The sequence below is a fragment of the Elgaria multicarinata genome, chromosome 11, assembly GCF_023053635.1.
Source record: "Elgaria multicarinata webbii isolate HBS135686 ecotype San Diego chromosome 11, rElgMul1.1.pri, whole genome shotgun sequence".
Lineage (NCBI taxonomy): Eukaryota > Metazoa > Chordata > Lepidosauria > Squamata > Anguidae > Elgaria > Elgaria multicarinata.
Genome location: NC_086181.1, coordinates 42,435,568 through 42,505,666, shown reverse-complemented (window position 1 = coordinate 42,505,666; position 70,099 = coordinate 42,435,568). Strand labels below are relative to the sequence as shown.

General features: G+C 41.4%; 4 protein-coding genes and 2 gene segments (V, D, J or C); 4 read left to right on the top strand and 2 right to left on the bottom strand.

The window, feature by feature from the left end:
- The first annotated feature begins 1,976 nt into the window (after positions 1 to 1,976).
- LOC134405964 (vomeronasal type-2 receptor 26-like) lies at positions 1,977 to 8,026 on the top strand. Its single transcript, XM_063137197.1, has 5 exons — positions 1,977 to 2,267; positions 3,440 to 3,739; positions 4,998 to 5,093; positions 5,873 to 5,999; positions 7,116 to 8,026. Exons 1-5 carry the CDS (start codon positions 1,977 to 1,979, stop codon positions 8,024 to 8,026), a joined length of 1,725 nt encoding a protein of 574 aa, XP_062993267.1.
- A 5,575-nt stretch (positions 8,027 to 13,601) lies between these two features.
- On the top strand, positions 13,602 to 21,088 carry LOC134405962 (vomeronasal type-2 receptor 26-like). Its single transcript, XM_063137196.1, has 6 exons — positions 13,602 to 13,804; positions 15,351 to 15,642; positions 16,711 to 17,574; positions 18,198 to 18,425; positions 19,658 to 19,784; positions 20,187 to 21,088. Exons 1-6 carry the CDS (start codon positions 13,602 to 13,604, stop codon positions 21,086 to 21,088), a joined length of 2,616 nt encoding a protein of 871 aa, XP_062993266.1.
- Positions 21,089 to 24,714: 3,626 nt separating this feature from the next.
- Positions 24,715 to 32,830, top strand: LOC134405961 (vomeronasal type-2 receptor 26-like). Its single transcript, XM_063137195.1, has 6 exons — positions 24,715 to 24,917; positions 26,997 to 27,288; positions 28,082 to 28,945; positions 29,970 to 30,197; positions 31,448 to 31,574; positions 31,929 to 32,830. Exons 1-6 carry the CDS (start codon positions 24,715 to 24,717, stop codon positions 32,828 to 32,830), a joined length of 2,616 nt encoding a protein of 871 aa, XP_062993265.1.
- An 8,446-nt stretch (positions 32,831 to 41,276) lies between these two features.
- Positions 41,277 to 48,703, top strand: LOC134406771 (vomeronasal type-2 receptor 26-like). Its single transcript, XM_063138333.1, has 4 exons — positions 41,277 to 42,062; positions 44,051 to 44,278; positions 47,190 to 47,316; positions 47,802 to 48,703. Exons 1-4 carry the CDS (start codon positions 41,277 to 41,279, stop codon positions 48,701 to 48,703), a joined length of 2,043 nt encoding a protein of 680 aa, XP_062994403.1.
- A 6,767-nt stretch (positions 48,704 to 55,470) lies between these two features.
- On the bottom strand, positions 55,471 to 56,507 carry LOC134405960 (Ig heavy chain V region 3-like). The segment is given in 2 exon segments: positions 55,471 to 55,898; positions 56,462 to 56,507. Coding segments are annotated over 2 exon segments (474 nt in total).
- A 12,151-nt stretch (positions 56,508 to 68,658) lies between these two features.
- Positions 68,659 to 69,454, bottom strand: LOC134405959 (immunoglobulin heavy variable 4-38-2-like). The segment is given in 2 exon segments: positions 68,659 to 69,056; positions 69,411 to 69,454. Coding segments are annotated over 2 exon segments (435 nt in total).
- Positions 69,455 to 70,099: the final 645 nt, after the last annotated feature.

The following is a 70,099-nucleotide window of genomic DNA, read 5'->3' as shown; positions in this document are numbered from 1 at the left end:
CACATTTCAGTTCCCTATTAGGGGGTAGAGAAATAGGCCAGCTAATTTGGCTATTTTTTGAAGAGAACTTACTATCCCAAATCATTTTAGGTGGCTCTAACCTTTTTCAATCTTATTATTTCTTCATAATCTGAAAAGTTCTCTCTCTCTCTTTCTGTCTGCAAAAGAGAGCGAGAGAGAGAAAGAGAGAGAAATTGATTCTTGAGGTAGCCAGGTGCCAGGGTTTGGGAGAGATCACTATCTGGTCATCTGGGCTACAGGGAAAAGTGGACAGGGTTCCCACCGCTCTGTGGGCCACACCAGGAGCTGCTATGCCCTATGGGTTGTATTTGCAACTAGTTGTACTCCTCAGAGATTCAAATTTCCAGCAGAGATACTTAACCCTCCCTGCAATTATTTGAATCACCGTAATTGATTCTCCTTGTCAACAATACCAGCAGCTTTCCAGAATATGTTTGAAAAACAATCCATTAGTGACCCAGAAACTCTTTTAAATCCGTCAGGTTTGCCATTCAGAGCTGGGATTGGAGCTTCCATACATTTTAATGGGATTGTCACTTGAGGCATGTTTTTCTACATGTAGTCTTGTTAACACTAGAGCTAATACCCTTTTGTTGATCATCAATTACAGCAGCCCTGTAGTATGTCTTATTTAAAGTGGCCTGATGCCAGTGATGGCTACAGACATAATCGGCATAGTAACATCTGCATTTAGAGAGAAACTCTGCCTTCTGATAGCCATCTTAATGGTTATGCTGTTTCTCTTGGTTCACATGATGTTCCAGATAACTTCCACCAAGTGCCTCCCAACCAAAGCCCTCCATGTTCATCACAAGTGGTCTCAGCCTGGTGGCTTCTTCATTGGTGGGCTTGCTTCTCAGCTCATGCTCCTTTTCCCAAAAGTACCTTTTAAGAAAAACCCTTCTCAGGATCTGGGCTTTGAACTTCCAATGTAAGCAATTATTTCCCCCTTTTTCTGCCATCTTATAAACCTACATGTTTGTAATTGTATTCTCAATAGATATGTGAGAATCAGCAAAACTCAACGTCTTTGAAGTTCTCTGAATTCCAAAGCTCATTCCAAGTGTGACTCATATCTGCATTAGACTGTGAACTTTTTCCCCTTTTTTGCATGAAAATATAGGCATTTTCCCCAAATGTACACATTTTAATCTCCCAGAGTGTGTGCTTTTATGCACTTTTTTCAAATGTATGATTTCTTCTAATACTTTTTGTTTATTTGCTCTGTGGAACTCATTGCATGCATGGAAATGCAAGGACAGCAACTACAGATTGTATTTGGCTCCTCTTTTGGTTCACAGAAGTATGAATTGGGTAGAGTCTGATAAAAATTGAATCATACTAAATTTCTCATACATCCCTAATTCTCAATCTCTTTCTGAATCACTGAAGCTTTGTGAGTGTTGTGCACATTGCCATGTTTACAGCTTTCTTTTCTAATAAGAGAGCTCTTACCACTTTGAAGATAGCACTTAGTGTTTTCTTTCATCACATTGAATAGTAGCTCGGTAAAAGTAGCCCAATGTTTTTTTACAAATATCAAGGGCAAAAGCCATCTCTACAGAAAATTGCAAAACATGCAGACATTGCAGAAATTGGCGAGGAAGATACCAGAACTGTAAACGAGTTGTCTCTGATAACTGAAAAAAGAAGCAAATGTTTATAATTTCAAAAATTAAACTTAAAAGATGTGTAAAAAATAGTGGTAAAAGTAGGTGTTGAGATGTTGAGGTGTTAAATACATTGAGCAGTATTTAAGAAATAGAGAGAATTTGTACAAATCACCCATGCTAGTGAAAAGGGGAATATGATGGTTTATGGGTTTGTGTTACGTTGCAGTGTACTTATTATTATGTATTTATAAGTTCATATTATGATTTGCAAAGACTCAAGCATCCATAATGACAAACATTATAGAATTTATTTGTGACAGGGAATTTAACTCTATTCACAGCATGGTGACAAAGTTCTACCAGCACATCCTGACCTTGGCATTTGCTGTAAGTGAAGTTAACAAAAACCCCAAGATTTTGCCAAATGTCACACTTGGGTTTCACATCTTTGACAGCTACAATGATGAAAGGATGACCTATCGTACCACTCTAGACCTGATTTCCAATTCACAAAGATTTGTTCCCAACTATGAATGTGGTACCCAGAAAAATCTAATAGCTATTATTGGAGGAATGGGTTCTGATATTTCCTTCTGTATGGCAGATGTCTTGCATCTGTACAAGATTCCACAGGTAAGATCTGTGAATGGATATTCTATATTCTATGAGTGAGTTTGTGGTTCTGAATGTGGGGTTGCTGTGGTTGACCGGAAACTGAGGGTTCCTCTACACCAATCAGGATATTCCACTATGAAAGTGGTATATAAAAGGCAGGAGCCACACTACTGCTTTATAGTGGTCTTGAAGTGCACCTGCAACTGTTGGGGCCCATTAACACATACTATTTACCACTTTCATACCACTTTCATAGTGTTATATCCTGATTGGTGTAGATGTGTCATGGGCCCAAACAGTTGTCAGTGCACTTCAATACTGCTATAAAGCAGTAGTGTGGCTCCTGCCTTTTATATACCATTTTCATACCACTTTCATAGTGTTATATCCTGGTTGGTGTAGATGAGCCCAAAGTCAACTGGAGACTGACTTCAGACCACCTGAGGGATCAGGGAGTACAAGGTAGAGTCAGTTGAGTCTAGCACATACATATGTTCACTTCCAAACCTTATCCAGAAATGTCCTATATATTAACAGTAATAATCTTGATGTCAATGAATGCATCCATAAACATAGTCCATACATATTCAGATACTCCTCTTAACCCATTACTAAAATATTTGCATTTTTCCTTTTAGCTTACATATGGCTCATTTGCCCCAGAAGAACATGATATAACACACACACCACCTTTTTACCGCATGGTCCCAAATGAAGCCCACCTATATATGGGGATTATCCATTTGCTTCACTATTTCAGATGGACATGGGTTGGGCTTTTTGTTATGGATAATGAAAGTGGAGAACATTTTGTGAAGTCCATGGAGCTTTTATTTTTCCAGGAAGGAATCTGTTCAGCCTTCACAGGAAGAATCCCCAACCAGAGTTTTTTGCTTACCTTTGATGAGTTGAGTGTTCTGACATCAAATATTTATCTACATTTCATGGACAGGAATGCCAGAGCATGTGTCATCTATGGTGAAACTCTGACCATTATGTGGCTGAGTACATTGCTGGCTCTAGCTAATCCTGAATCTAAGCAATATGTTGGAAAGGTGTGGATAATGACAGCCCAGATTGATCTCTCAGTCACAGGCCTCATAACCCATACAAATTTTAAAATGTTCCATGGCACCATTTCCTTCACAATCCACTCCAATATACTTCCAGACTTCCTGACTTATCTTCAGAATATAAAACCTCATTGGTCACAAGGAGATGGTTTCCTACAGGAGTTCTGGGAACAAGCCTTTGACTGCTCATTTCCAAATCCCAGTATGTCAAAACTGGAGGAGAAAATATGTACAGGAGATGAGAAACTGGAAACCCTTCCTTCTGCTGTTTTTGAAATGGCCATTACTGGCCACAGCTACAGTATCTACAATGCTGTCTATGCTGCAGCATATGCTTTACATGCCATGGACAAACCTAGAGCACAACATAGAACAAAGATGCGAAGCCAAAGGCTTGGAAGTTTCCAATCTTGGAAGGTAATATTTTCATAATGGATTGGCTTGTGTTGACATGAATACGAAGTTAAACTACAGCCAACAGCATCATCCATGAATGATATAAAAAAGCATAAAGAACATAAGAAGAGCTATGTTGGATCAGACTGAGGATCCATTTAGTCCAGCATTCTGTTCACACAGTGGTCAACCAGTTTTGGACCAGGAACTCACAAACAGGACATGAGTGTAACAGCGTCCTACCACCCATGTTCCTCAGCATGGTGGAGGAGCCAGTGTGGTGGGGAGAGCCAGTGTGGTGTAGTGGCTAAGGTGTTGGACTGGGAGTAGGGAGATCTGGGTTCTAGTCCCCACTCAGCCCTGGAAACCCACTGGGTGACTTTGGGCCAGTCACAGACTCTCAGCCCAACCTACCTCACAGGGTTGTTGTTGTGAGGATAACATGGAGGGGAGGAGGATTATGTATGCCGCTTGGGTTCCTTGGAGGAAAAGAAGTGGGATATAAATGTAATAAAGAAATAATAAATAAATAAACTGGTGTAAATAGGTTTACTGCCTCTGCTACAGGAGGTAACAAAGAGCAACCAGGACTGTTAGCCATGATGCATATGATGTATGTATTCTTCATTGAGAAAGTATTGGGAGTTACAATTCTTTCCTATACTTGAAGGATGAAAACAAAGGTTACATGGTTGGATTTGTAGGCTTGGTATTTAACAGATGTAATTCCTTAAAATGGTGTCAGCAAGTCAGGGAAGGAAAGGAACCTCTCGTGCAAGCACTGAGTCATTACTGACTCTTGGAGGGACGCCAGCTTTCGCTGTCGTTTTCTTGGCAGGCCTTATAGCGGGGTGGTTTGCCGTTGCCTTACCAGGCCGTGATTACCTTTCCCCCAGCTAACTGGGTACTCATTTTACCGACCTCGGGAGGATGGAAGGCTGAGTCGACCCGAGCCGGCTGCCTGAAACCAGCTTCCGCTGGGATCGAACTCAGGCCGTGGGGAGAGTTTCAGCTGCAGAAACTGCTGCTTTACTGCTCTGCGCCACACGAGGCTCGTCAGCAAGTCAACTTGTCTGCAAATTCGATGTAAAGGTTCCAATATGTTGTGCTGTTTTGTTGTTCCTCTTTCTCTCTCTCTTTGAACTAGCTCCACCCATTTCTTCAAGGCATTTCATTCAACAACTCTGCTGGAGACAACGTGTCTTTTAATCATGACAGGGAAATGGTCGCCGGTTTTGACATAGTGAATATAGTCGTATTTCCAAATATCTCATTCCAGAGAGTGAAGGTTGGGCAAGTATATCCCAAAACTTTGGAAGGAAAAGGATTAATCGTTAATGATTATATAATTGAATGGCCCAGAGGCTTTAACCAGGTATTCTGAGATTATTGAGGCAGAGCGTTAGTATCAAGGGCAGAGGTTCCCTTTTCTGCATAAATTGTCTTTATAAGGGGATATGAAAGTTTGTGATAAAATCCTGGCTATTTATCACATTCACAAGAATAGAGATGAAACCAGAATAGCTGTTCCTGAACACACTTGAAATCCATTGTAAAATTTCAGGGCAAGTAAAATCTCATAAATATTTGAGAGAGTCAAACCAAACTCATTTATTTATTATATTTATTTCTTAAAGCATTTATATCCTGCCCTATATCACAAGGATCTCAGGGCGGCATTCAGATAAAATCATACATATAAAATAGAATAAATATACAATGCTAAAAGAAATCAAACCATTAATATGTTAAAACCTATATGAATTTTTAAAACAGTAAAAGCCAATTAAAACAAGGCAGTGTGCAGGATGATTTACTTAGCCATCAAAGGTTCTGTTAAAAAACCATGTCTTAACCTGATGCTGAAATGCTAGTGCCAGTCAGGCCTCCAGGGGGAGGGCATTCCACAGCCGGGGTGCTACCACAAAGAAAGCCCCCTCCCATGTCCCACCACAGCATATATCTCACATTGGTGGGGCACAGAGAAGGGCTTCTCCAATGTATCTCAGGTCTTGGGCAAGCAGATATGTCATCCATTCTGTCCTTCCCCCTGAACACTTGTTCCTTTGTAGAGTAGTTCACCACTCACTCACACTACAACAAGAAGAACAATAACATCTAATTTCTTCCACCCTAAATTCCATTTATGGATAGGTGATGCCCCTTTCTGTGTGTAGTGATGCCTGCCAACCTGGTTATCAGAAGAAAAGGAAAGAAGGGGAGAAATTTTGCTGCTATGACTGTGCTCTGTGCCCAGCTGGGAAGATTTCATACAAAAGGGGTAGGTAATGTAGTGCATTAAATATTCCAGAATACATGAATAATAAGGCTAATAGTTCGCAAAGAGGTAAGTTAAAACCTTCAACTCAGGTGCCCAATGAGTGGTGTGTGATGTAGTACTCCTCCACTGAGCTGCATTTTGGTGCTATAGAGATGTTTTAATAATAAATAAATAAATAAATAAATAAAATAAATGCTGGCTCAGTGGTGTAGCGGTCCCTGTGACATTTGCCTGACTTGCATTGTGACAAATTGAGCAAGCAAGGTGGTCTGCGGAGTCCGGTCCAGGAGGGAGACATTTTTCTCCCTCTCTCAATATACTAGAACCCAATGGGGTCATCCCATGAAGCAGATTGGTGGGAGATCCAAGACAAATAAAGGGAAGTACTTCTTCACACAGCACATAGTTATATTATGGAACTCACTACCACAAGTTGTAGTGATGGCCACCAATCTGGATGGCTTCAAAAGGGGGTTGGATAAATTCCTGGAGGCAAAGGTTATCAATGGCTACTAGCCCTGATGGTTGTGTGCTATCTCCAGTATTCGAGGCAGTAAGCCTGTATGCACCAGTTGCTGAGGAACATGGGTGGGAGGGTGCTTTTGCATCATGTCCTGCTTGTTCATCCCTGGCCGATGGCTGGTTGGCTACTGTGTGAACAGTGTGCTGGACTAGATGGACCCTTGGTCTGATCCAGCAGGGCACTTGTTATTTTCTTATGTTCTTAATGATGAGCTGGTGTTAATCTGCTGAGCTCAAGCCCCCAACTGGGCTCCATTGCCTTCCCTAGGTGTGTGTGAGCATGTGACAGATGGACAGGCAGATATGCAGAGAATATTTGTTATGGCTAGTTAACAATAAAGATAGAAAAATTAAACATGTTTTAAATGCAATAAACACAGAAGCCAACTTAAACCCCATGAGAATTTCAAATAATAAGAATAAGCAGCAGATAATTTAGGGAATAGTAGACTGCATTTTTGTCTGGTTGCATTAAATCCTGGAACCAACAGGATTTAATGCAGAATGGACAGGGACTTGAAAAACCAGGCATAAATTAATACTGCCCCCAATTCATATAGGAGTTGGAACTGAAATGAAAGTTTCCCCCTACAGACATGAATGGTTGTTTCAACTGCCCAGAAGAACAATATCCAAGCATGGATCAAGATCGATGTATCCCTAAAGCTATATCCTTTCTGTCATATGAAGAACCTTTAGGGATCAGCTTAACTGCAGTTTCTATTTACTTATCACTAATCACTGTCTTGGTGTTAGGGATGTTTATTAAACATAAAAATACCCCCATAGTCAAAGCCAACAATCAGAACCTCACCTACACTCTCCTCATCTCTCTGTTTCTCTGCTTCTTATGTTCTTTGCTATTTGTTGGACAACCTGGAAAAGTGACCTGCTTTCTTCAACATTCTTTGTTTGGTGTCATCTTCTCTGTGGCTATTTCTTCTGTGTTGGCCAAATCTATCACTGTTGTTCTTGCTTTCAAGGCCACTAAACCAGGGTCCAACTTAAGGACATGGGTGGGGAAAAGACTGTCCATCTCCTTTATGCTTTCTGGTACCTTCATTCAAGCTGGCATTTGTGCAGTGTGTCTGGGAATATCTCCTCCATTTCCAGTTTTGGACATGCAGTCAGAGGCTGGAGAGATCATAGTAGAATGTAGTTCAGGGTCTGCCACCATGTTTTGTCTCATCCTGGGCTACTTGGGACTTCTGGCCATCATCAGCTTCACTGTGGCTTTCATAGCTAGAAAGTTGCCAGACAGTTTTAACGAAGCCAAGTTCATCACCTTCAGCATGCTGATGTTTTGCAGTGTTTGGTTGTCTTTTGTTCCGGCTTACTTGAGCACCAAAGGGAAATACATGGTGGCTGTGGAGATCTTCTCTATCTTAGCCTCTAGTGCTGGTTTATTAGGTTGTATCTTTATCCCAAAATGCTATATCATTGTGTTGAGGCCTGAATTGAACAGCAAGGGACACCTAATAAGGAAAAATAATTTCAAAATGTAAGGGGTCCTATTATATGTATCTCTCTCTCTCTGGGGCAATAGACATATTGGATCTACTGGAGGAACCAGGTTCAGCTACCAAAGATCCATTGTACTAACATTTGTCAAGCAAATGTATGAGGGATTGATATGCATGGCAAACATACAATAAAAGCTGTGGTTGTATAATGGGTTATACTTTTTCATTGTTTTTCCCCATTGGTTCCATTGATCAGACCCTGTGTCAGTCAGTGACATTCTATGGCATCTGTCAACATCCCCCTGCTTCATTAGGGTTCAACAGTGCTGACACAGAATCATAGAATCATAGAATAGTAAAGTTTGAAGGGGCCTACAAGGCCATTGAGTCCAACCCCCTGCTCAATGCAGGAATCCACCCTAAAGCATCCCTGCCAGATGGTTGTCCAGCTGCCTCTTGAAGGCCTCAAGTGTGGGAGAGCCCACGACATACCTTGACACCAGGTGGATGGAACTATAAACCTCCATTTCAGTTTCACTGAATGAGATGCTTTACGGCATTGTGGGAAAATAAAATGGCAGTTTCCATTCATTCTCAGAGTGATGCTGCCTGGTTAGCCTAAGGGGGGCATCAATGTAAGAGGGGAGCCACCAGAGTGTAATTTGCCAAGTGCTTCCAGGAACTTGGGGCTGGCCCTGCCAATAATATATTTAATTTTCATAATTTACACTGTAATCCTTTTTGGTAGCTACATTCATAAATGGTTTAGTAAACCCTGCATGTGCTGTCCTCTTCCACTTTCCACTGACAAGTGAGGATCAACAATAATTGGATAAAAGGGAAAGCACTTCATAAGAACATAAGAACACAAGAAGAGCCCTGATGCTGGATCAGACCAAGGGTCCATCTAGTCCAGCACTCTGGTCACACAGTGGCCAACCAGCTGTCAACCAGGGACCGTCAAATCTGGACATGGTGCAACAGCACCCTCCCAACCCATGTTCCACAGCAATTGGTGCACACAGGCTTACTGCTTTGAATACTGGTGGTAGCACACAACCATTAGGGCTAGTAGCCATTGATAGCCTTCACCTAAACAAATTTATCCAACCACCTTTTAAAGCCATTGAAATTGGTGGACATCACCACATCTTCTGGTACTGAATTCCGTAATTTAACTGTGTGCTGTGTGAAGAAGTCTTTCCTTTTATTTGTCCTGAACCTTCCTCCAATCAGCTACATAGGATAACCCTGGGTTCTAGTATTTTGAGAAAGGGAGAAAAATGTCTCCCTATCAACATTCTCCACACCACACATAATTTTGTACACCTCTATCATGACTCCCCTTAGCCTCCTTTTTCCCAAGCTAGACAATCCCAGTTGTTGTAACCTTCCCTCATAGGGGAGATGCTCCAGCCCCTTAATCATTTTAGCTGGCCTTTCCAGAACTTTTGCCAGCTCTGTAATATCTTTAGTTGTGGTGACAAGAGCTGTACACAGTTCTGGTCACCACACTTCTTCAGCGGTGGCACCAATTCCACTGCATTCCATCCCCAGGGAGAATGTCTAGCTTTACTTGTGGATAGGGTGAGCTAACCCAGATTGTTGGTTGGTTGCAGTCATACAACAGTCACATTTCCCAAATTCTACACCTATTAAATTGTTGAGCCCTGGATAGGTGAAACCATTTGTTCCCAAAGGAGACCCATGAGGCTCACAGTCCTGAACTGCATGGCTCTGGAATCCTCCCTCACCTTAAAAATGCCTCCAAGTGTTCATAAAACTTGCTACCTATTGCGGTTTTGTTGAATGGGTTTTTCCAAAAGGGGAACATTACCTTAGAAGCAATGCATTGTGGGGCACGTGATGTCAGCAGGTGAAGCCAGAGCTGGCACTGGTCAGGACCATTCAAACATGCTCCATCCATCCCCATTGATTATTCACACACATTCCTACATCCCACCCACTATTCACAGACATGGAAATGCTGTCAGTGAGCATGCTGTCATTACTTTGCTAGTGAGCATCTGAGTAAGTAGTTTTGGTATTGCAAAATAACATTGTGTGCCTGCTACATGCATATCTCGGACACAGAAATACACAGCAGAGTCGCCAGACGTCACAGTGTTCAGCTGAAGGGAGAACTCATTCTCGGAGGACTCTGAAGAAACAGTAGTACGGCTCTGCAGAGAAGGTGCATACCACTTCTGCCCATCATAGGGGTATATCCTTGCAATCCATTCTAGAAATTTTCCAGGAGGCTGGCGAATCCAGTCCCAAAGGTTATTTGGATTAGAGATGGAGAAACCTGTTACTTTACAGGCCAATCTAAGGTTCTCTCCAAGTCTCACTGTACCAGGGCCATTGGATATGAGCTGAACACTGGAGAATCCCCCTTCGAGAAAGTGAACAATAGAAGGATCTTGACATCACAGAACCAGTAAGTGAACCTATAAAATATTAAGGAGCATCCCGTAGAACACATACTTACATCTTGGCATGGCCACCAGGGAAAACAAAAAGAAGAGACTCACTTTCATAATGTTGATAAAGAGATTTTCAAGCTAGGCAGTGTAGACAACCTTCAGAAATGGGTAGAAAGTATAGATCCAAGAATGAGAGGTTTAGTTTTTAAGAGAGGATTTCCCTTTTCCCTGTGATCCTCTCAATGAATTTGCATGTGTTCCTCCCCCAGTGTCCTATGAAATAAAGGAGAGACTTTCAGAAACCAATTTTGTTAAGCAGGTTATAAAGGTTGCTTCCCACTTATTCACTGGATGGGTTTCCTAGATGAAGAGCACAAGTATTTATATTTGGAAATAAATGGCTAGACAGATGGTAGAGATACTTCTGGGGGAAATTCATACTTGTGTATTTAACATAGGGTGCGTAAGTCTGGGCAATTTCATACACCACCTCTGGATGCACTACTGGTTGCATTTCCTCTGCTCCAGCAGCAAAATATAATGTGTGTGTGGGTGGGGTGGGGGTCTGTTGTCTGAAAATTCACAAACTTATTTTATTTGTTTGTGTATTAATAGACTTGTATCCTGCCCTATATCACTTGGAATTCAGGGCAGCAAACACATAAAACCAAACAGTATAAAACCATAACTGTATTTATTGCACAACCAAAAACACATTAACAAGTTAAAACCCGTAGAAAATTTAAAAGTAATTAAAACTGTACAGGTTGACATGTTTCATAAATCCAATGCTCTTTTGAACCCATGTTTTAATTTGACACCACAATGAAGACAGTGTTGGTGCCAGTTGGGCCTCCAGTGGAAAAACATTCCACAACCGGGGTGCCACCACCGAAAAGGTCCTCTCAAATGTCCCATCAAAATTTATGTATCACATTGGTGGGATGTAGTGGATGGAGTTTAGGGAATCTTGGTGATCACAAGAATAGCTTTTTTGCTTTGAACTGGAGAGTTACGGCCTGGCTAGATGAAGGGGTTGGAAGGGTATGATCTCGTGACTTTATGATTTCGAGATCGTCCCCCTCATCTACACATGGTGTGTGATGTCCCAGGAGGAAGAGGACATCGTGGCCGCCATTTTTTTGTTTTTCAATCGGAGAAGAGTGCAGGAGTGCTCCTGCACAAAATGTTAGGTGTTTTTTTTTTTTAAAAAAAAAAAATCCTCCTGCTCCCCCCCCCCCAATGAGCACAGAGATCCTGAGGAGCTCCGTGCCTGGGTCCCAGTTCCTCATGGTTACTCGCGAGGAGTCCAGGCAAAAACAGGATGGCAGGCCACATGTTCTGCAGTCCTGGGATGATCCTGAGACCGCAAAAAATAGGAATTTATTGGTAGGGCGATATCCCTGGCTAAGGGAGGGATTGTCCCTCCTTGCTCCCGGGATGCTCTGTGTGTCATGTGGATGCACGGGGATGATCCCGGGATGATGACCAGGATATTGCCCCATCTAGCCATGCCCCTAGTTTTATTTATTGCTTCTTATTAATAAAACTGGAGTTGGGGAGGTTGTGGGCTCTCCCACACTAGAGGCCTTCAAGAGGCAGCTGGACAACCATCTGTCAGGGATGCTTTAGGGTGGATTCCTGCATTGAGCAGGGGGTTGGATTCGATGGCCTTAGAGGCCCCTTCCAACTCTGCTATTCTATGATTCTATGATTTAATGCTGTTTTGTGAAATCAAAGCCAATGAGCTCCTTCAGGTGTATGTGTGTGTGAGGGAAATCACATCCCCTTACCACAGCTTGCTTCCTGTATCTCTTCCGCTTCTGCAACGAGCTGGAAATACATGAGGATGAGGGCAGCAACCATGTGCTTCATATAGCCTCAAGGGAGTTTAATGGGACAGCACCCTCTAGTGGGCACGTTATCTAGTAACTCCTCCTGCACAGGGCAGGAAATACATATAAATGCCAACATTTTTTCAGGTTTTCTGAGCCTTTTCTAAAATCATTAAAATTGGGTAATGGAGCAGGATACAAGCAGGAGGATCACTGCATTGTCAAAATGGTCTCTGTAAGAAATGAAGGGGTTAATTGAACTCTAAGCTGCCCTTTGTGTTTTCTGTAGACCCTGCTAGAGGAAGTAGCTGACTCACACATTCCAGAGAGATGTGGAATGGCAGGGAAGGGGGATGGGATTAGGTAAAGGTATCCTGTTTAGCCCACTCCTCTCACACAGGTTGTGTAAATGTATTCCACTCTGTATCCCACTCCTCTCACACAGGTTGTGTAAATGTATTCCACTCCCCTTTTTCTTTGTGCATCCCACCCCCTTCATTCCACTCCCCTTTTTCCATTGTCAGCTGACCCTATGTGAATAAAAGTGGTGTGCAAGCTCCGATCAGGGTCCGACCCTGTTCGAGTCGCACCTCAGTATACTGATACGTGGTGTCCTCTGCAGTGTTTTTCTACGCTCGTCTTTCGTACCTAAGGTCAGGGACAAGAACCTGCCATATTTCTAACAGTCTCCAAACATCCATAAGTGGCAAGTCATGAGTACGCTATAAAACATCTGTTTAAAGAAACTCAATGACATCACTACGATTTCCTCACTGCTGTTTGTTTACCAAGGGGAACTGTAAGGCATCTGCCTCTTTCTGTGAACTTACAAGCAGGAGAGACTTGTGGTCACATCTGGAAAGAAGAGTCAACTTTATTACTACCAGAGTGCCACTCACAACCAAGACTTTGGAGAAGCAATTATCACACTCTACAATTATCCAAATTATTATATTTGGTTCACTTGGTCAAAGCTCCAAAGGCTTTCCAGAGATGGCAGCAGAAACCATCTTTAAGCAAGCCTGAAAGTCGTTATAAATAAACCCTACGCCATGGACATCTGGGAGTGGGAGCAAGAGAGGTTTCTGTCCATTTCATTTCTGTCAGTTTCCAGTTTTTCCTATCAGCCAGCTTTGAAATCCAAGTGTTGGCACTTTCATCTAGTACTCAAGGCATACATCTGTCTCCATTTCATTTTAAAAGTAAGAGACTCATGAATTCCTCTTCTATAGCTTTGTTGGCAGAACCAGACAACATGCAGTGTAGCCTGGTTAACTGAGACAGCTGCTATGGATGGACACAGAAGCATCTATGTTCTTTAGACAGAGAAGCTTTGCCACCAGGATGCTGTGGATCATGGTGTTCCTGATTCTGCTGTCTCCTGTTGTATGCCAGGTAGAAAATATGAAGTGTCTCGTGGGTGCTCCCCTCCATATTCCACATGAGTGGTACCAGCCAGGTGGTCTTCTCATTGGTGGAATTACTTCTCAGATCTCTTATGTTATTGATGACGTCTCTTTTGAAGAACACCCATCAGAGAAGCTGTTTTCAGTTCCATAGTAAGAATCTGTCCCCTCCACTGCCCTCATCTTGTGAGCTTGGCCAGGTTACAAAGCATAATTTAAACAATCAACAGAGAGAACATGTGGGATTAGTCCTCCTTATCAGTTGCTTTCTGAGTATCGTGCACATAATGGTTTCAAGCAAAAATGTTAAAATATTCGTTCTTGTTTTGAAAACATTGCTTATTTTTTTCAACAATGGGATAAAGTTAGCAAACGGAAATATTTATTAAAAAGTGTCAACAAAATTAGTAATGTTTATCTAGCATGTCCTCTTGCACTAGTAGAAATATTGTGGTCTGATAATTTCATGTATTAATAACAAACTCAAGACAACCTGCCCGTGTTTCTTGCAACAAGCTGGTAGTGACAAGTAATGTGTGGGTCAGTGGGTGGCTCTTTTGCATATGTTCTTACTTGTCTAGATTTTTTTTTTAAAAAATGCTTCGACTATATATTTAAGTTGCATCATGCCTTTTCTATAGAATCATTATCATCTAATCAGTTGCACATTTCCATCAGCATATCTTCTGATGCACTGTGGTTTTCCTGTCATTCTGAGAAATAATAATAATAATAATAATAATAATAATAATAATAATAATAATAATAATAGGATTTCAAAAATTGAAATGAAGCAGTACAATGGCATTAGGGTGACCATATGAAAATGAGGACAGGGCTCCTGTATCTTTATCAGTTGTATTGAAAAGGAAATTTCAGCAGGTGTCATTTGTATATGTGGAGAACCTGGTGACATTTCCTCTTCATCACAACAGTTAAAGCTGCAGGAGCTATACTAGAGTGACCAGATTTAAAAGAGGGCAGGGCACCTGCAGTTTTAACTGTTGTGATGAAGAGGGAATTTCACCAGGTGCTGTGTGCAGACAAATGACACCTGCTGAAATTTCAATACAACTGATAAAGATTCAGGAGCCCTGTCCTCCTTTTCATATGGTTACCCTGAATAACATTACTTATATCCCTAAATGTGGGGTCCACAATAAATCCAGCCGTTCACTTCCCCAACCCATGCAACCCTTTCTCATAAAGGTGAGAGCCCCCCACCCCTTAAGTCTTCATCCACATGCCTGAAACTTTAATCTCAAATCATTAAAAAGTGATGAAGTTTGCATGGCTTGGCTACACATTATTTATTGCCTATTTGTTGGTTGGTTTTGCAAAAATGCTATCAATGTAAAATAAGTGTTAATGGAAATCTTAACCAGTTTAGTCTGTTTTGGGTTCTAAGAGATAATTATGGCATACATTTGTATTGACCAGATCACATTTGATTAGATACACAAAATGGTCACCTATGTAAGAGTGTGTAAAAGTGCTGGGCAGAGCACAAATGTCCTGATGAATATATTATATTTGCATTGAAGAGTAAGGTGTAGATTAGTTTAGAAATATCTATTAGAAACAGAAGGATTTCTGGATGATCTAAATCAGCTTCAGAAGACTTGGCTAATATTGTGGCATCTCATTTGCCTTCATTGTCAAATTCTACTTTGAAATGGTAAATTAACTATGTTGACAGTGTCGTGACAAAGTTCTACCAGCATGTCTTGGCCTTGGCCTTTGCCATAAATGAGATCAATGAGAATCCTGAGATCTTGCCCAATGTCACACTTGGTTTCCACATTTACGATGGCTATTGTGATGCAAGGATGACGTATTGGACCACTCTATACCTGCTCTTCAAATTCCATAGATTTGTCCCCAACTACAGATGTGATACCCAGAAGAATTTGGTAGCTGTCATTGGTGGACTTGTCTCTGATACTTCCTTCAATATAGCAGATATTGTAGGTCTCTACAACATTCCCCAGGTAGGATTGTACTCTTCACTTGCTGTTATGGGGGTAATTTTGATCTTCAGATTTGGATTTAGGCTTAATCCAGACAAGAGTGTAGGTCCATAGGTGGATGGATCCTGAGTCCAGGGACATAGGGTTCTTCTTGTTTCAGGGTGGAGTTGCCTCCCTCATTTTTTTGTGGCGGGGGGGATTTCAGATCAGGTTCACTTTCTGGATGTTCTCCTGCATCTATCTTAAACACTAGAGACCCAACCAGAATGGCCATCTTAATAGCATACATGTCATGGTGATAAATCCTGTATCCCTCAGCATAGTGGGGCTTCTATCAATAATAAAGTCCGAATACAGGCATAATTCCTGTACAAGATTGTAAGATCCAAATAAATCCAAATGAATTTAATTAAATATGAGTTCTTGGCTCCACAATTCAAGAAGGACACAGACAAGCTGGGGCATGTTCAGAGGAGGGCAACCAGGATAATCAGGGGTCTTGAAACAAAGCCCTATGAAGAGAGATTGAAACAACTGGGCATGTTTAGCCTGGAGAAGAGAATATTGAGGGGAGACATGATAGCACTCTTCAAATGCTTAAAAGGTTGTCACACAGAGGAGGGCCAGGATCTCTTCTCCACCCTCCCAGAGTGCAGTACACGGAATAATGGGCTCAAGTTACAGGAAGCCAGATTCCGGCTGCACATCTGAAAAAACTTCCTGACTGTTAGAGCAGTATGACAATGGAATCAGTTCCCTAGGGAGGTTGTGAGCTCTCCCACACTAGAGGCATTCAAGAGGCAGCTGGACAACCATCTATCAGGTATGCTTTAGGGTGGATTCCTGCATTGAGCAGGGGGTTGGACTCAATGACCTTATAGGCCCCTTCCAACTCTGCTATTCTATGATTTTATGACAGAAGAAAATTCCCAGAAAATGAACTTGGGAAAAGTAAACTGGAAGTGTCCTGATATTTATTTCTTACTAGACTTATAAACTGCTTTAGAAAATAGTTCTAGCATAAAGAACAACATGCATGTAAATCTTGCTCCTTTGTTGACCATAAAATATCAGTGATTTCCCTTTTAGCTTACATATGGCTCAGTTGCCTTAGAAGAGAGTGCTGGAATGCAGGCCCCTTCTTTTTACTACATGGTCCCAAATGAATCCAACCAATATATGGGGATTATTCAGTTACTTCAGCATTTTAGGTGGACATGGGTTGGGCTCCTTGCAGTAGAAGATGACAGTGGAGAACATTTCTTGAAGATTATGGATCCATTGCTTACTTACTATGGGATCTGTTTAGCCTTCACAAAAATAATCCCACGACAAGGCCACTGGGATAACTTGGATGAAATGTTTGATATATTCTCAAGTATTAATGACATTTTCACAGATAACAAAGCCAATGCATTTATTATCAATGGAGAAGCTTTGACAATGGCATGGTTGAGAACTGCTATGTTTCTACAAGACCCTGGAAACCAGGGGAACACATCCTTTGGAAAGGTGTGGATTATGACAAATCAGATGGATTTTGTATCAGCAGCTGTTCAAAGGGGCTGGAGTTTCCAGCTCTTCCAAGGTGCCATTTCTTTTACAATTCACTCCAAAGATGTCCCAGGTTTCAAGGAGTTTCTTCAGATCATAAAGCCTTACTGGAACCAGGACAATAGTTTTATCAAAGATGTCTGGGAGCAAGCATTTGACTGTACATTTCCAAATCCCCAGGAAGTGATGGAGATTGATGGAATGTGTACTGGGAAGGAGAGGCTGGAAAGTCTTCCTGGACCACTTTTTGAAATGGGCATGATCAGCCATAGCTACCTTATCTATAATGCTGTCTATATTGTGGCTCATGCTTTGCATTCCATAACCTCATCTAAAACAAACCACAGAGAAATGATGGGGAATAAGAAGGTTGTTCTTCAGGAACTGCAGCCTTGGCAGGTAATATCTCCAGAACAACATCTTATTCCTTGAAAAAGATAGATAGAGATAGATAGATAGATAAAGATGCAAGATGACATCCCTGGCTATAGGTGTCTGTAATCCACTAGAGATGCTTTATCAAAAGAAAAACCAGAGTAAAAGCACTTTCCTTCCTTTCCCCGGGATATTGCCTTATGCTTCCATCCCATTTTGTTCTGCAGTCTCGGGATGTGTGGTCCACCATCACAGTTTTGTCCCGGCTCCACGAGAGTAAATGTGAGGAACTGAGAATTGGGCAAGGAGGTCCTCAAGAGCTCTGTGCCCATTGGGGGAGGGGTGGGGGGAGTGTGCAGGTTTTTTTTAAAAATAATAATAATAATTCCAAAATGGCGGGCACAACATCCTCATCCTTCTGGGACATCGCGCACCATGTATAGACAAGTTGGATGATCTTACGATTATAAAATTGTGAAATCAACCCCCTACACACACCCTCGTCCAGCCATGCCCTAAGTTTTCATATTAGGTCTTGGTTAGATGAAGCTACCTAAGCAATAAGTGCAAGGAGGCTGTCTGTCAAACATGGCACAAAATCTTGGTTATATTATTATCCATTTGTGTCTTTTTTCTCTTTCAAATAGCTCCACCCATTTCTTCAAGGCATTTCATTTAACAACTCAGCTGGAGAAACAATTTCCTTTAATGATGGAAAGGAAGTGGAAGGTGGATTTGATATAATTAACATGATCACATTCCCAAACACCTCCTTCCAGAGAGTGAAGGTTGGATGGGTGGATCCCAATGCTCTTGAAGGAAAAGAACTAATCATTAATGAGGATATAATTGAGTGGCACAGAAGCTTCAACCAGGTGTGGGCTCTGGGCTATACAGGGTTGTCAGCTCCATTTTCCACATGGTAAAATTGAATATCAGAAATTTCCTATCCTGCTTCAAATGATGTTTGGTGGGTATTATCTCACTATGGAACATATTCCAAATCAAGATGCTGCACAGAACTCTTGAATATCTCTATTCTTATTTTTTTTTAAGCTGTGTTGTCTAATGCTGGGCAAAGATTTCTTTTCCAGTTTTGTAGGTGGAGCATAATGGCCCTGCACCACAGTTTGTATTTTATTTATTTATTTATTGCATTTCTATACCACCCAATAGCAGAAGCTCTCTGGGCGGTTTACAAAATTAAGACAATTCAAAGTATAAAACCATAATATAAAATACAATATAAAAGCAGAACCAAGATAAAAACAGCCGCAATGCAAAAATAGAAATTTAAAATACAAATTTAAAACAGCAAAGTTAAAATTAATTTATAGACTGTTGAAATACTGGGAGAATAAAAGGTTTTTCACCTAAAAGGATATAATGTAGGTGCCAAGCGAACCTCCTTAGGGAGCTCATTCCGCAGCCGGAATGCGTGTTTATAGGGAGGGGTTGTATCTGACATTGGAGTGGGTCACGTATCTAACTTAAGTTACTTGAACTTACTGGGTGGCCAAGACTTTTCTATTTTGAAAGTTTGTGCAAATTTGAACACTAGATTTGTGCAGATTCCCCTGTAAAATTATGCACAAATCTTTAAAATTCACAAACCTTTGGCAACATCTTCAAGTGAAGTAAACAGTATGATTCCCATGCTACCTGAAATGGTTGCAAACATTGTGTATGAATGCAAAATGTTGATAGTACAATCTTTAATGAAAGCCAATTTGGCTGGTAAACATCCTAATGCAAAATCCTAAAGACCTTCTGCTTAGGACCATAGGATCAAACCATTCATCCATCTGGCTCAATATTGTCCATATGGATGACTCTCAAGGTTCCCAAACAGGATACTTCCCAGGCCTATCTGCAGAAGCCAGGGCTTGGACCTGTGACCAACAGCATGCAAAGCATATTGTCTTCCCTTGAACTACACTGATCCTTAGTTATATTTCTCAGTTTGATGAACCAATGACCTGAATCTGAAGACTGCTTCCTAGGCAAATTGACTAGTCTTTGTGGGCAATATCTGTGTTTGAAGATCTGCAGTTGAACAACAAACTGCTTAATTTATGACAACCTAAACTTTCATGTCTATGGATAGGTGGTTCCCCTTTCTGTGTGTAATGACTACTGCCACCCTGGTAAACAGAAGAAAAAGAAGGAAGGGGAAAAATTTTGCTGCTATGACTGTGCTCCATGCCCAGAAGGGAAGATTTCAAACAAGAATGGTGGGTATTTTTCGTTGGAAATATAATGTTAGCATTAGATACAGATGTAGACTCTTCACAAGCAGCCCCCTTTGGTCACCTGAAAAAGCCACACAGAGGGTCATGGGGCCCTGCAGATTGGGGAAAGATGAGATTTAGGGGAGGCTGGGATAACCAAAAGTCAGGTATAGGCACCTTCTTCACATGAAAGGCAAACTCTGGATCCAGCCCTTGGCTATCCTAAAACTAAAGTTAAAATTGTTTAAACATAATTACTATGATCAGCAGAAGAATTATGATGAAGATAATCCTCAAAATAAGGCACATCAGCATGAGCAACAATTTCCATGTTGAAGCCAGAGAATTGTCACACATAAATCAATATGGAACCTCTCTCCCCCCCTTCTCTCTTTCTCTCCCCAGATATGGATGACTGTTTTAGATGCCCAGAAGATCAATATCCAAACTTGGACAAGGATGGATGCATCCCTAAGACAATAAGCTTTCTGTGTTATGAAGACACCTTAGGGATCAGTTTAACCTCAGTTGTGGTTTCATTTTCCTTCATCACAGCTTTGGTACTAGGAATTTTCATTAAGCACAGAGACACCCCCATAGTCAAAGCCAACAACCGGGACCTCACCTACGCTCTCCTTGTCTCCCTCTTGCTCTGCTTCCTCTCTTCTTTGCTTTTCCTTGGGCATCCTGTGAAAGCAACCTGCCTTCTTCGACAACCAGCTTTTGGCATCATCTTCTCAATGGCTGTTTCTACCGTGTTGGCCAAGACTATCACTGTGGTTGTTGCTTTCATGGCCACCAAACCAGGGTCCAGTATGAGGAAGTGGGTGGGGAAAAGACTGTCTAATGCAATTGTTCTTTTGTGCTCCCTTATCCAAACAGGTATTTGTTGTGTGTGGCTGGCAACCTCTTCCCCATTCCCCGATTTAGACATGCACTCTGTACCCAAAGAAATAATTTTGCAATGTAATGAAGGGTCAGTCACCATGTTTTACTGTGTCCTGAGCTACATGGGTGCTTTGGCCATCACCAGCTTCATCGTGGCCTTCCTAGCCCGCAAATTGCCAGATAGTTTTAATGAAGCTAAGTTTATTACATTCAGCATGTTGGCATTTTGCAGTGTGTGGGTCTCCTTTGTCCCCACCTACCTGAGCACAAGAGGAAAAGACATGGTAGCTGTGGAGATCTTCTCCATCTTGTCCTCCAGTGTTGGGTTACTAGGTTGCATCTTTTTCCCGAAATGCTACATCATTGTTCTGAAGCCTGAGTTGAACACCAGGCAGCAACTAATAAGACAAAAGAATTAAATAGAAGGAAAGACTTGCACAGAGCAGCAGAGCTGCTATGTGCTATGATCTCTTCCTTCCTTCCTGGACCCTGCAGGAAGAATGAGTCAGTTGCACACTGGAAGAATGAAAGAGTTGCACCCAGTGAAACCCCCATATGTGAAATGGAAAATGAAAGGAAAGTGCTGCTCCCCCCTCATCCTCATCCTCCCATTCCCTGCTACGTGTTGGCAGTAGTTGCAGCACAACAGTGAGAGCAAAAGGGTGAGAGGGGCTCTCCTCTCACTGTTACTTCGCTGGAAAATTCACCAGATGGTCCAACTCAGCAAGAACTGAGTTGAGCCAACTGCTGGTTGTCAGACTGGAGACTGAGCGAGGTCGAACCATCAAAACTTGCTCAGCTCCACTCCTCCTCTAAATGGCTTCCTTCAACATCCCTTTACAGGCATGTGTACAAACACAAATGAGTGAACTTGTCACAGTCTAGACCCTTCCAAACCTTCTTCTCTCATCTCACCTTATTGCCCCGCTCATGTGCATCACTCTTCGAGTGCCATGTTTCTTAGCCAACCAAGGGTCTGTACTTCTCTTGGTTAGCTTCACCCATTTTCTTTCGCTGCCCCCTTATGCCTGGAATTCTCTTCCAGAGCATATGCAGATCACAAGTTCAATTACTGTTTTTAAAGCTCAGTTGAAAACTTTCATTTTTTCTACAGCTTTTAGAACTTGGCTTTGTTCTTAATTTCACACTGTTAGTTTTATTGTCCCCGGTGCCTGTTTGGTGCCTTCTCATCACTTTCTTATTGTTTGATTATGATGTTTTTAGAATGTAAGCCTATGTGGCAGGGTGTTGCTGTTTTATTATTTTACTATGTACAGCACCATGTACGTTGATTGTGCTATATAAATAAATAAATAAATAATAACTCATGTTTGGACGTGTTTGATGATGAACTGTTTGCCATAGATGTGATGTGCCCATCACAATTATGAACTGTCTTTCAACAAAGTGGTATAAACTACTTCCGATAGAAAAATAAAATATCTCAAAGGGCAATGGTACATTCTTTCGTTTCCCACAAATACTTTACAGAAGGGTTAGTAAATAAATGCCCTAGTCAATGAATGAGTAAGTGTACTGGGTCTGGAGGAGGCAATTTCTGAGGTGCCATCATCAAAACAATTATTGGTCAATTGACTGAAACCTGTGGGGGGAATTTTGTTTTACAACTCCAGGGTTGATAAGGACCAGATTCTCGACACCCTTCCTAACAAAACCTGGAATATTGGTTGCAATACCTATGGAGGTTTGTGCGTTATGGTTGAACTAAACTGGGAAATTGTTTTTTCCAAGCAAAACAACAGCCCCCCTTTCAAACCACAACATGCCTTGGGCAAAGGGACCAGCATATGTGTGAAAAGTGAGGAACAGCAGAACCTATTGGGATGTACTCATGACTGTTGACCCACAAAGCTCTGAGTCCTATCAGTCAATGCCCAGGGCCATGATGGATGAATCTGCCTATTGTTTTTTTTTCATTGATAATGATGAAGCCAGATTCCAGCTGGACATCAGGAAAAACTTCCTGACTGTTAGAGCAGTATGACAATGGAAACAGTTACCTAGGGAGGTTGTGAGCTCTCCCACACTAGAAGCATTCAAGAGGCAGCTGGACAACCATCTGTCAGGGATGCTTTAGGGTAGATTCCTGCATTGAGCAGGGGGTTGGACTCGATGGCCTTGTAGGCCCCTTCCAACTCTGCTATTCTATGATTCTATGATGATTGTTTTTATCACAAGCTTTTTATGTCCTGGATATGAAGAAATATGTGAATTTCAGATTATTATTTTTTATAAAAAATGAACTGAAATTCATGAAGTTCAGTTCTCATCCATCCCTAATTGTAGCTTTTCATTTACATTAATCCCTATAATAAAATAACCTTTTTTAATTTGAAAGGGGGAAGATTACCTCTGAAAATGGGGGAAAGAGGACAAACTGAAGCCAAGAATTCAACTTTCCTTCTGATGCTTTGGGAGAGAGTGACTGGAAAGTAGTGACAAGGGACCTGGATTATATCTCAACCCGTAGTAGGGCTGAATAGATAGATAGATAGATAGATATAGATAGATAGATAGATAGGCCTCTGTATTTACATATGTCACATGATAAAAACTCAGTAGAGTTAATTTCAGAACCTATTGCTCTCTCGCTCTCTCATGAATGCACATGACACATAATTTGTTATGTGGTGAATGGTGGTTCAGCATGCATACAGAGGTTGCTAAAAATCCATTTGCAGGATTTCTAGCTTAAAAAGATGTGAAAGTAAGGCATATTTATGGAACAAAGGAAATTATTATTGTTGTTGTTAATCTTATTTAAATGTCTAGATGCTGTTGGAAAAAATAAAAAAATTAATCAAAAATAAAATAAAATAAATGGAGCCATTCAACAGTATCTGCGCTTCTTCGTCAATCTTGTATGGTTAGTTCCCAGTTGAAAGGTAGATTGATGCCCACTAGATCAGGTGTTTTTTGGTGGGGAAGAGGCCAGATTAATTATGTACTTTGTCTGTTCCTTCTTTCTACCATTCTTGCAACAAGGAGAGCCGTGTGTCCTGTAATGTGCTATTTACTGTGTATAATCTGTACAGCACCATGTACATTGATGGTGCTATATAAATAAATAAATAAATAAATAAATAATAATAATAATAATAATAATAATAATAATAATAATAATAAGCAAAGTCTCAGAGTCATGTCCCAAATGAACCAGACACATCATTGCCATAACTAGAACTGGTGCGCACTTTCTCTAATAACTCCTTCTGCACAGGGCAGGAAATATCTATAAATACCGACATTTTTTCAGAAGAGTCAGGTTTTCTGAGCCTTATTTAAAATCACTAAAACTGGGAAATGGAGCAGGGTACGCGAAGGTGGGTCACTGCATTGTCAAAATGGTCACCAAACATCCATGAGTGGCAAGTTATGAGTACTCCATAAAACATCTGTTTAAAGAAACTCAATGACATCACTATGATTTCCTCACTTCTGTTTGCTTACCAAGGGGAACTGTAAGGCATCTGCCTTTTTCTGTGAACTAACAAGCAGGAGAAACTTGTGGTCACATCTGGAAAGAAAACTCAATTTTATTGCTACCAGAGTGCAACTCACAAACCAGACTCTGGAGAAGCTATTATCTCACACTGCAATTATCCAAATTATTATATTTGGTTCACTTGGTCAAAGCTCCAAAGGCTTTCCAGAGATGGCAGCAGAAACCATCTCTAAGCAAGCCTGAAAGTGGTTATAAATAAACCCTATGCCCTGGAGATCTGGGAGTGGGAGCAAGAGGCAGGGAGGTTTCTGTCCATTTCATTTCTGTCAGTATCCAGTTTTTCCTATCAGTAAGCTTTGAAATCCAAGTGTTGGCACTTTCTTCTTGTACTCAAGGCATACATCTGTCTCAGTTTCATTACTGAAGTACGAGACTCATGAATTCCTCTTCTATAGCTTTGTTGGCAGAACCAGACAACATCCAATGTAGCCTGGTTAACTGAGACAGCTGCTATGGATGGACACAGAAGCATCTATGTTTTTTAGACAGAGAAGCTTTGCCACCAGGATGCTGTGGATCATGGTGTTCCTGATTCTGCTGTCTCCTGTTGTATGCCAGGTAGAAAATATGAAGTGTCTCATGGGTGCTCCCCTCCGTATTCCACATGAGTGGTACCAGCCAGGTGGTCTTCTCATTGGTGGAATTACTTCTCAGATCTTTTATGTTGTTGATGACGTCTCTTTTGAAGAACACCCATCAGAGAAGCTGTTTTCAGTTCCATAGTAAGACTCTGTCTCCCTCCACCGCCTTCCTCTTGTGAGCTTGGCCAGGTTACAAAGCATTATTTAAACAATCAACAGAGAGAACATGTGGGATTAGTCCTCCTTATCAGTTGCTTTCTGAGTCTCATGTATTCTACTAAGCTGACAGTAAATGTGGTTGTCCCATCTTGTCCCATTTTGGAAAGCAAAATGGTGATAGGGAGAAAGACTTTATCTTTTAATCGCATGGAATGTGCATTCCATTTCTTTGCAATACAGTTATTGGGGAGGATATGGGAAGGATGAAAAATTAAAGTGGCAAAATGTCAAAAGTAGATGTAGAAATGGGGAAAATCTGCAAGAACAGCAAAATATTAGAAAATATTATGTACACTCCCCCCCTCCCCGACAAACACACATGTGCACATAATGGCTAATAAAGTTTCAAGCAAGGTTTTAAAAGTGTGGTTCTTGTTATTTAAATGTTTATGTAAGAGAGAGAGAGAGAGAGAGAGAGAGAGAGAGAGAGAGAGAGAGAGAGATTGTAACAGAACATAGGCATAATGGGATAAAGTTAGCAAAAGGAAATATTTATTAAAAAGTGTCTACAAAAATAATAATGTTTATCTAGCAGGATCTCTTGCACTGGTAGACATATTGTGGTGTAATGATATCATGTATTAATAACCTAGAAAAAAAGCAATGAAGTTAAGACAACCTGCCCGTGTTTCTTGCAATAAGCTGGTAGTAACAAGTAACATGCTGATCAGTGGGTGGCTCTTTTGCATATGTTCTTACATTTCTAGAATTAAAACAAAAATGCTTCCACTATATATTTAAATTGCATCATGCTTTTTCTATACAATTTTCAAACATTTTCAAATTTCATCATTATCCTCTATTCAGTTGCATTTTGTCTGTTTTACATTTCCATCAGCATACGTTTTGATGCACTGTGGTTTTCCTGTCATTCTGAATAATAACAATAATAGTAATAATAATAATAATTCAACAACTGAAATGAAACAGTACAATAATATTACTTTTATCCCTAAATGTGGGGTCCATAATAAATCCAGCCCTTCACTTCCCTAACCCATGGAACCCTTTCTCATAAAGGTGAGACCGCCCTCCCCTTAAGTGTCCATCCACCTACCTGAAACTTTAACCTCAGACTGGCCAAATCATTAAAACCTCATGAAATTTGCATGGCTTAGCTACAAATTATTTATTGCATATTTGTTGGTTGGTTGGTTTTGTCAAAACGTTACCAATGTGAAATAAGCATTAAATATAGCATAAGATACTATAACATAGTATTAAGGTGGCTATTCTGGTTGCACAAGAACTACCACCTTGTGCATTGTTATGCCTTTGCCATAACATAGGCATAATAATGCACAATTAAAAGCCTATTTGGGAGCCTAACAGCCCAATCCTACAAATATCTACTCAGAAGTAAGCCCTATTGAATACAATAGGATTTACTGCCAGGTACAAATACAAATGAAGGCTTCGTTCATTTTGTAATAAAGTTTAGATCTGAATGTTGAGTGAACTTTGAGTGGATGGGGAAGATCTAAAGATAAATAAAATATTGCATTAGGAAACATTTAGTGAAACTAAAAACTATTGTAAAACAACAACAACTAGGGGTTGTATCCAGAGCATGGATACAATCTTGTACACTGTTACCTGTACTCATTGGGAATTACCTCTGTGTAGAAATGTATGTAGTAGCCCTATACTTATTTTCCATTGAACATGCGAACAAAATTTTAAACAGTTTAGTCTGTTTTGGGCTCTAAGAGATGATTTTGGCATACATTTGTATTGACCAGATCACACTTGATTAGATACACAAAATGGTCACCTATGTAAGAGTGTGTAAAAGTACTGGGCAGAGCACAAATCTCCTGATGAATATATTATATTTGTGTAGAAGAGTAAGGTGTAGATTAGCTTAGAAATATCTATTAGAAATGTAAGGATTTCTTGACGATCTAAATCAGCTTCAGAAGACATAACTAATATTATGGCATCTCATTTGCCTTCATTGTCAAATTCTGCTTTGAAATAGTAAATTAACTATGTTGACAGTGTGGTGACAAAGTTCTACCAGCATGCCTTGGCCTTTGCCTTTGCCATAAATGAGATCAATGAGAATCCTGAGATCTTGCCCAATGTCACACTTGGTTTCCACATCTATGATGGCTATTGCGATGCAAGGATGACCTATTGGACCACTCTATACCTGCTCTTCAAATTCCATAGATTTGTCCCCAACTACAGATGTGATACCCAGAAGAATTTGGTAGCTGTCATTGGTGGACTTGTCTCTGATACTTCCTTCAATATAGCAGATATTGTAGGTCTCTACAACATTCCCCAGGTAGGATTGTACTCTACTCTTGCTGTTATAGGGGTAATTTGATCTTCAGATTTGGATTTAGGCTTAATCCAGACAAGAGTGTAGGTCCATAGGTGGATGGATCCTGAGTCCAGGGACATAGGCTTCTACCTGTTCCAGGCTGGAGTTGTCCTCCCCTTTCAGTGAGGGGGAGGGGGCAATTTCAGAACAATTTTACTATCTGAATGTTCTCCTGTATCTATCTCAGTCACTAAATACCCAACCAAAATGGCCACCTTAACAGCATATGTGTCATGGGCCTCATCTACACCAAAGCAGAATATTCCACTATGAAAGTGGTATGAGAGTGATATATAAAAGGCAGGAGCCACACTAATGCTTTATAGTGGTATTGAAGTGCACTGACAACTGTTGGGGCCCATTGACACATACCATATACCACTTTCATACTGCTATATCCTGCTTGGTGTAGCTCCTTCCTTTTTATCCTGCTTGGTGTAGATGAGGCCATGGTTGTTAATCCCATATCCCTCCAGCAAGGTGGGGCTTCCATCAATTCTAAAGTGCCAATGCAGGCATAATTCCTGTAAAGGATTGTAAGATCCGAATAAATCCAAACGAATTTAATTAAATTTGAGTGATAGAAGAAAATTACCCGAAAATGAACTTGACAAAAGTCAACTGGAAGAGTCCTGATATTTTTTTCTTAGTAAACATACAAACTGCTTTAGAAAATAGTTCTAACATAAATAACAATGTGCATGCAAATCCTGTTCCTTTGTTTACCCTAAAACATCAGTGATTTCCCTTTTAGCTTACATATGGCTCAGTTGCCTCAGAAGAGAGTGGTGGAATTCAGGCCACTTATTTTTACTACATGGTCCCGAATGAAGCCCACCAAAATATGGGGATTATTCAGTTACTTCAGCATTTTGGGTGGACATGGGTTGGTCTCCTTGCTATAGAAGATGACAGTGGAGAACATTTCTTGAAGATTATGGATCCATTGCTTACCCACTCTGGGATCTGTTTGGCCTTCAAAAAAATAATCCCACGACAAGCCCACTGGGATAACTTGGATGAAATGCTTGATATATTCTCAAGTATTAATGACATTTTCACAGATAACAAAGCCAATGCATTTATTATCAATGGAGAAGCTTTGACAATGGCATGGTTGAGAACTGCTATGTTTCTACAAGACCCTGGAAACCAGGGGAACACATCCTTTGGAAAGGTGTGGATTATGACAAATCAGATGGATTTTGTATCAGCATCTGTTCAAAGGGGCTGGAGTTTCCAGCTCTTCCAAGGTGCCATTTCCTTTGCAATTCACTCCAAAGATGTCCCAGGTTTTAAGGAGTTTCTTCAGGGCATAAAGCCTTACTGGAACCAGGAAGATGGTTTTATCAAAGATGTCTGGGAGCAAACATTTGACTGTACATTTCCAAATCCCCAGGAAGTGATGGAGATTGATGGAATGTGTACTGGGAAGGAGAGGCTGGAGAGTCTTCCTGGACCACTGTTTGAAATAGGCATGATCAGCCATAGCTACCTTATCTATAATGCTGTCTATGTTGTGGCTCATGCTTTGCATTCCATAACCTCATCTAAAACAAACCATAGAGAAATGATGGGGCATAAGAAGGTTGTTCTTCAGGATCTACAGCCTTGGCAGGTAATATCTCCAGATCAACATCTTATTCCTTGAAAAAGATAGATAGATAGATAGATAGATAGATAGATAGATAGATAGATAGATAGAAAGAACAAGCAGACATCCCTGGCTATAGATGTCTGTAATCCACTAAAAGCGCTGTATCAAAAGAAAAACCAGAGTAAAAACACTTTCCTCCCTTTTCCGAGGATATTGCCCCACCCTTCCACCCCGTTTTTTTCCCTGCAGTCTCGGGATGTGTGGCCCACCATCACAGTTTTGTCCCAGCTCCATGCAAGTAAATGCGAGGAGCCGGGAACTGGGCATGGAACTCCTCAGGAGCTCTGTGCCCATTGGTGGTGGGGTGGAGGGAGTGTGCGGGTTTTTTTTGTAAATATATATATATATATATATATATATATATATATATATATCCAAAATGGCAGGCACAACTTCTTTTCCTTCTGGGACATTGCACACCATGTGTAGATGAGTTGGACAATATTACAATTATAAAATTTTGAAATCAACCCCCTACACACACACACACAGCCTTGTCTAGCCATGCCCAAGGTTTTCATATTAGGTCTTGGTTAGATTAAGCTACCTAAACAATAAGTGCAAGCTGGCTGTCTATCAAACATGGCACAGAATCTTGGTTATATTATTATTCATTTGTGTCCTCAGGAGCGCTGTGCCCATCGGGGGAGTGTGAGGTTTTTTTTTGTAAAAAAAACCAAACACCTTACTGTTTCATTCAAGCACTCATGCACTCATTTACCTTTTTTAAAAAATCCAAAATGGCGGGTGCAACGTCCTCTTTCATGTGTAGACGAGGAGGACGATGTTGCTATCTTAAAATTGTGAGATCATCCCTGTACACGCCCCCTTCTCTAGCCATGCCATAGGTTTTCATATGTGGTCTTGGTTGGATGAAACTACTTAAGCAATAAGAGCAAGGGGGCTGTCTGTCAAACACGGCTGACTGTCAAATCTTGGTTATGTTATTATACAATTGTGTCCTTTTTTTTAATCTTTCAAATAGCTCCACCCATTTCTTCAAGACATTTCATTTAACAACTCAGCTGGAGAAACAATTTCCTTTAATGATGGAAATGAAATGAAAGGTGGCTTTGATATAATTAACATGATCACATTCCCAAACACCTCCTTCCAGAGAGTGAAGGTTGGATGGGTGGATCCCAATGCTCTTGAAGGAAAAGAACTAATCATTAATGAGGATATAATTGAGTGGCACAGAAGCTTCAACCAGGTTTGGGCAATGGGCTATACAGGGTTGTCAGCTCCATTTTCCACATGGTAAAATTGAATATCAGAAATTTCCTATCCCGCTTCAAATGATGTTTGGGGGTATAATCTCACTATGGAACATATTCCAAATCAAGATGCTGCACAGAACTCTTGAATATCTCTATTCCTATTTTTTAAAAAGCTATGTTGTCTAATGCTGGGCAAAGATTTCTTTCCAGTTTTGTAGGTGGAGCATAACGGCCCTGTACCACAGTTTGTTATTTATTTATTTATTTATTTATTTATTTATTTCATTTCTATACCGCCCAATAACTGAAGCTCTCTGGACAGTTTACAAAATTAAGACAATTCAAAGTATAAAACCATAATATAAAATACAATATAAAAGCAGAACCAAGATAAAAACAGCAGCAATGCAAAAATAGAAATTTAAAATACAAATTTAAAACAGCAAAGTTAAAATTAATTTATAGACTGTTGAAATACTGGGAGAATAAAAAGTTTTTCACCTGGCGTCTAAAAGGATATAGTGTAGGTGCCAAGCGAACCTCCTTAGGGAGCTCATTCCGCAGCCGGAATGCGTGTTTATAGAGAGGGGTTGTATCTGACATTGGAGTGGGTCACGTATCTAACTTAACTTACTTCAACTTACTGGATGGCCAACAGTTTTCTATTTTGAAAATTTGTGCAAATTTGAACACTAGATTTGTGCAGATTCCCCTGTAAAATTATGCACAAATCTTTAAAATTCACAAACCTTTGGCGACATCTTCAGGTGAAGTAAAGAGTATGATTCCCATGCTACCTGAAATGGTTGCAAACATTGTGTATGAATGCAAAATGTTGATAGTACAATCTTTAATGAAAGCCATTTTGGCTGGTAAACATCCTAATGCAAAATCCTAAAGACCTTCTGCTGTAGGACCATAGGATCAAACCATTCAACCATCTGGCTCAGTATTGTCCATATGGATGACTCTCAAGGTTCTCAAACAGGATACTTTCCAAGCCTATCTGGAGAAGCCAGGGCTTGGACCTGTGACCAACAGCATGCAAAGCATATTGTCTTCCCTTGAACTACACTGATCCTTAGTTATATTTCTCAGTTTGATGAACCAATGACCTGAATCTGAAGACTGCTTCCTAGGCAAATTGACTAGTCTTTGTGGGCAATATCTGTGTTTGAAGATCTGCAGTTGAACAACAAACTGCTTAATTTATGACAACCTAAACTTTCATGTCTATGGATAGGTGGTTCCCCTTTCTGTGTGTAATGACTACTGCCACCCTGGTAAACAGAAGAAAAAGAAGGAAGGGGAAAAATTTTGCTGCTATGACTGTGCTCCATGCCCAGAAGGGAAGATTTCAAACAAGAATGGTGGGTATTTTTCGTTGGAAATATAATGTTAGCATTGGATACAGATGCAGACTAATGCAGAAATAGATGGCTCCACCCCCTTCACTAGCAGCCCCTTTGGTCTCCTGAAAAAGCCACACAGAGGGTCATGTGCTGATTGGGGAAGGATGAGATTTGGGGGAGGCTGGGATAACCAATAGTCAGGTATAGGCACTTTCTCCACATGAAAGGCAAACTCTGGATCCAACCCTTGGCTATCCTAAAACTACAGTTAAAATCATTTTAACATAATTACTATGATCAGCAGAAGAATTAAGATGAAGATAATCCTCAAAATAAGGCACAACCTCTCTCTCTCTCTCTCTCCCTCTCCAGATATGGATGACTGTTTTAGATGTCCAGAAGATCAATATCCAAACTTGGACAAGGATGGATGCATCCCTAAAACAACAAGCTTTCTATCTTATGGAGACACTTTAGGGATCAGTTTAGCCTCAGTTGCAGTGTCGTTTTCCTTCATCACAGCTTTGGTACTAGGAATTTTTATTAAGCACAGAGACACCCCCATAGTCAAAGCCAACAACCGGGACCTCACCTACGCTCTCCTTGTCTCCCTCTTGCTCTGCTTCCTCTCTTCTTTGCTTTTCCTTGGGCATCCTGTGAAAGCAACCTGCCTTCTTCGACAACCAGCTTTTGGCATCATCTTCTCAATGGCTGTTTCTACCCTGTTGGCCAAGACTATCACTGTGGTTGTTGCTTTCATGGCCACCAAACCAGGGTCCAGTATGAGGAAGTGGGTGGGGAAAAGACTGCCAAATGCAATTGTTCTTTTGTGCTCCCTTATCCAAACAGGTATTTGTTGTGTGTGGCTGGCAACCTCTTCCCCATTCCCTGATTTAGACATGCACTCTGTACCCAAAGAAATAATTATGCAATGTAATGAAGGGTCAGTCACCATGTTTTACTGTGTCCTGAGCTACATGGGTGCTTTGGCCATCACCAGCTTCATCGTGGCCTTCCTAGCCCGCAAATTACCTGACAGCTTCAATGAAGCTAAGTTTATTACATTCAGCATGTTGGCGTTTTGCAGTGTGTGGGTCTCCTTTGTCCCCACCTACCTGAGCACAAGAGGAAAAGACATGGTAGCTGTGGAGATCTTCTCCATCTTGTCCTCCAGTGTTGGGTTACTAGGTTGCATCTTTTTCCCGAAATGCTACATCATTGTTCTGAAGCCTGAGTTGAACACCAGGCAGCAACTAATAAGACAAAAGAATTAAATAGAAGGAAAGACTTGCACAGAGCAGCAGGGCTGCTATGTGCTATGATCTCTTCCTTCCTTCCTGGACCCAGCAGGAAGAAAGAATCAGCTGAACACTGGGAGAATCAAAGATTTGCACCCAGTGAAACCCTCCCCCAACTGCCAAATGGAAAATGAAAGGAAAGTGCTCCCCCCTCATCCTCATCCTCATCCTCCCATTCCCTGCTACGCGGTGGTAGTAGTTGCAGCACAACAGTGAGAGCAAAAGGGTGAGAGGGGTTCCCTCCCTCTCCTGCTCTCACTGTTACTCTGCTGGAAAATTCACCAGATGGTCCAACTCAGCAAGGGCTGAGTTGAGCCAGCTGCTGGTTGTCAGACTGGAGACTGAGACCACACCTAGACCTAAGGTTTACCCTGGGATCATCCAGGGTTCGCCCCTGCCTGAGCACTGGATCCCCTGTGTGTCACCTAGATGAACTGGTTTGACCCCTGGATGATCCCGGGATAAACCTTAGGTCTAGCTGTGGCCTGAGGGATGTCGAACCATCAAAGCTTGCTGAGCTCCACTCCTCCTCCAAATGGCTTCCTTCGACATACCTTTACAGGCATATATACAAACACTAATGAGTGTTTGTATTCTAGCTCCTTCCTATCTTTCCTCTCTCATCTCACACTATTGCCCTGCTCTTGCTCTTAGCTCTTCAAATGCCATGTTTCTTACCTGCCCGGGGGTCTCTACTTCTCTTGCCCAGCTTCGTCCGTCTCTCACTGCCACTTATGGCTGGAATTCTCTTCCAGAGCATTTGTGGATCACGAGTTCAATTACTGTTTTTAAAGCTCAGTTGAAAACTTTTCTTTTTTCTACAGCTTTTAGAACTTGGCTTTGTTCTTACTTTCACACTGTTAGTTTTATTGTCCCCGGTGCCTATTTGGTGCCTTCTCATCACTTTCTTATTGTTTGATTATGATGTTTTTAGAATGTAAGCCTATGTGTCAGGGTGTTGCTGTTTTATTCTTTTACTATGTACAGCACCATGTACGTTGATGGTGCTATATAAATAAATAAATAAATAATAACTCATGTTTGGACGTGTTTGATGATGAACTGTTTGTCATAGATGTGATGTGCCCATCACAATTATGAACTGTCTTTCAACAAAGTGGTATAAACTACTTCCGATAGAAAAATAAAATATCTCAAAGGGCAATGGTACATTCTTTCGTTTCCCACAAATACTTTACAGAAGGGTTAGTAAATAAATGCCCTAGTCAATGAATGAGTACCTGTACTGGGTCTGGATGAGGCAATTTCTGAGGTGCCGCCATCAAAACAGTTATTGGTCAATTGACCAAAACCTGAGGGGGGAATCTTGTTTTACAACTCCAGTGTTGATAAAAACTAGATTCTTCTTATCCTTCCTAACAAAACCTTGAATATTGATTGCAATACCTACAGAGTTTTGTGCGTTGTGGTTGAACTAAACTGGGAAATTGTTTTTTCCAAGTATAATGACAACCCCCCTTTCAAACCACAACATCCATTGTGCAAAGGGACCAGCACATTTGTGGCAAGTGAGGAATAGCAGAGCCTATTGGGATGTACTCATGACTGTTGACCCACAAAGCTCTGAGTCCTATCAGTCAATGCCCAGGGCCATAATGGATAAATCTACCAATTGTGGTTTTTCATTGATGATGATGATTGTTTTTATCACAAGCTTTTTATGTCCTGGATATGAAGAAATATGTTAATTTCAGAATTTTATTTTTTTTATAAAAAATGAACTGAAATACATGAAGTTCTGTTCTCATCCATCCCTAATTGTAGCCTTCCATTAACATTTATCCCTATAATAAAATAACCTTTTTTAAGTTGAAAGGAGGAAAAATTACCTCTGAAAATGGGGAAAGGAGAACAAACTGAAACCAAAAATTCAATTTTTCTTTTGGTGCTTTGGGAGAGATTGAATGGAAAATAGGGATGTTCTCCACTTCTCCTCAGACCGGAGAAGCAGGAGTGAATTGGCTTGATCCGCCTTGCCCAGAGGTGGAGGAGAAGAGAGTCAGGGGCCTGGAGGAGCATGGTGAAGAGAAGCAACCATAAAAGGAGCGCTCCTCTTTTTGCAGAGAGATCCGCCCACCATTTTGGATTTTTTTGCCCATACGATTGCATCGTGGAAAAGATTATCGAATTTTTTGTTTTTAAAGCTATCTTTCTGAAATTTCGTGTGCTTAGAGAGTCGTGGCTGGGGGTCATTTTGAGCCTACTCTCAGCACTCTGCGTGGTGTGATTTGCTTGCTATAATTTTTAGAAAAATAGGGTAAAAAAAGTGGGAGAGGTGCCTTTTTGAAGTGCTGAGAGGCAGATTCAACTCCCAGTCATGATCACCTGATGAAGCATCCTCCAATTCCAAAGTTGGAGGAGGGGATAGGCAAAATGGGATACTTAGTAACTTGGGATACTGGGAAACTTCTCTTTCTTAATCCGAACGGACTTTTCCCAGTGTTTTTTTTTAAAACAGTAGCCCCACCAAATGCACAAACACAACCTGAAAGTACTTAGTGCCAGTTTTTGACTGGCCCTAAGTAAGTACCAGTCTTTAAGAAGCTACCTGTCACTTCAACTCATGACAGGCATTAGTCTCCACTGGTTACTCTTTGGAGGGCTCTGCTTACCGTCCAAGGGCAGGACACAGTATGTGTGCACTGGGCACATCCACATGCCCTAGGGGACCTCATCCCCTTGCACCACATCTATTCATTTGTTCACCAAGGTTAGGGTGGGTAGCAGTGCTGTGTTTCCTGTCTGTTATTTATTTGCTTAGTATATGATTAAAGGTTGCATTTGTGCATTTGGTGGGGCTACTGTTTCAAAAAACACTGGGAAAAGTCAATTCAGAGACTAAGGCCGGATCTACACTATTGCTTTAAAGCGCTTTATAAAAGTTTCCCAGTATCCCAAGTTACTAAGTATCCCATTTTGCTTATCCCCCCCTCCAACTTTGGGATTGGAGGATGCTTCATCAGGTCATCACGATTGGGAGTTGAATCTGCCTCTCATCGCTTCAAAAAAACGTACGCCCTCCCGCTCTTTTTATGCTATTTTTAAAAAAAATATAGCAAGCAAACCGCAGCACAAAAACTGCTGAAAATAGGCTCAAAATGACCTCCGCCCATGACTCTCTAAGCACAGCTAGTTTCAAGGATGTAGCTTGAAAAACAAAAAAAGTTATATGCTAATCTTATCTGCAATGCAATCCTATGGGGAAAATATCCAAAATGGCGGGCGGAGCGCTCCACATAAAAGTGAACTATTCACTTCTGGTTGCTTCTCTTCACCATGCTTCGTTAGCCACCTGATCCGCTTCTCCTCCACCTGTAATGGAGGTGAAGCCCCCCGCTTCGCTATTGCTTCTCAAAACCGAAGAGAAGCAGATCACAGCCCTAGTTTTAATTTATGCTTCCTACTAATAAAACTGGAGTTGGATAGTGTTTTTCTTTTCAGGATTTAATGTTGTTTTGTGTAATCAAAGCCAATGAGCTCCTTTAGATAGAGGGGGGATTACATCCCCTTACCACAGCTTGCTTCCTGCAGCTCTTCCGCTTCTGCAACAAGTTTTAATTAGCTGAGGTTAAGGGCAGCGACCATTTGCCTACTACAGCCTCAATGAGGTTTAATGGGACAGCACCCTCTAGTGGGCATTTTATCTAGTAACGCCTTCTGCACAGGGCAGGAAATATCTATAAATACCGACATTTTTTCAGAAGTCAGGTTTTCTGAGCCTTATTTAAAATAACTAAAACTGGGAAATGGAGCGTGGTACACAAAGGAGGGTCACTGCATTGTCAAAATGGTCTCCAAACATCCATGAGTAGCAAGTCATGAGTACACTATAAAACATCTGTTTAAAGAAACTCAATGACATCACTATGATTTCCTCACCGCTCTTTGCTTACCAAGGGGAACTGTAAGGCATCTGCCTCTCTCTTTGAACTAACAAGAATGAGAGACTTGTGGTCACATCTGGAAAGAAAAGTCAACTTTATTGCTACCAGAGTGAAACTCACAAACCAGACTCTGGAGAAGCTATTATCTCACACTGCAATTATCCAAATTATTATATTTGGTTCACTTGGTCAAAGCTCCAAAGGCTTTCCAGAGATGGCAGCAGAAACCATCTCTAAGCAAGCCTGAAAGTGGTTATAAATAAACCCTATGCCCTGGAGATCTGGGTGTAGGAGAAAGAGGCAGGGAGGTTTCTGTCCATTTCATTTCTGTCAGTTTCCAGTTTTTCCTCTCAGCCAGCTTGAAATCCAAGTGTTGGCACTTTCATCTAGTACTCAAGGCATACATCTGTCTCAGTTTCATTACTGAAGTACGAGACTCATGAATTCCTCTTCTATAGCTTTGTTGGCAGAACCAGACAACATCCAATGTAGCCTGGTTAACTGAGACAGCTGCTATGGATGGACACAGAAGCATCTATGTTCTTTAGACAGAGAAGCTTTGCCACCAGGATGCTGTGGATCATGGTGTTCCTGATTCTGCTGTCTCCTGTTGTACGCCAGGTAGAAAATATGAAGTGTCTTGTGGGTGCTCCCCTCCATATTCCACATGAGTGGTACCAGCCAGGTAGTCTTCTCATTGGCGGAATTACTTCTCAGATCTTTTATGTTGTTCATGACGTCTCTTTTGAAGAACACCCATCAGAGAAGCTGTTTTCAGTTCCATAGTAAGAATCTGTCCCCCTCCACCACCCTCATCTTGTGAGCTTGGTCAGGTTACAAAGCATAATTTAAACAATCATCAGAGAGAACATGTGGGATTAGTACTCCTTATCAGTTTCTTTCTGAGTCTTGTGTATTCTACTAAGCTGACAGTAAAAGTGGTTGACCCATCTTGTCCCGTTTTGGAAAGCAACATGGTGATAGGGAGAAAGACTTTATCTTTTTATCGCATGGAATGTGCGTTCAATTTCTTTGCAATACAGTCATTGGGGAGGATATGGGAAGGATGAAAAATTAAAGTGGCAAAATGTCAAAAGTAGATGTAGAAATAGGGAAAATCTGCAAGAACAGCAAAATATTGGAAAATATTATGTACACTCCCCCCTCCCCCACAAACACACATGTGCACATAATGGCTAATAAAGTTTCAAGCAAGGTTTTAAAAGTTTGGTTCTTGTTTTTTAAATGCTTATGTAAGAGAGAGAGAGAGAGAGAGAGAGAGAGAGAGAGAGAGAGAGAGAGAGAGAGAGAGAGAGAGATTGTAACATAACATAGGCATAATGGGATAAAGTTAGCAAAAGGAAATATTTATTAAAAAGTGTCTACAAAAATAATAATGTTTATCTAGCAGGATCTCTTGCACTGGTAGACATATTGTGGTGTAATGATATCATGTATTAATAACCTAGAAAAAAGCAACAAACTCAAGACAACCTGCCTGTGTTTCTTGCAATAAGCTGCTAGTGACACGTAATGTGTGGGTCAAGAGGTGGCTCTTTTGCATATGTTCTTACATTTCTGGAATTAAAACAAAAATGCTTCCACTATATATTTAAGTTGCATCACGCCTTTTCTATACAATTTTCATACATTTTCAGTTTTCATCATTATCCTCTATTCAGTTGCACTTTGTCTGTTGTACGTTTCCCTCAGCATATCTTCTGAAGCACTGTGGTTTTCCTGTTGTCCTGATTATTAATAATGATAATAATTCAAAAATTGAAATGAAACAGTACAATAATATTACTTGTATCCCTAAATGTGGGGTCCATAATAAAATCCAGCCCTTCACTTCCCCAACTTATGCAAACCTTTCTCATAAAGGTGAGAGCCCCCCATTCCCTCAAGTGTTCATCCACCTACCTGAAACTTTAACCTCAGACTGGCCGAATCAATAAAACCTCAAGGAATCATAGAATAGTAGATTTGGAAGGGGCCTATAAGGCCATCAAGTCCAATCCCCTGCTCAATGTAGGAATCCACCCTAAAACATACTTGACCTCATGAGATTTGCATGGCTTAGCAACAAATTATTTATTCCATATTTGTTGGTTGGTTTTGCCAAAATGCTATCAATGGGAAATAAGTGTTAATGATTGTATGCAATATACCATAACGTTGTGCCGTACATAGGCAGAATAACGCATTGTTAAAAATCTGTCTGGGAGCCTAACAGTGCAATCCTACAAATATCTACTCAGAAGTAAGCCCTATTGAAACCAATATGACCTACTGCTGGGTAAGAGAAATTGAAATGAAGCCTTCGTTCATTTTGTAATAAAGTTTAGATCTGAATGTTGAGTGAACTTTGAGTGGATGGGGAAGAACTAAAGATCAACAAAATATTGCATTAGAGTTAGTGAAACTAAAAACTATTGTAAAACAACAACAACAACTAAGGGTTGGATCCAGAGCATGGATACAATCTTGTACACTGTTACTTGTACTCATTGGGAATTACCTCTGTGTAGAAATGTATGTAGCAGCCCTATACTTATTTTCCATTGAAAATGGGAACAAAATTTTAACCAGTTTAGTCTGTTTTGGGCTGTAAGAGATGATTATAGCATACATTTGTATTGTCTAGATCACACTTGATTAGATACACAAAATGGTCACCTATGTAAGAGTGTGTGAAATTACTGGGCAGAGCACAAATCTCCTGATGAATATATTATATTTGTGTTGAAGAGTAAGGTGTAGATTAGCTTAGAAATATCAATTAGAAACAGAAGGATTTCTTGACGATCTAAATCAGCTTCAGAAGACATGACTAATATTATGGCATCTCATTTGCCTTCATTGTCAAATTCTGCTTTGAAATGGTAAATTAACTATGTTGACAGTGTGGTGACAAAGTTCTACCAGCATGCCTTGGCTTTGGCCTTTGCCATAAATGAGATCAATGAGAATCCTGAGATCTTGCCCAATGTCACACTCGGTTTCCACATTTACGATGGCTATTGCGATGCAAGGATGACCTATTGGACCACTCTATACCTGCTCTTCAAATTCCATAGATTTGTCCCCAACTACAGATGTGATACCCAGAAAAACTTGGTAGCTGTCATTGGTGGACTTGTCTCTGATACTTCCTTCAATATAGCAGATATTGTAGGTCTCTACAACATTCCCCAGGTATGATAGTTCTCTTCTCTTGCTGATATGGGGGGTAATTTTGATCTTCAGATTTGGATTTAGGCTTAATCCCGACAAGAGTGTAGGTCCATAGGTGGATGGATCCTGAGTCCAGGGACATAGGCTTCTACCTGTTCCAGGCTGGAGTTGTCCTCCCTCTTTCAGGGGGACAATTCCAAATCAAGTTCACTGTCTGGATGTTCTCCTGTATCTATCACAATCACTAGATACCCAACCAGAATGGCCACCACAATAGCATATGAGTCATGGGCCTCATCTACACCAACCAGGATGTTCCACTATGAAAGTGGTATGAAAGTGATATATAAAAGGCAGGAACCACACTGTTGCTTTATAGTGGTATTGAAGTCTTGGGGCCCGTTGACACAACTGTTGGGGCCCATTGAAACATAACATAAACCACTTTCATAGTGCAATGTTCTGCTTGGTGTAGATGAGACTAAGGCCATAGCTAGACCTAAGGTTTATCCCTGGATTGTCCAGGGGTCAAACCTGTTCATCTAGGTGACACACAGGGGATCCAGTGCTCAGGCAGGGGCGAACCCTGGATGATCCCAGGATAAACCTTAGGTCTAGCTGTGGCCCATGGTTGTAAATCCAGTATCCCTCCAGCATAGTGGGGCTTCTATCAATTCTAAAGTCCCAAATAATCTTATTTGTAAGATCCAAATAAATCCAAATGAATTTAATTAAATTTGAGAGAGAGAAGAAAATTACCCGAAAATGAACTTGAGAAAATGAACTTGAGAAAATGAACTTGAGAAAATGAACTCTTCAACTGGAAGAGTCCTGATATTCATTTCTTACCAAACTTACAAACTGCTTTAGAAAATAGTTCTAGCATAAATAATAGGAAAAGACCCTCTCGTGCAAGTATTTGAGTCATTACTGACTCCTAGAGGGATGACTGCTTTCGCTGACGTTTTCTTGGCAGATTTTGTAGTGGAGTGGTTTGCCATTGCCTCCCCCAGTTGCAGTTACCTTTTCCCCAGCTAACTGGGTACTCATTTTACTGACCTTGGAATGATGGAAGACTGACTCGACCTGAGCAGGCTGCCTGAGAAGCAGCTTCTGCTGGGATCAAACTCAGGCCGTGGGGAGAGTTTCAGCTGCACTAACTGCCGCTTACCAGTCTGCACCACACGAAGATTATTATTTATTTATGCATAAATAACAACATGCATGCAAATCCTGTTCCCTAGTAGACACTAAAATATCAGTGATTTCCCTTTTAGCTTACTTATGGCTCATTTGCCTCAGAAGAGAGTGGTGGAATGCAGGCTCCTTATTTTTACTACATGGTCCCAAATGGATCCCACCAAAATATGGGGATTATTCAGTTACTTCAGCATTTTGGGTGGACATGGGTTGGTCTCCTTGCTATAGAAGATGACAGTGGAGAACATTTCTTGAAGATTATGGATCCATTGCTTACCCACTCTGGGATCTGTTTGGCCTTCAAAAAAATAATCCCACGGCAAGCCCACTGGGATAACTTGGATGAAATGCTTGATATATTCTCAAGTATTAATGACATTTTCACAGATAACAAAGCCAATGCATTTATTATCAATGGAGAAGCTTTGACAATGGCATCGTTGAGAACTGTTATGTTTCTACGAGAAACTGAAAACCCGGGAAAGGTGTGGATTATGACAAATCAGATGGATTTTGTATCAGCATCTGTTCAAAGAGGCTGGAGTTTCCAGCTCTTCCAAGGTGCCATTTCCTTTGCAATTCACTCCAAAGATGTCCCAGGTTTCAAGGAGTTTCTTCAGGTCATAAAGCCTTACTGGAACCAGGAAGATGGTTTTATCAAAGACGTCTGGGAGCAAGCATTTGACTGTACATTTCCAAATCCCCAGGAAGCGTTGGAGATTGATGAAATGTGTACTGGGAAGGAGAGGCTGGAAAGTCTTCCTGGACCACTTTTTGAAATGGGCATGATCAGCCATAGCTACCTTATCTATAATGCTGTCTATGTTGTGGCTCATGCTTTGCATTCCAAAACCTCATCAAAAACAAACCACAGAGAAATGATGGGGAATAAGAAGGTTGTTCTTCAGGATCTGCAGCCTTGGCAGGTAATATCTGCAGATCAACATCTTATTCCTTGAAAAAGATAGATAGATAGATAGATATAGATAGATAGATAGATAGATAGATAGATAGATAGATAGATAGGCTGGTCTTCTCTCTGTTTCGGGTCATAGAAGCGGCATTGGAGCGGCCTGATTCACCTCCATTAAAGGCAGAGCTGGATTGGTTCGGGGGGGGGGGAGCGAAGCAACATGGAGCGGGTCTCTGATTTGCGGAGCGCTTCGCTTGTTTTCGGGGCGTCGCCCGCCACTTTGGTTTCCCCCCATAGGATTACATTGGCTGATAATATTCCTATAACTTCTTTGTTTTAAAAGCTAGATCCCTGAAACTTACTGTGCTTAGACATTCGTGATTTGGGGTCATTCGTGTCAATTTTCAGAAGTTTTTGTCATGCAGTTTGCTTGCTATTAATTTTTATAGAATGGCTTAAACGGGAGGGGGAAGCACTTTTTCCCCACCTCGATGATTGACAGATTCAACTTCCTATCGTGATAAGTGATCACCTGATGTGAAGCATCCTCCAATCCCAATGTTGTGGGGGGGGGGATAAGCAAAACAGGATACTTAGTAACTTGGGATACTTAATAACTTTGATTTCTTTGTCTTTCGATCAGACTTTTTTCAGTGTTTTGAAGCAGTAGCCCCTGTGAACTCACACACACAACCTTAAATCACATACTAAGTAAGGTAACAGATAAGCGACACACCACTGCAAGGTACCCACCATAACCTTGGGGAACAACTGAATAGTTGTGCATTTTTGAAGTGTTTAACCTGAGATGAAGATTCTTATTTAGATAATAGATATATCTTTTAAAAATCCCCCAAAATCAGGGGATGCTGGGATTTGCTTCAAACTGGGCAGGAATGTGGATACATTTCTAAGGTCTCATGGTGCTGAGATGTTTAAAAGTTTGTTAATTGGGGTTAGGGTTAAGGGTTAAAACTTTCAAAATCCCCCCAAAATAATGGCATGTTCGGATTTCCTCCAAAATGTGCATGAATAAGGATCTAGGTGGAAGCTGTGATGGTGGCCAGTTCCAGGTCTGTATCTGGAAAAAATGATGGAGATCACTGCCTTTCTGAAAATGGGGGGGATTTTTCAAATATTCCCTCCAAATCAGGACATGCTTGGATTTTCTTCAAAACGGGCATGTATCTGGATACATTTATAACCTCTCATGGTGCCCATTTTGATGTTACTAACTTGAAAACTAAAAAAGTTATAGGCGTATGACATTTTTAATGCAAGTCTATGGGAGGAAAACACAGAGCTCCAATCCGGATCAAGAGCCCCGCCGTGGAATGGAGTGAACCATAGGCGGATTGTCATGGGGTGGAGTGGACCTGATCCGGAAGTTGCAGATCGGGATCCAGAGCGGATCGGGGGGTCCGTGCACAGCCCTAACAGATAGATAGAACGCAATGAGACATCCCTGGCTATAGATGCTTGTAATCTGTTAGAAATGCTTTATCAAAAGAAAAACCAAAGTAAAAACACTTTCCTCCCTTTCCCCGGGATATTGCCCTACCCTTCCATCCCATTTTTTCCTGCAGTCTCAGGAAGTGTGGCCCACCATCACAGTTTTGTCCCGGCTCCATGCGAGTAAATGCGAGGAGCCGGGAACTGGGCAAGGAGCTCCTCAAGAGTTCTGTGTCCATCAAGGGTGGGGTGGGTGGGTGGACTGTGCAGGAGGTTTTTTTTTGTAAAAATAACAACACCAAAATGGCAGGCACCACATCTTCTTCCTTCTGGGACATTGCGCACCATGTGTAGATGAATTGGTCAATCTTGCAATTATAGAATTGTGAAATCAACCCCCTACACGCTCCCCCTCATCTAGCCATGCCCTAGGTTTTCATATTAGGTCTTGGTTAGATGAAGCTACTTAAGCAATAACTGCAAGGAGGCTATCTGTCAAATCTTGGTTATATTATTATCCATTTGTGTCTTTTTTTCTCTTTCAAATAGCTCCACCCATTTCTTCAAGGCATTTCATTTAACAACTCAGCTGGAGAAACGATTTCCTTTAATGATAGAAAGGAAGTGGAAGGTGGATTTGATATAATTAACATGATCACATTCCCAAACACCTCCTTCCAGAGAGTGAAAGTTGGATGGATGGATCCCAATGCTCTTGAAGGAAAAGAACTAATCATTAATGAGGATATAATTGAGTGGCACAGAAGCTTCAACCAGGTGTGGGCTCTGGGCTAGACAGGGTTGTTGGCTCCATTTTCCACATGGTAAAATTGAATATCAGACATTTCCTATCCCGCTTCAAATGATGTTTGAGGGGTATTATCTCAAGATAATACCCCCCCAAATATTCAAGAATTCTTGAATATTCCAAATCAAGATGCAGCGCAGAACTCTATCCCTATTATTTTAAACTTATGTTTTCTAATGTTTTTACTGCTTTTAAATTATATATTGTTTTAACTTGGTTTATGGTTTAATTTGTTTTTAGCTGTGTATATTTATTGTTTTTAGGGCTGTGCTCCACTCTGTTCCAGATCTCCAGATCCGGAGCAGATCAGGCTGATTAAGACCCCCTAAATTTGTATCTGAATCAGGTCGGGGAGGTCCGGATGGATCTGAAGCAGTTCAGGGTGGTCCAAATAGCTTTGGTCAGATTCAGATAGATTCAGACCCTTTCCAAAGAACATATTCATATAAATATGCACCATGATAGCTTAGTCATGCCAATTTTGAAGGAAATCAGATCATTCCCTGATTTTTAGAGAATTTTTAAAATTTCCCACATTTACAAAACTGCATTTATCTCTGTCATTTTTCAAGACACGCACATGTAACTGGGCACTGTGATAGCTTCCACATAGAACATTACACATGCCAAGGTTGAAATAAACCGAATCATCCACTGATTTCTAGTGATTTTTTTTAAAAAAATTCAGCACTCCCTCATTTACAAAACTGCATTCCTCTCAGTCATTTTTACAGTTAAAGAGGTGTAACTGGGCACCATGATCCACATAGGACCTAATGCATGCCATCTTTGATGCAAATCAGATCATGCCTCAATTTTTAGCGATTTTTTAAAATATTAAATCTCAACCACAATATCCCTTAGAAATAAAATGTATATTGGAAGGATCAAAATTGCACCTCAGGACAACATTAGCATTTCAAAGGGAACACAGTAGGGTGGATGGCTCTGACACTGGAGTGGGTCAAATATCCACCTTAATTTATTTATATTTACTGGGTGGCCAAGAGGTTTCTATTTTGAAAATTTGTGCAAATTTGAATTGTAAAAATAATTAAAAATAAATAAATGTTGAGGCTTAAGTCTATGGTGAGATTTGCACAATTTTCAATTTTTTTTTACACATATTTCACATTTGACAGCTGTTCATTTTGCACAATTTTCTTGTACATGCAAAATGAATAGAGAGTTCAAATTAGGGTGACCATATTTGGGAAACCAAAAAAGAGGACACCTAGTGTGTGTGTGGGGAAGCAGCTTTGTGAGTCCTGCAGAAAGTATGTTATTCCCCCGCCACCTTAAAGAACTCGATTGGAGTGGAGGAGGGGAAAGGATTTCATTCTGCACCACCACCATCCACTCCAATTAGAGCCTTTTCTATAATGTCCACGAATGACCCACTTTCCCCTTTAAGACCTCAATTGGAGCTCGGGGTGGGGGAATGATGTGCCTCAAGAAAACATGTCATTCCCTCCTGCCATGCTAATGGCAGCCTTAAAGGGGAAGGTGTGTCATTCCAGGACATTATTGAAAATTATAGAAAATCCCCCCTGACACCATGGAAAGAACAAAAACCAGGACAAATCCGGGGAAATCCTGACAGTTGGTCACCCTAGTTCAAATTGAGGAGAGATGTACAGTGAATTGATGTTTGAGTTTGGAAAGATTCCCCAAATGTCACTCATTCACCTATGCCTACCTGTGAGCAGTGCATAGCTTGCAAGAGGGTTTTTTGTTTGTTTTAAACAAGTTCAAATTTAAAACCTTTGGCTTCATCTTCAGGCTAAGTAGAATAATTTGTATGATTGCCCTTCTACCTGAAATGGTTGCAAAAATTGTGTCCCCAAAAAAACAATAGATATTGGGACTTGCCCTTGGGGAAACTGGGGTGGGGATTTTGGCCCAGTCTTAATGCTCTCTGTAGATATGAAACTATACCACAGCTTATTTAAATATGGCTGGGCTCCAGGGAACTCGGAACACCAACACACCTATGCACACAGTCACACATCTTCAAGGGTCACCAGGTGGCCATCTCTGTTTCATTTCAATCTGACTCATAGCTTCATCAAACAGCACACGGTATGAATGCAAAAAGTTGATAGTACAATCTTTAATGAAACCCATTTTGGCTGGTAAACACCCTAATGCAAAATCCTAAAAACCTTCTGCTGCTCTTCATAGAGCATTAGGAACATAGGATCAAACCACTGATCCAATTAGCTCAGTGTTGTCCATATGGATGACTGTCTAGATTTGTGCAGATTCCCCTGTAAAATTAAGCACAGGAGTGCTTAATTATTTATTTATTTATTTATTTATTACATTTCTATACCGCCCAATAGCCAGAGCTCTCCGGGCGGTTCACATCTTTAAAATTCACAAACCTTTGGTGACATCTTCAGGTGAAGTAAACAGTATGATTCCCATGCTACCTGAAATGGTTGCAAAAATTGTGTATGAATGCAAAATGTTGATAGTACAATCTTTAATGAAAGCCATTTTGGCTGGTAAACATCCTAATGTAAAATCCTAAAGACCTTCTGCTTAGGACCATAGGATCAAACCATTCATCCATCTGGCTCAGTATTGTCCATATGGATGACTCTCAAGGTTCCCAAACAGGATACTTTCCAGGCCTATCTGCAGAAGCCAGGGCTTGGACCTGTGACCAACAGCATGCAAAGCATATTGTCTTCCCTTGAACTACACTGATCCTTAGTTATATTTCTCAGTTTGATGAACCAATGACCTGAATCTGAAGACTGCTTTCTAGGCAAATTGACTAGTCTTTGTGGGCAATATCTGTGTTTGAAGATCTGCAGTTGAACAACAAACTGCTTAATTTATGACAACCTAAACTTTCATGTCTATGGATAGGTGCTTCCCCTTTCTGTGTGTAATGACTACTGCCACCCTGGTAAACAGAAGAAAAAGAAGGAAGGGGAAAAATTTTGCTGCTATGACTGTGTTCCATGCCCAGAAGGGAAGATTACAAACAAGAATGGTGGGTAATTTCTTGTTGGACATTTATTTATTTATTTATTTATTTATTGCATTTATATATCACCCCATAGCCGAAGCTCATTGGGCAGTTTACAATGAAGTTAGCACTAGATACCCATGTAGACTAATGCTATAGTAGATGGCTCCACCCTCTTCACTAGCAGCCCCTTTGGTCTCCTGAAAAAGCCACACAGAGGGTCATGTGCTGATTGGGGAAGGATGAGATTTAGGGGAGGCTGGGATAACCAAAAGTCAGGTATAGGCACCTTCTCCACATGAAAGGCAAACTCTGGATCCAACCCTTAGCTATCCTAAAATTACAGTTAAAATCATTTAAACATAATTACTATGATCAGCAGAAGAATTATGATGATGGTAGTGCTTAAAAAAGACACATCAGCATAAGCAACAATTTCCATGTTGAAGCCAGAGAATTGTCAAACATAAGTCAATATGGAACCTTTCTCTCTCTCTCTCTCTCTCCAGATATGGATGACTGTTTTAGATGTCCAGAAGATCAATATCCAAACTTGGACAAGGATGGATGCATCCCTAAAACAACAAGCTTTCTATCTTATGGAGACACTTTAGGGATCAGTTTAGCCTCAGTTGCAGTGTCGTTTTCCTTCATCACAGCTTTGGTACTAGGAATTTTCATTAAGCACAGAGACACCCCCATAGTCAAAGCCAACAACCGGGACCTCACCTACGCTCTCCTTGTCTCCCTCTTGCTCTGCTTCCTCTCTTCTTTGCTTTTCCTTGGGCATCCTGTGAAAGCAACTTGCCTTCTTCGACAACCAGCTTTTGGCATCATCTTCTCAATGGCTGTTTCTACCCTGTTGGCGAAGACTGTCATTGTGGTTGTTGCTTTCATGGCCACCAAACCGGGGTCCAATATGAGGAAGTGGGTGGGGAAAAGACTGCCAAATGCAATTGTTCTTTCGTGCTCCCTTATCCAAACAGGTATTTGTTGTGTGTGGCTGGCAACCTCTTCCCCATTCCCCGATTTAGACATGCACTCTGTACCCAAAGAAATAATTTTGCAATGTAATGAAGGGTCAGTCACCATGTTTTACTGTGTCCTGAGCTACATGGGTGCTTTGGCCATCACCAGCTTCATCGTGGCCTTCCTAGCCCGCAAATTACCTGACAGCTTCAATGAAGCTAAGTTTATTACATTCAGCATGTTGGCATTTTGCAGTGTGTGGGTCTCCTTTGTCCCCACCTACCTGAGCACAAGAGGAAAAGACATGGTAGCTGTGGAGATCTTCTCCATCTTGTCCTCCAGTGTTGGGTTACTAGGTTGCATCTTTTTCCCGAAATGCTACATTATTGTTCTGAAGCCTGAGTTGAACACCAGGGAGCAACTAATAAGACAAAAGAATTAAACAGAAGGAAAAACTTGCATAGAGGGCAGGGCTGCTGTGTGCTATGATCTCTTCCTTCCTTCCTGGACCCTGCAGGAAGAAAGAATCAGTTGCACACTGGGAGAATTAAAGATTTGCACCCAGTGAACCCCCGCCCCCAACTGCTAAATGGAAAACTAAAGGAAAGTGCTCCCCTCTCATCCTCATCCTCCCATTCCCTGCTACGTGGTGGTAGTAGTTGCAGCACAACAGTGAGAGCAAAAGGGTGAGAGGGTCTCCCTCTCTCTCCTGCTGTCACTGTTACTCTGCTGGAAAATTCACCAGATGGTCCAACACATCAAGGGCTGAGTTGAGCCAGCTGATGAATGCCAGACCAGGGACTAAGGGAGGTCGAACCTTCAAAGCTTGCTGAGCTCTACTTCTCCTGCAAATGGCTTCCTTCAACATCTCTTTACAGGCATTTGGTTCAAACCCAAATGAGTGAACTCATGCATGGACCTGTTTGATGATTTACTGTTTGCCTTAGATGTGATATGCCAAGCACAAATATGAACTGTGTTTCAAGAAAGTTGTAAAAACTCCTTCAGACCCCCCCCCCCAAAAAATAGCTCAAAGGTCAATGGTACGTTCTTTCGTTTCCTCAAATACTTTACAGAAGTTTAAGTTCCTTGGTTAGTAAATGAATGCCCTTGTCGATGGGCGAGTAACTGTACTGAGTCTGCATGAGGCAATTTCTGAGGTCCCACCATCAAAACAGTTATTGCTCAGTTGACCAAAACCTATGGGGGGAATCTTCTTTTACAACTCCAGTGTTGATAAAGACTAGATTCTCCAGAATCTTCCTAACAAAACCTGGAATATTGGTTGCAATACCTACGGAGGTTTGTGCATTGAACTAAACTGATATTTCCCCCCCCCCCAAGCATAATGACAGCCCCCCTTTCAAACCACAACATGCCTTGGGCAAAGGGATCAGCAAACGGCAGGGTCTTGCTATTTACTGTTTTACTCTGTACAGCACCATGTACATTGATGGTGCTATATAAATAATAATAATAATAATAATAATAATAATAATAATAATAATAATATGTGAGAAGTGAGGAACAGCAGTACCTATTGGGATGCACTCATGACTGTTGACCCACAAAGCTCTGAGTCATATCAGTCAATACTCAGGGTCATGATGGAAGAATCTGCCAATGGCGGTTTTCCATTGATGATGATGATGTTGATTGTTTTTATCTCAAGCTTTTTATGTCCTGGATATGAAGAAATATGTGAATTTCAGAAAAATATTATCAAAAAATGAACTGAAATTCATGATAGTTCAGTTCTCATCCATCCCAAATTGTAGCCTTCCATTTACATTAATCCCTATAATAAAACAACTCTTTTTAAGTAGAAAGGAGGAAAATTACCTCTAAAAAGGGGGAAAAGAGAACAAACTGAAGCCAACAATTCAAGGGATGCATCCATCAGTCCCTATGGAAAGTGGAGACCTTGGGCTCATCTACACCAAGCAGGATATTCCACTATGGAAGTGGTATGAAAGTGGTATATGGCATGTGTTTATGGGCCCCAATAGTTGTCGGTGCACTTCAATGCTGCTATAAAGCAGTAGTGTGGCTCCTACATTTTATATATCACTTTCATACCGCTTTCATAATGGAATATCCTGCTTGGTGTAGAGGAGCCCTTGGATGCAATCTCTGGTTGGATTCCCACACTAGAGGCCTTCAAGAGGCAGCTGGACAACCATCTGTCAGGGATGCTTTAGGGTGGATTCCTGCATTGAGCAGGGGGTTGGACTCGATGGCCTTGTAGGCCCCTCTCAACTCTGCTATTCTATGATTCTATGAAAATGAGGTTCAGACTTTGCTGCAATGAGTGAGAGAGAAACTCAGAACCTTCTTTTCAATACATCCTTTCAACAGTGTGCACATATTTGAGAAATACACATAAAATGTGTACTGTAGAAAAATAGGTACAAATATGCTATGATCAATGGAGAATAATGTTTACATTTCAAAACATGTGTACGAATGATGCATGCATTTGGAAAAACGTGCACAAACATATGTGTGTGTGTGTGTGTGTGTGTGTGTGCGTGTGCAGGGGACAACCTAACTATGTGATATAGACTCGATTCAGAACTTCAGTGACCTTGAGTTTTCCTGATTCACACACCCCCAATTCACACACACACCTCCAAGACCTCCCCTTCCTATTGATGCAATGTCATCTAGTGATAGAACTAAGAGGAACACAAATGAAACATTGACTTGAATTGTCTAGCCTGATCCCCCAAATTTCAAATAGACGTTTTCTGTGTAAATTAGACCAATTCCAGCAACTGTGGGAGAGGATATTGTACAGCAAAATAATCAGGTTTTCTGTTACCACTTATAAGGTATTTTGAAGCATTCAACCTTAAACAGACATCATCTCATTAATCAATTATCCCTATAATTTATTACAATAACTAACAAAAAATAAGTGTAAACAACTGAGAAGTCTCTCTTTATATAATCTCTTTTCCTTTCTTACAAAAGTCTCCTCAATGTCTTTCTCCTGATTTATGGTGGCATCTTCCTCTCTTTGGTTCTAAAAGGTTTTAGTATGAGACTGAATCACTATGTACCAGCCACTATCCACCATGACTGAAGCCTTGACAAATATGCTACTTCATCTTAGCTTCAGATAATTGCTTTGTGTCTCCATGAGATGGGAAACCAGACCCTATAAATACATACATACAGCTACGCTGATGCAAAGACTAGTTGTTGTTGTTGTTGTTGTTATTGTTGTTGTTGTTGTTGTTATTATTATTATTATTATTATTATTATTATTATTATTGTATATCCCATCTTATGCCCAATGCTGTATATCCCATCTTATGCCCATATACATTAAAAATCTATAAATAGTGATATACAAAAGTTAAAAATATATTCAACATATTCCAGTATTAAAAGATTAAAACATTTAAAATGACAATTTTAAAAAGTCCTTGACACAGACGGAGGTCGAGTTCATTCACCAAAGGCCTGCCGGAACAGAAAAGTTTTGCCTGCCTCCTAATACATATCAGGGAGGGAGCCAGTCTAGCTTCCCTGGGAAGAGAGTTCCAGAGTACTGGAGCTGCCACAGAGAAGGCACTCTCCTGTGTTTCCACCAGGCATGCCTGTGAAGATGGTGGAACTGAGAGAAGGGCTTCCCTTGAAGATCTTGAAACACAGGCAGGCTTGTAAGGAATCATACAATCTTTCAAATAACCTGGACCCAAACTGTATAGGGCTTTATAGCTCATAACCAGCACTTTGAATTGTGCCCGGAAACAAATTGGAAGCCAGTGGAGCTATTTTAACAGGGGAGTTGTATGCTCCTTGTAACCAGCCCTGGTCAGCAATCTAGCTGCAGCTCTTTTAACCAGCTGAAGTTTCCAAACAGTCTTCAAAGGCAGTCCCACATAGAACGTGTTACGGTAATCCAATTGGAATGTAACTAAGGCAAGTGACACCGTGGCCAGGTCCAACATCTCTAGGAATGGGTGCAGCTGGCGCATTAGCTTTAACTGTGCAAATGCACTCCTGGCCATCGCTGAAACCTGGGCATCCAAGCTCAGGGCTGAATCCAGAAGTACACCCAAGCTGCAGACCTGTGTTGTCAGGGGGAGTGTAACCCCATCCAACACAAGCTGAATCCCTATTCCGTGATCTGCCTTTCGACTGACCAGGAGCACCTCTGTCTTGTCTGGATTAAGCTTCAATTTGTTTGCCCTCATCCAGTCCATTACTGCTGACAGATACCGGTTTAGCACAGAAACAGCTTCCTTGGAATTGGGTGGAAAGGAGTAGTAGAGTTGGGTGTCATCAGCATACTGGTGGCACTGCACCTCACAACTCCAGATAACCTCTCCCAATGGTTTCATGCATATGTTAAATTGCATGGGGGACAAAACAGAGCCCTGAGGGACTCCAGAGCCCAACGACCAAGGAGTCGAACAGGAGTCCCCCAGCACCACCATCTAGGTTCACCCATCCAGGAAGGAATGGAGCCACTGTAAAACAGTGCCACCAAGTCCCATCCCAGCAAGGTGGCCCAGAAGGATACCATGTTCGATGGTATCGAACGCTGTTGAGAGGTTCAGCAGAACCAACAGGGACACACTCCTCCTGTCCAGTTGCTGGCGTAGGACATCCACGAAGGCAACCAAAGCTGTCTCTGTCCCATAACCAGATCTGAAGCCAGATTGAAATGGATCTTGATAATCCATCTCATCCAGGAGTCCCTGGAGTTGGGAGGCCACCACATGCTCCAATACCTTACCCGAAAATGGGATGTTGGAGACTGCCCATTAGTTATCCAATACATTGTGGGCCTTACTACTGCCTCCTTCAAGCAGGTTGGCACCCTACCTTGGCAAAGGGAGGCATTGATCACTCCACTTACCCACTCAGCTAGTCCCCCTCTGGCTGCTTTTGTCAGCCAGGAATGGCAAGGATCTAGTACACACGTGGTGGCTCTTACCTCTTCAAGGATCCTGTCCACATCATTGGGCTGTGCAAATTGAAAAGTATCCAATAATACTGGACAAACAAGTGCCAAAGTTATATCCACTGGGTCTGTATCAACAATAGCATCCAAGTCAGAGCTGATCCGAGCGATTTTGTCTGCAAAGTGCTGGGCAAATTGGTCACAGTTTGTGCCAATGAAGGAACTTCAGTTACACTGCAGTCTTGTTTTTAAATTCTGTGTCCTGCTTGGATGTTGGTAGACTCCAACTCCCATCTACCCCAGTCATCATGGACAATGGTCAGGGAAATATGTGAGTTCTAATCCAGAAATATCTGGAGGGTCAGTGCTTCCCAGCCTCTGGAATCAGGGGAGAACTATAGAGTTTTATGCTATGTTAGCCAGGTTCACATAATGTAATTACAGGGAACACGGCTGTGTTCCCTGTAGTTAAGGATGCTCAGTAAAAAGAGCATTCCACCATGTTAAAAGGAGTTATTGGGGGGTGGGTCAACCTAGCATCCGGAAATGAAAAATATTTCATCAATCTTTCTGAAACGGAGTACTGCCAGAAAGAAATGCTGGTTTTACATACCGTGTGCGTTTCAAGAAGATTGATGGATCATTGAGGGCAGGATGTCACTTTAAATGACAAAAGGGGGGAAGCATCTCTGTTCCAAACTGGCACAGAAATGCTTCTTGGTTGGTGACCATTTTTTTGCGCACTAATAGCTGCAAATTGGGAGCCTCCCCATGCAATCCATTAGTAGGATTGCATTGCCATATCCTCCCCATTGATGGAATGGCCTTTCTTTTTTCAAAAGACCATTCCATCAATTTTTAATTTATATTTTAAAATCCCCATGTTTCCTTATGGGGAATCTGATAAGCTAACGCATGCACCTCAGATTCCCCAGAGGGTAGCCCAGGCCTGCCACTGCTGCAGAAGGTAAGTTAACTTGGGGGTGGTTGCCTGGGCCCGTCGGGGTGGTAGTAGCCATTGATAGACTTCTCCTCCATGAATTTATCAAACCCTCTTTTAAAGCCATCACCACATATTGTGGGAGCGAGTTCCATAGTTTAGCTAGAACTATAGGAGAAGGAGAGAAAAATAAATAAATAAATAAATAAATAATAAATGTCTCCCTATCCAGAATTCTCCAAACCTGCATGATTGTGTGCACCTCTATCAGGTCTCCCCTTACCCTCCTTTTTCTAAGCTAAACAATCCTAGCTGTTGTAACCTTCCCTCACAGGAGTGATGCTCCAGTCCCTTGATCATTTTAGTTGTCCTTTTCTACACTTTTTTCCAGCTCTACAGTATCTCTCTGGGTGTGTTTGTGTGTGTGTGTGTGTGTGTTGAACAGAACTGTACACAGTACGCTCAGTATTTAACATGGTATTTAACACAAAAGGGAAAATGGGGAAAGGATGCAAACAAACACCCAAATGAATAAACAATTCAGAGGAAGTCTCTAACCAATAAAATAAAATGGAGGGGAAGGAAGCTGCTGCCTAAAGAATAGTGTTTTTGCTTCCAATATGTAATCCACTTGTATATTTGTAGATAAAGCAAAAGCTACAAAGTCATTACATGTGTGTTGGCACTGAATTCACTCATCTTACAGAAACCAAAGCTGGGGCATGGCTAGACCAGGCAGGTGGAGGGGGATGATCTTGGAATATGATGATTGCAAGATCCTACCCCTCAGTCCACATGCAGTGAACATCCCAGAAGGAAGAGGACGTTGTGCCCGCCATTTTAAAAAAAGAAACAGGAGCTGGAGTGCACCAGCGCTCCAGCACAAAGATTAGTCATTTTCTTTTTAAAGGCCTGACCCTGCTCCCACCCCCCAAGATGGGCATGGAGTGCTTGCAGAGCTCCGTGCCCTGTGCCTGGCTCCTCACGTTTACTTGTGAGGAACCAGGAAGAAAATGGGATGCCCGGCCACATGTCCCGCGGTCTCGGGATCATCCTGGGACCATGGGAATACTCAGGATAGTAGGGTGATATCCTGGGGAAATGCAGGGATCATCCTTCCCTGCTCCCAGGATCCCCTGTGCATCATGTGGATGCACAGGGACGATCTCGGGATGATCCCAGGGATTTTGCCCCATCTAAACATGCAGCTGGTTGCATTGTCTGAGGATCTTACCACCTCTTGGAAAAGATGGGAAAACATAACAGAAGTTTCAGTACTTGGCTTTAAATTGATGCTGTTCCCTTTCGGCTCAACATGTTGGCTCGTTCATTTTGGCTCAGATAAGACTATTGGTCTTGCTTGGATGAATTTCTCCATTCACAGTAGAGCGCTTGAATGAACTCAGTGAGCAGCCAGCTGCAAAGAGGGTTTTTAGCTAGGCTTAAATAGACTTCCTCTCGCTGTGTCCAAGCTGCACAATAATACACAGCGGTGTCCTCAGGTTTCAGGTCGTTCATTTGCAGATACAGCATGTTTGAGGGGTTGTTCCTGGAGATGGTGAAGCGCCCTTTCACTGAGTTGGCATAGGATAGCTGACTCCCATCATCGTATATCCATGCAATCCATTCCAGTTTCTTCCCAGGCACTTGTCTCACCCAGTGTGCGCTGTGGCTGCTGAAGGGGTATCCGGAGGCTTGGCAGGACAGCCGGAGGGACTCTCCAGGCCTTTTCACATCCCCTCCGGACTCCACCAGCTGGACCGCTGTTTGGGCACCTGGAAAGAAAGAGATATTGCAACCAGGGATGGACAAATGTGATAGTTTTGTTTTCTTCCCCTGCACAGTTTTTTAAAAAACCCAAATACTTCTTGTTCTTTCCATCGCAATGATGAAGATATATTTGATATATTCTTATCAAAATCAACCTGCATCAAAATTCACCCATCTGGACTTGCCAATTTTAATACATGGAGGTATTCCCATCCCAGCACAGAGAAGACTGTGTTGTATATCCTTGTTGAATAGCTATTAAAGGTAAGGATCCTCTCAGAAAAAAAGAGGGACAGCAGTCTTCATTCAGCTCTGCAAACATCGTTGAATATACAGAAATTCAAATCTAGACTTTTAAGAGTTATGCACTCAATGCCCTGACCAAGATAGATAAACCTGTCAAGTTTGCTTTCTTCCACATCCTCATCCTCATCCTAGTAGTTTTTAGGTATGAAGAAAATTGTGAATTTGTGGAAATTCTGATAAAAAAGGAACTGAAATTCTCATCTATCCCTATTTACACAGGAATCCCTGGAATGAAATAGTCCTTTGGAAGGAGGAGAATTACCTTTGAAAATGGCTAAAAGGAGAACAAATTGAAGCCAAAATATCATCTTTCCTTCTGGTGCTATGAGAGACATTGACTGGAAAGTAGTGAGAAGGACACCACCCTATCTCCCTGGGTGAAGCGCGGTGGAGAGGTATATACTGTATGTCCAAGTTAAAGAGGAAGTGACCCCTGCATTTACATATCCCTCAGGATAAAAGTTCAGCACAGTTCATTCCACAGCTGAGAGCTGCCCTCATTTTATGTTTCAAGCATGCACATGGCACATGATTTGGCATGCGTATGGAGATGGCTAAAAGTGCATATGCAGGAATCATGGCTTCAAACTATGTGACAGTAGGGACAGATTTAGGAAACAAATAAAACAATAATAATCTATTTATTTATTTATTTATTTATTTATTTAGCTCTCTGGGTGGAATTAATAATAATAATAAAATAATAATAATAATAATAATAATAATAATAATAATAATAATAATTCCGAACAGCTATACAGGATCAAGTTAGAGCAACCAAGAACTACCAAAAATACGTAACAAAATAGAACAATGTAACAACAGACCTATGCAGGAAATGCCATCAGTTCCAAGAAACAATAGACCATGTAACAGGAAGATGTAAAATTCTGGCAGGAATGGACTATAAGGACAGACACAAGACAGCTGTAAAAATAAGTCAACAACTGGCCATCAAATTCAGCCTTATCAAACAACCTACACCATACTATACATACTCACTGAAAACAATCTTGGAAAATGTAGATCATAAAATAATACCGACAAAACAATACCTTGGAGCCGACCAAACATAACGGTCATAGACAAAAAAGAAAAACATCATCAGAGTAATACCGAATGACAAAAATGTTGAAAAGGAAGAGGGAAAGAGAGAAAAATATACACTACTGGCCATGGAAGTCAAAGAACTATGGCAACAGGAATAGGTCACCATTATTCCATTAGTCACATCAGTCACTGGCATCACATTAAAAAAAAAAAACTATACAGAAAACCTTAACTGGCATACCAAAATACAGCCACACCAACATCCAGAAAGCAGCCATAATTAAGACATGCTCAGTTGTCACAAAATTCCTGAATCTGTAAAAGACAGCATGACTTGGCAAAGCCCATCATGTCTTCTAGAAAAACCACCATGAGCGAGAAAGAAATAATAATAATAATAATAATAATAATAATAATAATAATAATAATAATGTATGCTGAGTATTCACAAGTTAGACAACATGTTACTTCTGAGGATATTGGACATTTGTTTTCCCATGAGGGTAAGCTGACCCAAAACATGTTGCCTGCAGCAAAGCAAAAGATGGCGCCCCCTCCCATTCCACACACAACTGGATTGGATTGTCAGTTGAATATTTCTTTAACCCTGGTGATGGGACAGCATCCTCCATCACAGAAAGCAGCAAGCTAGCTTAGAGGGTGCAGGTTAGGTTGTGAGGCACATAGCTCTCTCCTCTGACATCTTGTTGCTGCCTCCCAGCATCTGACACCTGCGACAACTGCCTCACTCTGCCTAATGGTAGGGCCGGCTGTGAGGTGGGTGGCATTCATAACCCCTTATCTGCAGATTGATTCAATTTCTAGACTGGCTTACTTGTGGATGTAGGATGCTGCCTTATACTGAGTCAAACCACTGGTCCATCTAGCCCAGTAGTTTCAACAGTGGACTGACAGCAGCTCTTGCGGGTTTCAGGTGGGATTCCTTCCTAGCCCTAGCTGGAGAAGCCGGAGATCAAACCTGGGACCTTCTGCATGCTCTGTCACACTGAGCCACAGCTCCTCCCCTTGGAATGGCAGAGTTTTTGTTTGGCTTCAGTTTCACTTCCTCTCACTGTGTCCCTCGCACACTTGTACAGAGCTGTGTCCTCGGGTGTGAGGTGGTTCATTTGCAAATTCATCCTGCTGTTTGAATCATCCCTGGAGATGGTGAATCGCTCCTTTGCTGTATCTGAGTAGTAAATGTAGGTTGAGCGTGTACTTATGTATGCTATCCATTCCAACTGTAATCCAAGCACTTTTTTCATCCAGGCCATCCCATAGGTTCCAAAGTTGAACCCAGATGCCCGACAAGAGAGATGGAGCGACTCTCCGGGCTTTTTTTCACCCCCTCCAGACTCTAACAGCAGGACTTCCAATTGCACACCTGGAAAGAAATGAATTTTAAAGAGACCATTGAAATACAACTATTTTCTTCATTAGAAAGAAGGGACTACCTGTAAAAACTGCTATAACACTAAAAAGACAAAACAACATTTCTCCTTCCGTTGCACTGAGAGGGATAAGTTGGAAAGTGATCACAGGACACAGAGGACTGTGTCCCTGGATGTAGTTGGAGAAGGAAAACAAACGTACTATAGATTTAAACAGGAAGCTGACCCTGCATTTACATAAAGCTCAGAATAAAATAACAGCATAGCCCTTTGGCAACTACAATGGCCTCATCTACACCAAACAGGATATCACACTATGAAAGCAGTATATAAAAGGCAGGTGCCACACCAAGCAGGATATAGCAGTATGAAAGTGGTATATGGTATGTGTCAATGGGCCCCAACAGTTGTCAGTGCAGTTCAATACTGCTATAGTGTGGCTCCTGCCTTTTATATACCACTTTCATAGTGGAATATCCTGCTTGGTATAGATGAGGCCAATGTCTGCATGTAGTCATGAGGTTGGATCCAGAAAAGCAATGGTGGAGAAATTCATTTTATTGTGAATAGACCCTATCTCACAATTTGAAACCAATATGCAAATCAAAATTCAGTTCTCCTTCAAAACTTGAACATCTTTAAATTTTGTAGTGGAATTTTCCAATCAAAAATGCATAAAAATGTAATGAAGCACACAAAAAAGCCTAATTTAGTGAAAATAGCATTCAAAGATTCATTATTTTTAAGGATATCTTGCAAAAAATCTAAACTAGGCACAATTGCATAGAATATGATTGTATTAGAGAAATAGGCACAAAAATGTGTATGGTTTTTCATACAAACCATAAATGATCTCAATATTTCGGATGAACTGAACAAAAGATTTCCAGAGCAGGATCTCCATCACTCCTGGGACTTCCAGGAATGAACATTATCTCTAGCTGAGATCTGTGACAGCTGTAGACACAGCTACATATCAGTAGCTGTCTCAACACCCAACTTTATTGTCTGTTTCAAATCCATTTTACTTTATTTTTAATTGATTAGTCATCAGTGGAGCAAGCAGATAAAGTTGAACTTTCTCTGACTTTCCCCATTTTGACTTACTTTATAAATCCACATGGTATTTAATCCACATGGCTGAATACACAGGAATGAAAACCCTTAGACCTAAGAACTCCCTCCCTGTATGAGTGAATCTATTCATTTCTCCCACATGCCCTCCCCCATTTTATTATCTCGACTTCTACACATTGTTGTGTGGCACTGCTTCAGCTGTTAGAAGGCTATTGGGAGAGAGTCTCTTGGGGTTTGAGAACCTTGAAGAACAGGCACTATGCCTGTTTTGAAGAATAATGTTCTTGAAGTAGTCAACCTCATGGCCAACCGTGCTTGCTAAACTTTTCAGTACATCTCTGCTGCCCCCTTGTGAGAAGCTGGTGCGGCGGGGAGTTGTCAGGCCTGCTTTCGTTGTCTCCTGGTTTCTCCTCTCACTGAAGGAGAAACCCACTAGTCCCAACTGTGGAGCATCAAAAGGCACGTGAGAATGGAAAGAAAAGGACCTCAACAATCCAAAATTTGCTGGGTACTAGGGATTGATGAAGCTGCCAACTGCATAGAATCATAGAATCATAGCATCATAGAATAGCAGAGTTGGAAGGAGCCTACAAGGCCATCGAGTCCAACCCCCTGCTCAATGCAGGAATCCATCCTAAAGCATCCCTGACAGGTGGTTGTCCAGCTGCCTCTTGAAGGCCTCTAGTGTGGGAGAGCCCACAACCTCCCTAGGTAACTGATTCCACTGTCGTACTGCTCTAACAGTCAGGTAGTTTTTCCTGATGTCCAGCTGGAATCTGGCTTCCTTTAACTTGAGCCCGTTATTCTTTGTCCTGCACTCTGGGAGGATCGAGAAGAGATCCTGACCCTCCTCTGTGTGAAAACCTTTTAAGTATTTGAAGAGTGCTCTCATGTCTCCCCTCAATCTTCTCTTCTCCAGGCTAAACATGCCCAGTTCTTTCAGTCTCTCTTCATAGGGCTTTGTTTCCAGACCCCTGATCATCCTGGTTGCCCTCCTCTGAACACGCTCCAGCTTGTCTGTGTCCTTCTTGAATTGTGCAGCCCAGAACTGGATGCAATACTCTAGATGAGACCTAACCAGGGCTGAATAGAGAGGAACCAGTACCTCATGTGATTTGGAAGCTATGCTTCTATTAATGCAGCCCAAAATAGCATTTGCCTTTCTTGCAGCCATATCGCACTGTTTGCTCATATTCAGCTTGCGATCTACAACAATTCCAAGATCATTCTCATTTGTAGTATGGAACTTGGGTTCCTATTACATTCTAACATTTGCAGCCTTAACTTTAGTTCACTCTGAACTCTGATTTTTCCTCATGGTCTTAAGTTCAGCTTATCCTGAACACTGAGAAATTTTAATTTAAAGAGTTCATATGAAAATGCATTCATATTTGAAAAGGAAGTATGAGAATTTTGTCTCCATTCGCAAAACACTCAGAAAAGCAGCCCTCCAACCCTGAATACAAATGTCTGGAATGTTTCCAAATTTACAAACTTTTTCAAAAAAAGCAAATTGTTGAAAAAATTGACATTTTAAAATGCACATTTTTTCATAGTTTACTGGATGAGGGGAAATGCACATTTGCATGTGCACTTTTAAAATATGTACATTTTTCCTGATTAAAAATACATATTTTCCCCAATTGGAAAAAAGAAAGAAAGAACTCTTCTGTTTGGGAATTCAAACAAGGTGAAACAAGGTGAACTGAGGTATGAGAAGGAATGTGGAGAACTTTGATGAGCTCAAACATCACAAGTTTACTCATCCCTACATTTTACTGCTCAGTTCTCCTAATGCATGCATTTTTCTACAAAATTTCACATAACACAACATTTTTGCAAGTAGTTTTACAAATCTAACTCATTTTATGTTATTTTCACTAATTTATGCATTCTTATGTGGACTTTTCCAAATATGCATGTACATTTTTTTGAATGGAGGACACCAATGAAGAATTAGAAGTTTGAATTTTAAGGATACCTGAATTTCAATTTCCACGTTGGTTTGAAAGTACAAAACTAATTTCACCACCCTATTCACAACCTACAAAGTTGGGGAAATGTGAATTATTTATTGTGTGTGTTCACCTCTTATTTCCTGCAGAATTTGTATACAAGGTTTCTCTCTGGGGCCTTTTCCTTAATCCTTCCTCCACTGGTGGCACAAAGCATTCCTCCTTTGGTCTCCTGCCTTCATGCTGATGGTTTTATGACACTTTGTTTTATGACAAAACTTGATGTTGTGCAGACTTTATACTGTTAGTTTTACCCTACCCTGTGCCTGCTTACCCTACCCTGTGCCTGTTTGCATTCTCTTCCCCTCCTTATTGTTTTACTATGATTTTATTAGATTGTAAGCCTATGCGGCAGAGTCTTGCTATTTACTGTTTTACTCTGTACAGCACCATGTACATTGATGGTGCTATATAAATAAATAATAATAATAATAATAACTTCACCATCAAAGTAAGAGGGTGCATAGGTTCTTTTCAGTCTGCCCAGGGTCAGAACATCCAGCTACAATACAAGCGTCAGTACCCACCAAACAATGACACCTTTTTGAGGAAGCAAGCTTCCTTTCTTAACTAATTACCTAATTAGGTAATTAACTAATTACCTAATGGGTTGAGTGAATGGGCCTCTTTTAACAGGATGTGGAAAGAGAGGCTGGCGCTGGTGCTATACAGGATGATAAATGTAGGCTGGTATTTGTCAAAAACAATGTTTTTATTTAAAAGTTCAAGAAGGCTCAATGTTTCGGATCATCAGATCCTTTGTCAGGATCACCGATTGACACTTTTTCTGTAGAGAGACTGTGGAGAGCTGTGTTTTCTTATCCAAAAAACCCAACAAAAAAAACCCAACCCTGCTTCAATAAGAAAATACAGCTCTCCATGAAGACTCTCTACAGAAAAAGTGTCAATCAGAGCTCTTGACGAAGGATCTGATGATCTGAAACATTGAGCCTTCTTGAACTTTTAAATAAAAAAACATTGTCTTTTGACAAATACCAGCCTACACTTATCATCCTGTATAGCACCAGAGCCAGCCTCTCTTTCCACACCCATTTGTGGTGCTCTTTCTCCATTTTTCCTCTCACCTCCTTTAACAGGGACAAGAAAGAGATTTGCATAGCCTCAAAGTCCATGTTCCATGTTGCTCATTAGCATGAATGTGTACTCCCATCAGAGAGGAAAGGTTGATTCGTTGTGCGCTGGTAACAGACTTTTTTTAGAACACCCACCACAAGTGTAAACCTATAGCTTTAACTTGAAGAGATAACTTACAGCACCAGCAAATGGCGTTTGCAAAAAGCACGCTTCCGCATTTTTGTACAGATGCCAAACTGACTCTGTGTCATTGTGGTGCCTGGCACAGTAGTATGTGGCTGTGTCTGCAACTGTCAGGGATCTCAGCTGGAGATGATATTCATTCTTGGAAGCGTCAGGAGTGATGGTGATCCTGGTCTGGAAAGCTAAGGCATAATCAGTGTGCCAGGTGGAACTACTGTAGTATCTCCTTCCTAGCCATTCCAGCCCTTTCTCTGGTGGCTGGCGGACCCAATTCCATGCATGTCCAGTAGTGATGGAGAAACCAGATACAGTACAGGTCAGTTGTAGGGATTCACCAGGCTTCAGTGTTCCCCCACCAGATTCAGTCAGACGAATTTCAGAAGTCAATCCTGTTAGGAAGAATATATGTTAATGAATTACCCAGTTAACATAAAGGAAAGATCTTCATGGCTGCTGGAAAGATTTTTTCATATTTCACTACAAGACTACCCAAAATTTGAACAAAGTTGTCAATCTCTTCCTTGCACATCTTGGATATAGGTAAAGGGGACAAATTACAGCAAACTTCTTAAGCAGTTTAGCACCTGAAATTGTGAAAAATACCACTGAACATTAGAAAAATCAAGTAGATGGTGTTTTCTTCACAAAGCTCTCTGTCTGTTACAATCTCTTCCTATAGAAATTAAGATTTATTTCTTTATTTAACAGAATTTTCCCCATTCTGAATACTGACCAGGCGTAAGCATTGGAAAGACAAAGAGAATTATGATGAAGGACTCCATTGTGTTTTCTAGGATGAATTAAGAAATGCAAGAAGCTTCTATTTAAAGAGTGATGTGGTACACGGGACTATTTGCATATTTGGGGCAGGCTTGGCATACAGACATAAAAAGGAGTGTGGAAAGAAAGCTCCTTTTCTCATCTCCTTATTCCTGCACTTGCATTTCTCATATGTTACTACTGTGTTCAAATGACAAAATGCACACTCAGGTGCATTTACAATCTACAAGGGGCAGCCATCAAAGAATGTTCAGAAACAGCAGCTGGTGGAAAATGTGTCCTCCAGATTGCTTTCTGGTTCACACTTTGTTGAAGATATGGCACACTGTTAAACTAAACAGAGCAGTTGACCCAGGCCATAGCTAGACCTAAGGTTTATCCCGGGTTCATCCCTGCTTGAGCGCTGGATGCCCTGTGTGGCAATGAGATGAACAGGTTTGACCCTAGGACAATCCTGGGATAAACCTTAGGTCGAGCTACAGTCCCAGACAATGTCTTTTTTGCCTTCATTTTTTTTATATTCCAAAGTAAATATAGGGAACTGCTCTGGACTGGGACTCTGGTGTAAGGGGGTTGGATGGGCATTACTCAGCATTGTTTAGTAGAACTCTGCACAAATAGCCTCTCAAAATTCTCCATCCTATTTGTGGGCGGAGAAATTGGAGGACAATTTCATCGAATTCATCCAGAGCAGGGGTTGTAGCACAGCTTACTTCTACTGTCCTAAGAGTTTTGAGGGTTGGAGGAACTGGGGGGGGGGAGCCACAACATCAGTAACAATGTTAGCAGCCTTGCCCCCATTTTATATCCTTTACAATACATCCCATACCTACCAGGGATGCTCATTTCAGAGCATTGTGGAGGAAGAGAGGGAAGGTGGCCACTAAGTGTTGGTTATTACCTTTAAAGCCCTACATGGTTTGGGTCCAGGCTACCGGCGGGATCGCCTTCTCCCGTACAATCCTCCCCGCACACTCAGGTCCTCTGGGAAGAATCCACTTCAGCTAGCAAAAACTAGATTAACAACTGTTACCCAGAGGACGCTATTTCCCCCACACACAATGCTTTGCCCACTACAATAATTCCCTACTGAAGTAAGGAAACTCCCGTTCTGAGTACTAACCAGTTTTAAGCATTGAAAAGACAGTGAGGAATAGAAGGAAGGACTCCATTGCTTTTCTAGGATGGCCTCAAAAATGCAAGAAGCTTCTTTTTTTAAAGAGGAGTGTAGTACATGGGACAATTTGCATATTTAGATCAGCCTCAGTATTTCAGGCATAAAAATGACTGTGGTATCCATCTTCACAGACTTCTCATTTGTTTCCAGCTCCTCCAGTTCAAGGTGCTGGTTCTTATAATTCTCTGACAGTCCTGGGGCCAGGCAATCTGAAATACTGCCTCCTCCCAAATAAACCTGCTGGTAATTTCCAACATTCTTCAGTTGCCCTGTTATAGATCCCACCATTGTGAATGTTTAAGTTTATGGGGAGACAGGGCAGAGCCTGCTTTGTGGCAGCACCCTCATTATGGAACTTTTTCCCTCTTATTCATCTTAGTTAGTCACCTCTATTTGCACAAAGATCACTGGGGTTCTCCTGAAATGTCTGCATGTAAAGACTTTCTATTAAGATTTTATAATAATAATAATAATAATAATAATAATAATAATAATAATAATAATAATAGGTTACCAAAAAAAAAAAAAGTTTCCGGGGCCAATCCTGAGATGTTTGGGAAATATTTTGGAAACCTGAGCTGACTTCTTCACCATCAATGAACATGCAAATACCATGTCTGCATATTAACAATCCTTTAGTACTTTCTACATCTACCAAAATACTTATTCTACAGGGTCCATCTTTTGAACTGATCTCAAAGATCAACAATATTGTGGTTTTTTAAAATGATTCACTTACTTCAGTGGCAGCCAAGGGGTCCTTTACTCCCTTCCTCTTCACAATAGTGCTGGGACAAAACCTGCCCCCTATTTTGGGGGATTTTCTCTCACTCTCTGAAAGAGGCATTTCTTTTTTTTTTTGTCTTTTTCACCGGAAATGGGGGGGGGATTCAGGGGGGAAATCCTTAGGGAGGGGGACAGGATTTCCACATATCTTTTTAAGTGTAGCTGGTTGCTAAGGGGGCGTCATCCTATTTTTTTAGTGTATTTTCCCCCTCAAAAACAACTACAACACCAACTTCCTCCAGTGCCTGGAGATAGTCCACCATGCTGAGAGGTTACATATGTCAAGGACCACACACTTAGCAGATGTGCTATTTAGGCCATTTCCATAAGCTGTGGCTTGTTCTTGCTTCTCCACCACCTTGGCGATGGCTGGCTGTCATTGCAGAGTGGTGAATGTAACTCCAAGATTTGTCCATTCGCTAGAATAGACCAATGAAGTCTTTGCAACTGAAATAATCATGTAAATGAAGCCACCATTCCAATTTATAATGGTAACTGGTGACCGATACCATCTACATGCAATGATAGAGTTGGAAGTGACCTTGAAGATCGTCTTGTTCATCCCCTGCTCTTTGTAGAATAGCCAGAAGTAATGTATTTCTGTAGTAAACATCTGCTACATCCCTTTCATGAATTAGGAACCTAAGCCCTCATCCTCAGATGATCCAGACTTTTCAACCTCAGAAGAAGAGGATCTTGGGTTAATTCTTCAAGGAAACAACTTGGTTGTGGAAAGGTGTCATCAGGCTATCACCACAACCGTAGGGGCCAGTTCTCCAGGAAGTTCCAACTGACTTGCCTCTCTGCAACCAGCTAAGATCCTTCAGTGTATGGCCATCTTTGGACCCTGAAGACTCCAGCCATGAAGACACCAGCATTCTACAACCACTCCACACCTCATTATTTCCAGTGGTTGCTTAAAGAAAAGACCTTAGATAGTGTGGAAGTTAAGCTAACCAGCCCAAACGAAACCAAACCCGTAAAGAAGGCAAAACCCTACTTAAGGCTCACACATGGTCTGTTGGTTGTTGCAAGCCCAATAAAGTTTTGTGCAGGTTCCGCAAATACCTGTCCAACACCAATGCCATCCATGGGCTGTAGCATTGATTGTCTGAAAAACAAGAAAGAGACCAATTAATCTATGGGCCCTCTGTTTACTCTGTACATTGCCAAGTCAAGTAACACTGGGCTCATCTACACCAAGCAGGATATTCCACTATAAAAGTAGTTTGAAAATGATATATAAAAGTCAGGAGCCACACTACTGCTTTATATAGCAGTATTGAAGTGCACTGACAACTGTCGGGACCCATTGACACTTACCATATACCACTTTCATAGTGTTATATCCTTCTTGGTGTAGATGTGTCATGGGCCCCAACAGTTGTCAGTGCACTTCAGTACCACTATGGGCCTTCCTAGACGAGGCCTTAGCGTGCATTCTGACCCGGCTTCCCTGCTGTGCGTCCAGATGACGCACAGGGGAATCCGCAGACAGGCCGCGCTGAGGCCTGGTCTTACCCGCCATAAGCGAAGTCACTAATGGCGCGCCTTTACCCCAGCTCCAGCCTCAGGCCGGAGCTGGGGAACGTCTAGGGACTTCCGCGGCTTTTCGCGGCTCCTCGCTTACTCGCGAGAAGCCGCGAAAAGCCGCGGACCACTGTGCCCATCGGTGGGGGGGGCGAAGGATGGCAGAGTGGGTGGCAGGGTGGGTGGCACGGGGGGAGGGCGGGTGCGATCGCGCCGTGCGCCGTGCGCCGCACGGGCAATGCCTGGCATGGGGTGGCTGCCCCGTGCCACCCCCCACCATCCTTCGCCCCCCCCCCCCCGTAAAAACAAACAAACAAAAAAAAAACCACTTACCTCTCTGGAGTCTTCGGGACGCACCCGGCCCCTTTAAAATTAAAAAAAAAATGGTGGACACCGCAGGGACGCGACGTCCCTGTGCGTCGTGCGTGTGGTAGCCTGGGGGAGGCGCGCTAACTTCAGCGTGCCTCGGCCCCGCCTCCCTGCCGGTGTAAGCCGGCAGGTGTAGCAAGGCCATATAAAGCAGTAGTGTGGCTCCTGTCTTTTATATACTCCTTTCATACTGCTTTCAAAGTGGAATATCCTGCTTGGTGTAGATGAGCCCACTGTCTCAATTCTTAGATAAGGGTTGAAAGTCTCATGGGGTTTGAAGCCTTTGACAAACAGACATTTTAACTGTCATAAAGAAACTGCTGAGGAAGTAGTCAACGTCACAAACCCCCACAAAATCAGCACACATAGATCTCAGTTTTATTTCCCTCAAGGCCAATCTATTTTCTGTACTTTTTAGTAACTCTCTACTACCCCCTTGTGAGACGCTAGTGAAGGAGAGTTAAGAACCTGGGTTTAATCAAAAGATACTTCCTCTGTGATGTGTGTTCTCATCTAATGGGGATTTCTGAGATCTGGATGATGAATTGAATCCCTCGGTTCTTCGTGGGCGAGAAACCCATCTGTCCCACTGTGGAATATCAAATGTTACTATGTGTAAGCAGGAGCATGGTCCATGCATAACCATAACCATAGTCCAAACACACATGGTCTGGTTTTGATAATACCATCTATATTCCGCCCTCCCCATCCATTGCAGGCAGCCCAGGCTATAATACCAGAAAACGAAAACCTTTTTGAGGAAGCAAGTTTACTTTCTTAACTAATCGCCTAATGGATCGATTAAATTGACCTCCTTTAATAGGGACAGATAGTGGTTTTCTTAGCCCCAAAGTCCATGTTCCATGTTGCTCATTCACATAAATGTGTACTCACATTGGAGAGGAAAATATTGACTCATTGCATGAAGGTTACAGACTTTATTTTTTAGAACAATAATAACAAAAATCGCAAGTGTAAACCTATATCTTGAACATGAAGAGATAACTTACAGCACCAGCAAATGGTCTTTTCCAAAAGCATGCTTCCCCTTTTGGTACAGATGCCAGACTGATTCTGTGTCACTGTGTCCTCTGGCACAGTAATATGTAGCCGTGTCTGCAGCTGTCAGGGATCTCAGCTGGAGATAATATTCATTCTTAGAAGCATCCGTAGAGATGGAGATCCTGCTCTGGAAAGTTGAGGCATATTCAGTGTGCCAGGTGGAACTACTGTAGTATCCCCTCCCTAGGTATTCCAGCCCTTTGTCTGGCTGCTGGCGGATCCAATTCCAAGCATAGCCAGTAGTGATGGAGTAGCCAGAGACAGCACAGGTTAACTGGAGGGATTCTCCAGGCTTCAGTGTCCCCCCACCAGATTCAGTCAGATGAATTTCAGCAGTCAATCCTGGTAGAAAGAAAAGAAATAGCAGATGCTTATGAATTTCCCAATTTCCAAAGCAGAACAATCTTAACAGTTGAGAGACAGCTTTCTCATATTTCACCATAAGACTTCACAAAATTTGACTGAAGTTTTTCATCCTTTCTTTGCACATATTTGATATTGATGGGACAAGCATTTTATGACAGAAATCTTTAGCAGCTTAGCATCAGGGGTTGTGAAAATTAGAACTAAACATCTATCAGATCTAGAAGACTCCCTGCCCACTATAATATCTTCCTATAGAAATTAAGATTTATCTATCTATCTATCTATCTATCTATCTATCTATCTGAACTTTCCCCCATTTTAAATACTGACCAGAGTCAAGCATTGAAAAGACAAAGAGAATTATCATTGAGGACACCATGGTGTTTTCTAGGATGGACGAAGAAATGCAAGAAGCTTCTATTTAAAGAGTGATGTGGTACAGGGGACATTTGCATATTTGGGACAGGCTTGGTATTCAGACACAAATAGGAGTATGGGAATGGAGCTCCTTTTCTCATCTACTTATTCCTGCACTTTCATTCTTTTTTTGGTCTCCTGACCTCATGCTTGTGGTTTCATGGCAATTCATCATCAAAGAAGAGGGTGCAAAGATTCTATGCAGACGGCTCAGAGGCAGAACAGCCAGCTATAACACAAGCATCAGCATCCACCAAACAATGAGACCTTTTTGAGGAAGCAAGTTTACTTTAACTAATCGCCAAATGAGTGAATGGGCTTTTTTTAACCGGCATAAGAACAAGGGTTGCATAGTCCCAAAGGGCCATGTTCCATGTTGCTCATGTGGTGGAACCTGAAAGAGCGGGTCCCCGTGGTTCGCTGAGTGGTGGTCACAGACTCTCAAGACACAATTTCTCTCTCTTTAGAAGGTTTATTACAAGCAGCGCTGCAGGGTGACAGTCTCAGAAGACCTGATGTTAGCTTACCTGTGTTTTCGCCAACCTACACCAAGCAAGACATTCCGCTATGAAAGTGGTATGAAAGCAGTATATAAAAAGCAG

Bases quoted from the DNA above. Each gene is read 5' to 3' on its own strand.
- LOC134405964 (XM_063137197.1), top strand. From the start codon at position 1,977: ATGGTGACAAAGTTCTACCAGCACATCCTGACCTTGGCATTTGCTGTA. The intron at 5,094-5,872 runs GTATTCTGAGAT...ATTTATGGATAG, and splicing joins GGCCCAGAGGCTTTAACCAG to GTGATGCCCCTTTCTGTGTG. The intron at 6,000-7,115 runs GTAGGTAATGTA...TTCCCCCTACAG, and splicing joins GAAGATTTCATACAAAAGGG to ACATGAATGGTTGTTTCAAC.
- LOC134405961 (XM_063137195.1), top strand. From the start codon at position 24,715: ATGGTGTTCCTGATTCTGCTGTCTCCTGTTGTATGCCAGGTAGAAAAT. The intron at 24,918-26,996 runs GTAAGACTCTGT...CTATGTTGACAG, and splicing joins AAGCTGTTTTCAGTTCCATA to TGTGGTGACAAAGTTCTACC. The intron at 30,198-31,447 runs GTTTGGGCAATG...GTCTATGGATAG, and splicing joins GGCACAGAAGCTTCAACCAG to GTGGTTCCCCTTTCTGTGTG.
- LOC134405962 (XM_063137196.1), top strand. From the start codon at position 13,602: ATGGTGTTCCTGATTCTGCTGTCTCCTGTTGTATGCCAGGTAGAAAAT. The intron at 13,805-15,350 runs GTAAGAATCTGT...CTATGTTGACAG, and splicing joins AAGCTGTTTTCAGTTCCATA to TGTCGTGACAAAGTTCTACC. The intron at 18,426-19,657 runs GTGTGGGCTCTG...GTCTATGGATAG, and splicing joins GGCACAGAAGCTTCAACCAG to GTGGTTCCCCTTTCTGTGTG.
- LOC134406771 (XM_063138333.1), top strand. From the start codon at position 41,277: ATGGTCCCAAATGGATCCCACCAAAATATGGGGATTATTCAGTTACTT. The intron at 44,279-47,189 runs GTGTGGGCTCTG...GTCTATGGATAG, and splicing joins GGCACAGAAGCTTCAACCAG to GTGCTTCCCCTTTCTGTGTG. The intron at 47,317-47,801 runs GTGGGTAATTTC...CTCTCTCTCCAG, and splicing joins GAAGATTACAAACAAGAATG to ATATGGATGACTGTTTTAGA.